The sequence below is a fragment of the Lycium barbarum genome, chromosome 1 (genome assembly GCF_019175385.1).
Source record: "Lycium barbarum isolate Lr01 chromosome 1, ASM1917538v2, whole genome shotgun sequence".
In the NCBI taxonomy this organism is placed as follows: Eukaryota; Viridiplantae; Streptophyta; class Magnoliopsida; order Solanales; family Solanaceae; genus Lycium; species Lycium barbarum.
Genome location: NC_083337.1, coordinates 29,582,028 through 29,654,116, shown reverse-complemented (window position 1 = coordinate 29,654,116; position 72,089 = coordinate 29,582,028). Strand labels below are relative to the sequence as shown.

Below are 72,089 nucleotides of genomic sequence, written 5' to 3'. Positions count from 1 at the left end.
TTTTGTCCCACCTTTCCTCCGAAATACCTATTTTACGCTTCCAATATTTTGGCAACTTTAAAAAATAATTATTTATGTTTTACTATAATTATTAGCTTTTATTAATACCGGCATTTCACCGTTACTACTACCATTATTATTATTATTATTACTATTATTATTATTAGGATTATTATTATTATCATTATTATTATTATTATTATTATTATTATTATTATTATTATTATTTGTTATTATTATTAATACCAATATTATCATAATTTGCGTTTCAGCATTTTTACCAACTTATGCATACGCATCGCATTTATTTCGCACAATTAAATAGTAATGTTTATTTGTTTTCAAAATATTATTGCACGGCTATTACAACGTCATATAATTTTATTACCTGAGCACTAATAATTACATATTTTATATTTTAGCACACTTAGTATATAATTAATTAAAATGGGTCTATTATTTGAAATTAGAAACCCAAATTGGTTCTTTCATCAGCCAAATTATTAGTCCAAATACAAGCCCAATTCACCCCAAATATTTTCGGATTAACCCAAAACAATTTTCATAGCCCATATTTTGAACGACCCAGCCCACTACCCAAACCTACCCGACCCGACCCGACCGGCCCAACTCCCTTTCCAACAAAAGAACCGCTAGGGTTCTTCACTTCTCACCTCAACCGCATCTGTCTTCTCTTTCCCTTCCTCTCTCCTCCTTCGTCTCTCTCTCTCCCGCTCCTCTTCCCCCCACTTCCCTCTATCCCCCGCTCCTTTCTCTCTCCCACGTTCATTCTGCCTCTTCTCTCTCCCACGCACGCCTCTGTCTCTTCTCCTCCCCCTGTTCCCCACGCCGCTGCCGCTCCCACTTCCCTTTGTCCCCGCTCCTCTCAAAAGCAAACCCTAGATATCCCCTATAAATAATCGTTTCCCAATCATTTGAGGGGGGCTTTTTTTGGAGTCACGAAATTCCCCAAGAATAAAAGTTTGAGCCACCTTGAATTTCTTAAAAGATTTAGTTTTTAGTAGTCAAGAATACCCAAATCAATTTTTTTTGTTTTCATTCGCCTTGTTGCTGCTGCAAATCTGAGCATCGCAAGCGCGGATTTGGCAGTGTTCGAGTGTAGATCAAAGATTCGCACCCACTTCGCTGCACCCGAAGAAGGTAATCTCTTTCCCTTTTAATTTCTATAGCTTTTGCATTGTTTAAGTGTTAATTATATATTCAGTTTGAGTAATCAGCATGTTTTAAATTTTAGCTAAATATGTGGTTCAATCGTATACTAGGTTGGCATTATGTGTTATAATTAGGATATTAGTCTCAAATTCTTATTGTATGACCTGAGCATGATTAGTGTATTGTCCATGGAAATATGTATGATTTATGGTCTATTCTACTTAAATTTCCTGAGTAGTTGTATGTTTGATTGATGCAACCATATTCAGCGTGTAAATGTTAGATGTGTAACCCTGTTTGGATCTTTACGTATTGAGTTTAGGAATGCATAAAAAATGTGTTTATCTCGACTTCTTTATGTGGTACTGTCAATCTAAGATTTTGTTTAGTGATCCAGCTTAAATTACAGAGTCAAGGTAGTCGAGTTTGTCGTTGAATGGGTGCTGTGGATCTCAGAGGTCTGTTATTTGAATCTATTACTGTTCGCAAAGTGCATGGATTGACTCTAGGATAGATACTTTATGCTTGCTAAATTGAAAGTTGCATCTTTTGAGGCTGAAAATGTTATGCGACTTGAGTAATTAAAGTAACCAAGGGCTTTGTATGCTCCTTTAAATGATCTTATTTTAAACCATGTGATCTGTGTTATCAATTTGTCGTCTGCTTTAGTATCTGTAATCTCAGAGCATCTTCTCAGTTTGGGTCATAAACCTTTGAGTTCAACCCTTGGCTATTTGAAATTTGTGTTGGCATTCTGCTGAAGCTTGTGATCAATAGTTGAAACTCTTTGTCGAGATCAGCTAGTGAATGTTTGAAGTTCTGTTATATGATTGTAATCCTCCATTTCCCCTTTTTCATTCTTTGCATTCTTTGGTTACCCTATGTTATTTTAGTTTGTTATCTTGTGATTAAAGTATGTTAGTCTAGTTAAGTTAATTTGGTTTGGATAGATGAGTCCTGTTTCTGTGTTAGACTGTTTTGTGTGGTTGAGTATGTTCATGTATAATAATTTAGTTTAATTTGTTTAAATATGTGAGTTGTGACCCTGCCTTGTTGGTAATCCAGCTTAAGTCTATGTTGAACGATTGCTGGTCCCTTATGTTACTATGACTATAGTGTAGAGTGAGTTACAAATGTGAGTTTGCAGTTGATGGGAGTTCCAAATGCTGTTAGATGTGTCCAAAATGTATGTCCTTGAATCATGACAATCCTTTTGCTAGTTCTGTAATTTCAATTGCATGTGACTTGTTTCCTATATGTTAGAATGGGGCTGGAAACATCTCTAAATGCTCTCTGAATCTTGCTTGATTTCTACTCCTTGTTGACAATGGTCTGATCTTGAATATGCATATAGTTGCGTCCTTCCATGTATGATCCTGTCTCCTTGCATTTTAGCTTGCCTGCTCATGCTTATTTGCCTATTTATACAATACTTCATCTGAAATAATTATTCACATGCATTCAGTCATTACATAGTACTTTACTAAGACCTCTGTGTGACTCTGTTTTGGGCTGTGCAGTATGTGCTATAAATCTTGCTAATTGGTCCAGATTTTTGGGTCTTAGAATGTAGATGGAGGTTTTTAGAGTTTGTTTTCTTCCGATTGCAAAACATGATATCTATGAACTTCATTGGATAATCTGAGGAACTTGCACATGTTGGGGGTCTTATTTTGGTTGAAATATGATCGAAATATACCATGCAACACTTACGTAAATCTGTCTGTTCTTTTATTGGAAAGTACCTTAAATCAATTGTGTGTAATGTACGTCTGTATCATTTGTTCACAAGGGGATTTCAAGGTCTGCTAATCTGCTCATTTGTATTCTGCCTATGTACTGCTTTCTGCCTATGTATTGCTTTCTGATTTGTCTCATTTTAGTGGTCAAGATGTCTAGATGTTCATGTTTTAATTTGGTTCTAGTTTCGAGCTAACAGAATCTGTCTGTTTATGTCCTGATTCCGTTCAGTTATTTTCAGTCTTTATTAGTATTTATGTGTTCAGGTGAGTTTATACAATGATGAATAGGTAAATTAATAATGATATATGATGTGTTAAATGATAGAACTAGATGTTTCGTAAGTTTACATGCCTGTTTTGCTGAGATGCAAACTGTGTATACTAAAGGTATACCAAATATACCAGGTGCGTACAGAGCTCTGTATGCCCGTGGTATATATGAATTGTGTATCCAGCGTATATACGGTATATCTTTCGATTATAATCACAATGCTCCTACCCTTGTCTAGTTTAGTCATATCATGTCGTGCTTATTCTCCTGTTATTAATTTAGTTTGTCCTATAATTTTGATATTGGATTTTATGTTCCTCTGCTTGATTGGTTTGTCCTATTTCAGTGGAAAATATGTTGTTTACTACTTCTGTTCTGTGGCAGCAGGCCTAATTGTTAGCCATGCCTGGGATTCCGATATTGACCTTCTATACATCCTTATGAATGTATATACATAAGATATACCAAAATATATACAGTATATATACAATCTATTGATTTGTTTTTTGAGTTATATTTTACATGTTTTAACCTCATCCGCTGATTATATACTAATCCTTCTCCTTTCATTTTATGCATGACCATCGCATACGAGTCCGAGGGACTCGTTCTTCTCCTGCATTCGTTGTTGGGCTAAAAGCCCAACGAAATCCTCTCGAGTCATTCCCCATCAGTACATCCGCAACAGCATATAAAAAATTATTATTGGGCCAAAGCCCATACAGCAGCAGCAGGCCGCGCCCCCTACAATGAAAATTACTGGGCCGAAGCCCAATAGCATGAATAGTCCGCAGCAGTTGGGCCTGAAAAATGGGCCAGATCCATTTAATTTTCTTCCCCCTCTACCTTATTTTATTGTTGTGTATTTTAGATTTTCTTTGCATGACAAACCTTATCTTATATTATTTTCTTAACTTAGATGAATCCTAATGAATTAGTAGGTTTAATTTTAGTAATGGATAGTTAGTTTAAGGAAGACTAAAATTAATTCCAGAAGATGACGCTTGCAACAATTGATTTGCAAAATAGCATAACTATATATTTTAAGTAAAGGGAATCATATTTTATTCTTACTATCATAGACATTTCTAAAGCGTCACTAATACGCAAATATAAACTCAAGCATATTTTATAAACATTGTTTTCAAGATTCATCCAATTATACATATTTTTAGCCGAGCATAGTTAAATAAAGTTAAAAAGAGAAAGAAAATCCATCATCTTTTGCATTCTATTTATAAAATAAGTCTATGTTTTTTCTACACCACTATACCCATATGATGTAATTTTATTCTAAGTTTAAATTGGCTAGGTCTTCTCTTAAAAGCTTGCAAGTCTCATTTTTAAAATAGCGTTTTTTTATTTAAAGCCTTAGCATATTTTTTAAATCTTATTTTAAACAACGTTATCATATTTTTTCTTTAAAACCTTAGTAACATTATAAGTCATTTTCTTAAAATTTAAGCATCTTATTTAACCTTAATTAATTAACCTAAGTTTGGCCGGATAACCGTAGTTAACGGATTTTAAAGGATGCCTAACCCCTTCCCTTTAGGATAATATAGAACCCTTACCTGGAATCACACTGATTAAGCAGACTATTAACGGAGGTTTAGGTAGCTTTACCTTAGTTAATAATTAGGTGCCCTAATTCACCTTAAAAACAATTAGGTGGCGACTCCTAAAAATAAAACAAATAGGAATCACCAATATGTTGTACTCTAATTTAGCCTGGTTAAAATGGGGTATAACAGCTTGGCGACTCCGCTGGGGACTTAGGTTCTTAACCATAACAACTTAGGTTAATAATTAATTAATCGGATGTTTTGGGTATTCTGCCTTTATTTTTGCTTGGTTGTTTTCTTATGTGCTTTTAAATGGATGCTTTATTATGACAAGTTTTCTATGTTACAGCTTTCCTTAAACTGGCATTCCGTTCATATTTCCTCCATTTTTGGAAAACTCACACTATCACACGTACACGCGAGGTGTGTTTTGCGCACACGCAAATTTCTTCGTAGAATCCAAATTTTAGGAGAGTTAGCGTATGCGCGGGGTGTCCAAATAACGGTGACCGCATAGCCTTCTCACTCGAGTAGTCCGCTCGGGAACCTTGCGTCTAGTAAGCCAAATCTTAGAAAACCTTAAGATAGAGTTTTGCCACCAATTTTATTAAGTCATGCATGCATAAGCCTTAGGTGGGTCGGTCCTTGGTATCGACTCCACAATTAGGAAACCTACCAAATTGTTGACAGGTTTCATAACCCAACGACCATAAGCATATTATGTGTAACGTGATAGATGGATCCAAGCCTAATCATGACACTTCGAGTTTGGGGAAAATCTTTATTTTTCTTCTTTTTTGTAGGATGGATTTCATCCCGCAGATTCCTAAAATTAAGATGGTCAGCGGCGTCCCGAGCAAGTTGAGGGTATGGTGGGAAGATTTAGACTTGGGTAGTAGATTGGCGGTCACAAATTGGTATTTTTTATAAGAGGACGAAACCGTTCATATCTCCGGTTGGCACTCGCGATTGGTATGAGTTCTTGGCATCCAGAACTGGCGATCAAATCCAATGGAAGTATCCTTTGTTACCCCGCACCACGGCTTACATTAGAGGAAGGAAACTTTATTACATTGAGCTTATTATGCTGAAAGGCCTCCAGCCATATGCCCCGGTACGCGTGCTTCGGCAGTTTGGTATAGATCAAGTAATCCCTCTCCAAGCTGACATGAGCGGTTCTGAAATACTTTTTGGGCCGGATTTCAGTGTTCCTAGAGCTGGCCTAATTCTGAATGAATGGGTTAACATTGACCCAATAAGCATTAGGGTTGGACCGGCGAGAGGTATTCCAGAATATCACGCATGGCTGCAAGAAGATTATGGTAACATAGAATTTAGCCCAGCAGGCGAATCATGTTTCGAAGACAAACTGAAGACAATTCGGATAAGACATGCTCGCTTGGGGGCCATGGTTGTCACTCCCGAGATGTGGGATCAAATGACGAACATCTTGCAATATTTCGGAAGTACGGGAGCACGGCCTAGCAATGATGGAGCATCATCTTCATCTCAGCCGCCAGCATGATTAAATTTAGGCCAAGTTTAGGATTGCCTCTGTATTATGCTATCTTTGATGTATTCTGGTTTATTTGATGTACTTGCTTTTATTTTATTCAATAGAATTTGGCCTCTTTATTCCCAAACTCAAATGTTACAATTAAATGGCTTGGATCACTCTATCATAATCCCGAATATTTGGCGTTAGGCTTACCTCCGGCACAAGAGAGGTCCCGTGCATAATAGGTCACGCTATGTTTCTCTTTTTACTATGTGATTTGTTTGCTATGCAATATGTGTTTCTTTCAACGTTGTTTGCTCAATGTTCACATTATTTTAATCAGCCATCATTCGCACTATACTAACGCAGTTTTCTTCATCTTTGAAAGGGTTTTCTTTTTATTTTGATTATTTCCCCAACGGTTGGTTCGTTTTGACTGCGAACTGGTAGACCACCCGTACTTTACAAGATCAAAAGCACGAGCATCCAGCGATATGAATGATTCAGGGGCATCCGAACAGACTGGCTTGGGACTGGTCACCGGTCCAAGAGACGAACCTGAGGCTTCAGGAGGAAGAAATGACGAACTCATCGCACAACTGGTGCAGCTAATAGCCAATATGCAGAGTGAAATTGAGCGACTGCGAAATCTTGCCAACCTCTTCATTACCCTCAACACGCCTCACCATGAACAAAGAACAAGCGCGACAATCCCACCATCTTTTTTGTTTGTCGATTCACCCGCCCCTCTGCCTTTTTTCTCAAACTTTCCACTTCACACAGTCAATCCATGCACCATGAATTCACCCCCCGTCCCACAACTAACTAACATACAAAAAACCACCCCGCAACAAAAAGACCTGCAACAAGCCAACCCCCAGCAAATTAACTTCCAACAAACCAGTCCTCCATCTTTCACCACTCCCTATATCCCTCAGCCCGTAGCTACCCAAGCTATCCCACTTACCCAAAACTACCAAGCAACTCAGCAAATACCGATGGAATACACCGCTAACCATAATACGCAGTATGCGCCACCAATATATGTTGCGGAATCTCAACCTTTCACTACCCAGTTGCAGGCTATACAGCATCCAGAAGTTGACCCTTATGGGGAAATTGAAAGGGAAGCCAGAGCAAGAGCGGACGAGAATATAGCAAAAAATCTTCGCAGTCTGAGAGAAGCAGTTAGAAATATCCAAACCAACAAAGGGTGCGAAGGATTGGAGTACGAGGATCTATGTATTCACCCTGACATCGAGTTGCCTGCGGGACATAAAGTACCAAAATTTGATATGTTTGACGGAAAGGGAAATCCTCAGGCTCACTTGAGGTCATACTGCGATAAGCTTGTCGGAGTGGGAAGAGATCATGCCATTCGGATGAAACTATTTATAAGGAGCCTGATAGGAGAGGCACTCGATTGGTATACATGCCAAGACCCGCAGAAATGGCATAGTTGGGGGAAGATGGCCCAAGAATTCATAGACTGATTTAGGTATAACTCTGAGACTTTCCCAGATAGATTTTACTTGATGAAGCTGGAAAGGATATCGACAGAAACTTTCCGAGAGTACGCCATGCGCTGGAGAGCAGAGGCCACAAAAGTCCAGCCCCCAATGGCAGAGAATGAGATGACGACACTTTTTGCACAGTCTTTAAAAGATGCCACATACTATGAAAGACTGTTAAGTGTCATCGGACAAAAGTTCTCTGAAGTCATCAAAATGGGAGATTTCATAGAGGAAGGTATCAGAACAGGGAGAGTCGCAAATCCGGCAGCCTTGCAAGCAACAAATAAAGCAATTCAATCTGATTCAGCTAAGAGGAAGATGGACGGAGCATCAGTGGTCAAGACCGTCCAGGAACAAAGACCGAATCAAATATTAACCTACCAATACCCTTCATCCCAGCCTTCATACCACAGCCAAGCCCCTCAGCCTTATTACCAACCTCCACCCACTCCTCATCCTGTTTACCATACCCAATCATCATATCACTCACCTCGAGCACCGGCCCATCAAAGCCCATCACAATACCAGCCCACCTACTCACCTCAACCCCAGCACCAATCACCAAACCGTCCATAAATTCACCCAGACGTCGCCCGAACTTCGAAAGAAAGCCAACTAAAACCTACACGCCATTAGCCGAACCTTAGCCCAACTGTACGAAAGATTAAAAACCGCAGGGATACTCCATCCAATTTAGGGAAGAGTTCCCAATCCCCTTCCTGGATGGTATGACGGGACTAAACGCTGCGCGTATCATTCAGGAATTACTGGACATGATACAGAAAATTTTCGTACTCTCAAGGACAAAATCGAAGCATTGATCAAGGAAAGGGTCATCCAGCTCAAAGGAGCTCCCCCAAATATAAACAACAACCCGCTGCCCAATCATGGTGATGCCATTTGTGAACATGATTACCCTTGATGGAGACTACAATCTGGGAGGAAGTTGAATGCAACGTGGTTTCGAATGAACGCTTTGAAACCCCGATTATCTGGGATGCTGAGCCTGGAGATATTTTGAACAATTGGATTTGTACCCTGCCCCCGGTTCTCTGGGAGTCTTGGTAGATAATTTGCATTAAGTAATCAATGAAACAACACGATTCAAAACTGAGGCCTGAGTCGTGTTTATGCTTTTGCTGTTTTGCCTTCAAACTTTTGAAAGCTCAAATGCCGAATTGAAGTTACATTTATTACTCCTTCTTTACTTTTAGTTTTCAGCAATCGAATTAATAAACCTATACATTTTCCTTCAGCCGCCAACCTTCATATTTTGCCCCTCTTCATCTCAACTTAGTCGTCTCGTTTGCTATGATCCGGCGTATCTCTCCTTGGTTCGCCCTTGTTACTTATCCTGTATTATGGCACAACCTCGAAAACATTCTATATCATCAGATATTGCAAATGACACGCATCAAAAGTGGCTGAGCACCGCTCTTTGGATGTTTCTGCAAAAGGCTGAGCACCGCCTTTTATATATCGCATGGGCTGAGCACCGCCCTTCTGATTTTTCTGCATAAGGCTGAGCACCGCCTTCTATCTGTTGCATGGGCTGAGCACCGCCCTTCTGATGTTTCTGCATAAGGCTGAGCACCGTCTTCTATATGTTGCATGGGCTGAGCACCGCCCTCTGGATGTTGCATGGGCTGAGCACCGCCCTCTGGATGTTTCTGCATAAGGCTGAGCACCGCCTTCTATCTGTTGCATGGGTTGAGCACCGCCCTCTTGATGTTTCTGCATAAGGCTGAGAACCCCCTTCTATCTGTTGCATGGGCTGAGCACCACCCTCTTGGTGTTGCTGCATAAGGCTGAGCACTGCCTTCTATCTGTTGAATGGGCTGAGCACCGCCCTCGTGATGTTTCTGCATAAGGCTGAGCACCGCCTTCTATCTGTTGCAGGGGCTGAGCACCGCCCTCTTGATGTTTCTGCATAAGGCTGAGCACTGTCTTCTATCTGTTGCATAGGCTGACCACCGCCCTCTTGATGTTGCTGCATAAGGCTGAGCACCGCCTTCAACTATATTTTGCACGGAGTGAGCACCGTCCTCTCGATGTATCATCATCCAAAGGCGTCATTGTCTAAGGGCATCATCTTCATGGCCTAAAGACACCATTTCATGGCCTAGGGATCTTATTTCTTGTATCATGACCTTAAGACATCATAGCTAAAGACATCATCTTCATTGTCTGAAGGCATCTTCTCATTGTCTAAAGGGAGTTTGCATTATGTTTAACTATTCATCGTGCTTTATATTTGAACTACGCTTGACCTGATTCCCTTAGTGGGATACGTAGTCAGCCTATGTCAGGCTCGGTCTCGTCGTTCGCAAAAGCTCAACATCCTCCTATACCAGAAACTGGGAAAAATTTTAAGGGCATCACCACAAAAGCTCAATATCCTCCTATACCAGAAACCGGGACAGTTTTAAGGGGCATAATCGCAAAACGACACCCTCTTATGCCAGTAACTGGGACAATTTTTAAGGGCATTATCGCAAGCGACATCGAGAAACATGAAAGAGTATATGGCCAACAGAGTCATCAGGCAAAAGGAAGACTTTGGAGAAAGGACGCTCGCTTTGTTTCACAGTGTGTCACAGTCCCAGTTAGCCAAGACTTAGAAATGGGCGGAGTTTACAAGTCCGGGCGGAGGTTACAAGTCCAGACAAAGTTGGAAGCATGAAGCGCCAAGAGCCAGATAAGTCAACGTGAATCAACCTTCCCCCCAAAACTTACAAATTTCCTTTGGATGCAGGTTTCCGAGTTGCGGAAGCCAAAATATATATTGTTCGCAGCCTTGCAAGGATTGCACGTCGAACAGTTTGAGTTTTCTTATAACAATTATGCCTCTGGGGTACCAATAATTTTCGAGATTTGCAACAAATTAATGCTGGAGTCTTACAAACGGTTATTGCTTTCAAATGCTTTGCATAAGTGCTCTCAAACGCACTGCATATGCACTATTGCTTTAAATACTCCGCATTGCATATGCACTATTGCTTTGAATACCCCGCACTGCATATGCACTATTGCTTTAAATACCCCGCACTGCATATGCACTATTGCTTTAAATACCCCGCACTGCATATGCACTATTGCTTTAAATGCCCCGCACTGCATATGCACTACTGCTTTCAAATGTCCCGCACTGCAAAAGCAACCGCACCTGCATTACATTATTACTTTCAAATGCCCTGCAAAGGCACAACATCATTGTTCGCAAAAGCACCGCATTTAGGCTCGTCCGCCTTTAATAGGACATTTTAGGCTTGTTCGCCTTTAATTGAACATTTTAGGCTTGTTCGCCTTTAATTGAACATCTTTAGGTTTGTTCGCCTTTAATTGAACATATTAGGCTTTTCCGTCTTTCGTCATTCATTTAGGTTTGTCCACCTTACAATAGGACTTCATTATTCATTTAGGTTCGTCCACCTTACAATAGGACTTCATCATTCATTTAGGTTTGTCCACCTTATAATAGGACTTCATTATTTATTTAGGTTTGTCCACCTTATAATAGGACTTCATTATTTATTTGGATTTGCCCCCCCCCCCCTTAAATGGGACGCGATGTTATCAGGTTTGTCCGCCTTATAATAGGACTTGATTAATTTATTTGAGACATGTCCGCCTTAAAATAGGACATATTAAGTTTTACAAAAACGCACTGATGTTGCACTTGCATTTGCACTACTTTTACCTTAAATAACTTTCGTACTAATCACACACCGTCAAATATTTTGTACCGATCTCGCACTTGTACAACTTTTATCTCAGATGTTTTGCACTAATCTCGCATCTGCACAACTTTTATCTCAAATATTTTGCACGAATCTCGCACATGCACTATTGCTTTCAAATGCCCCGCATCACACATGCATTGCATTATTATTTACAAATGTCTTGCGAATGCTCGCAAACACACTGCACATGCACTGCAATATTGCTTTCAAATACCCTGCAAATGCATTATGCCGGCCTAGAAAACCTCATTTTATCATAAATCATTCGGCTTAAATAGCCTATCAGGTTTAAGGCCTCATTAATCATCGCCGAAAGGCATCATTCGCATGAATCATCGGCCTAGAACCTCATTTGTATTAGCCTCCGCGAAGTTTATCATTTATTTAAATCATCGTAGCTTTTTACGGACTTATTTTACATCGCTTTACTTTCAATATTTACTTTTCACTGACTATTTTATCTAGTTTAAGTTTCGCAGGAGCATTAACGCAACGTGGAACTATTTCTTCGGCAGCGAACTGGGGCAATGCGTTGGGAAGGATAAGCACACTTTCCGACAAGGGTCAAAGATCTACCTTGAACACTCGCCTCCAACTCCAAATACTCTGCTTGCATTTCAGCACACTCAATTTTCCGAACTCTCAAGTTCTATCATAATACCCAATGTCTTCATAATTCGACACTGGGACAATATTTTGCAAAGATCCGCGTCAATCGGCATTCGCTATTCCTAGGAGTCGTAGTCATCCCAGAACTACACACGACCTGATTCTCATGCAGCCCGAGATATGTAGGCAACTCGGAGACCGGAGTTTGACCGTAATCCTCTCAAATTTTTCTTTACCCTTAGTCCTCCAAAATCCTTTAGCCGGGACAAAATAGGCTACTAAGTCAACGTCTTTGCCCGAAAATTCTTTCATCATTACCGGTCAAAGAGGGACAAGTTGTTGACACCCAATTTTGTCCCACCTTTCCTCCGAAATACCTATTTTACGCTTCCAATATTTTGGCAACTTTAAAAAATAATTATTTATGTTTTACTATAATTATTAGCTTTTATTAATACCAACATTTCACCGTTACTACTACCATTATTATTATTATTACTGTTATTATTATCAATATTATTATTATTATTATTATTATTATTATTTGTTATTATTATTAATACCAGTATTATCATAATTTGCGTTTCAGCATTTTTACTACCTTACGCATACGCATAGCATTTATTTCGCACAATTAAATGGTAGCGTTTATTTGTTTTCAAAATATTATTGCACGGCTATTACAACGTCATATAATTTTATTACCTGAGCACTGATAATTACATATTTTATATTTTAGCACACTTAGTATATAATTAATTAAAATGGGTCTATTATTTTAAATTAGAAACCCAAATTGGTTCTTTCATTAGCCAAATTATTAGTCCAAATACAAGCCCAATTCACCCCCAATATTTTCGGATTAACCCAAAACAATTTTCATAGCCCACATTTTGAACGACCCAGCCCACTACCCAAACCTACCCGACCCGACCCGACCGGCCCAACTCCCTTTCCAACAAAAGAACCGCTAGGGTTCTTCACTTCTCACCTCAGCCGCATCTGTCTTCTCTTTCCCTTCCTCTCTCCTCCTTCGTCTCTCTCTCTCCCGCTCCTCTTCCCCCCACTTCCCTCTATCCCCCGCTCTTTTCTCTCTCCCACGTTCGTTCTGCCTCTTCTCTCTCCCACACACGCCTCTGTCTCTTCTCCTCCCCCTGTTCCCCACGCCGCTGCCGCTCCCACTTCCCTTTGTCCCCGCTCCTCTCAAAAGCAAACCCTAGATAGCCCCTATAAATAATCGTTTCCCAATCATTTGAGGGGGGCTTTTTTTGGAGTCACGAAATTCCCCAAGAATAAAAGTTTGAGCCGCCTTGAATTTCTTAAAAGATTTAGTTTTTAGTAGTCAAGAATACCCAAATCAATTTTTTTTGTTTTCATTCGCCTTGTTGCTGCTGCGAATCTGAGCATCGCAAGCTCGGATTTGGCAGTGTTCGAGTGTAGATCGAAGATTCGCACCCACTTCGCTACACCCGAAGAAGTTAATCTCTTTCCCTTTTAATTTCTGTAGCTTTTGCATTGTTTAAGTGTTAATTATATATTCAGTTTGAGTAATCAGCATGTTTTAAATTTCAGCTAAATATGTGGTTCAATCGTATACTAGGTTGGCATTATGTGTTATAATTAGGATATTACTCTCAAATTCTTGTTGTATGACCTGAGCATGATTAGTGTATTGTCCATGGAAATATGTATGATTTATGGTCTATTCTACTTAAATTTCCTGAGTAGTTGTATGTTTGATTGATGCAACCATATTCAGCGTGTAAATGTTAGATGTGTAACCCTGTTTGGATCTTTACGTATTGAGTTTAGGAATGCATAAAAAATGTGTTTATCTTGACTTCTTTATGTGGTACTGTCAATCTAAGATTTTGTTTAGTGATCCTGCTTAAATGACAGAGTCTAGGTAGTCGAGTTTGTCGTTGAATGGGTGCTGTGGTTCTCAGAGGTCTGTTATTTGAATCTATTACTGTTCGCAAAGTGCATGGATTGACTCTAGGATAGATACTTTATGCTTGCTAAATTGAAAGTTGCATCTTTTGAGGCTGAAAATGTTATGCGACTTGAGTAATTAAAGTAACCAAGGGCTTTGTATGCTCCTTTAAATGATCTTATTTTAAACCATGTGATCTGTGTTATCAATTTGTCGTCTGCTTTAGTATCTGTAATCTCAGAGCATCGTCTCTGTTTGGGTCATAAACCTTTGAGTTCAACCCTTGGCTATTTCAAATTTGTGTTGGCATTCTGCTGAAGCTTGTGATCAATAGTTGAAACTCTTTGTCGAGATCAGCTAGTGAATGTTTGAAGTTCTGTTATATGATTGTAATCCTCCATTTCCCCTTTTTCATTCTTTGCATTCTTTGGTTACCCTATGTTATTTTAGTTTGTTATCTTGTGATTAAAGTATGTTAGTCTAGTTAAGTTAATTTGGTTTGGATAGATGAGTCCTGTTTCTGTGTTAGACTGTTTTGTGTGGTTGAGTATGTTCATGTATAATAATTTAGTTTAATTTGTTTAAATATGTGAGTTGTGACCCTGCCTTGTTGGTAATCCAGCTTAAGTCTATGTTGAACGATTGCTGGTCCCTTATGTTACTATGACTATAGTGTAGAGTGAGTTACAAATGTGAGTTTGCAGTTGATGGGAGTTCCAAATGCTGTTAGATGTGTCCAAAATGTATGTCCTTGAATCATGACAATCCTTTTGCTAGTTCTGTAATTTCAATTGCATGTGACTTGTTTCCTATATGTTAGAATGGGGCTGGAAACATCTCTAAATGCTCTCTGAATCTTGCTTGATTTCTACTCCTTGTTGACAATGGTCTGATCTTGAATATGCATATAGTTGCGTCCTTCCATGTATGATTCTGTCTCCTTGCATTTTAGCTTGCCTGCTCATGCTTATTTGCCTATTTATACAATACTTCATCTGAAATAATTATTCACATGCATTCAGTCATTACATAGTACTTTACCAAGACCTCTGTGTGACTCTGTTTTGGGCTGTGCAGTATGTGCTATAAATCTTGCTAATTGGTCCAGATTTTTGGGTCTTAGAATGTAGATGGAGGTTTTTAGAGTTTGTTTTCTTCCGATTGCAAAACATGATATCTATGAACTTCATTGGATAATCTGAGGAACTTGCACATGTTGGGGGTCTTATTTTGGTTGAAATATGATCGAAATATACCATGCAACACTTACGTAAATCTGTCTGTTCTTTTATTGGAAAGTACCTTAAATCAATTGTGTGTAATGTACGTCTGTATCATTTGTTCACAAGGGGATTTCAAGGTCTGCTAATCTGCTCATTTGTATTCTGCCTATGTACTGCTTTCTGCCTATGTATTGCTTTCTGATTTGTCTCATTTTAGTGGTCAAGATGTCTAGATGTTCATGTTTTAATTTGGTTCTAGTTTCCAGCTAACATAATCTGTCTGTTTATGTCCTGATTCCGTTCAGTTATTTTCAGTCTTTATTAGTATTTACGTGTTCAGGTGAGTTTATACAATGATGAATAGGTAAATTAATAATGATATATGATGTGTTAAATGATAGAACTAGATGCTTCGTAAGTTTACATGCCTGTTTTGCTGAGATGCAAACTGCGTATACTAAAGGTATACCAAATATACCAGGTGCGTACAGAGCTCTGTATGCCCGTGGTATATATGAATTGTATATCCAGCGAATATACGGTATATCTTTCGATTATAATCACAATCCTCCTACCCTTGTCTAGTTTAGTCATATCATGTCGTGCTTATTCTCCTGTTATTAATTTAGTTTGTCCTATAATTTTGATATTGGATTTTATGTTCCTCTGCTTGATTGGTTTGTCCTATTTCAGTGGAAAATATGTTTTTTACTACTTCTGTTCTGTGGCAGCAGGCCTAATTGTTAGTCATGCCTGGGATTCCGATATTGACCTTCTATACATCCTTATGAATGTATATACATAAGATATACCAAAATATATACAGTATATATACAATCTATTGATTTGTTTTTTGAGTTATATTTTACATGTTTTAACCTCATCCGCTGATTATATACTAATCCTTCTCCTTTCATTTTATGCATGACCATCGCATACGAGTCCGAGGGACTCGTTCTTCTCCTGCATTCGCTGTTGGGCTAAAAGCCCAACGAAATCCTCTCAAGTCATTCCCCATCAGTACATCCGCAACAGCATATAAAAAATTATTATTGGGCCAAAGCCCATACAGCAGCAGCAGGCTGCGCCCCCTACAATGAAAATTACTGGGCCGAAGCCCAATAGCATGAATAGTCCGCAGCAGTTGGGCCTGAAAAATGGGCCAGATCCATTTAATTTTCTTCCCCCTCTACCTTATTTTATTGTTGTGTATTTTAGATTTGCTTTGCATGACAAACCTTATCTTATTTTATTTTCTTAACTTAGATGAATCCTAATGAATTAGTAGGTTTAATTTTAGTAATGGATAGTTAGTTTAAGGAAGACTAAAATTAATTCCAAAAGATGACGCTTGGAACAATTGATTTGCAAAATAGCATGACTATATATTTTAAGTAAAGGGAATCATATTTTATTCTTACTATCATAGACATTTCTAAAGCGTCACTAATACGCAAATATAAACTCAAGCATATTTTATAAACATTGTTTTCAAGATTCATCCAATTATACATATTTTTAGCCGAGCATAGTTAAATAAAGTTAAAAATAGAAAGAAAATCCATCATCTTTTGCATTCTATTTATAAAATAAGTATATTTTTTTTTCTACACCACTATACCCATATGATGTAATTTTATTCTAAGTTTAAATTGGCTAGGTCTTCTCTTAAAAGCTTGCAAGTCTCATTTTTAAAATAGCGTTTTTTTATTTAAAGCCTTAGCATATTTTTTAAATCTTATTTTAAACAGCGTTATCATATTTTTTCTTTAAAACCTTAGTAACATTATAAGTCATTTTCTTAAAATTTATGCATCTTATTTAACCTTAATTAATTAACCTAAGTTTGACTGGATAACCGTAGTTAACGGATTTTAAAGGATGCCTAACCCCTTCTCTTTAGGATAATATAGAACCCTTACCTGGAATCACACTGATTAAGCAGACTATTAATGGAGGTTTAGTTAGCTTTACCTTAGTTAATAATTAGGTGCCCTAATTCACCTTAAAATCAATTAGGTGGCGACTCCTAAAAATAAAACAAATAGGAATCACCAATATGTTGTTCTCTAATTTAGCCCGGTTAAAATGGGTATAACACCGCCTCAGTTCCAGTCCATTGTTGAGGAAGTGGAGGAACACTGCTCGGACTCTGACCCTCAAAGCTCGCTGCATCTGGAGAACTATGGAGGTCCGAAAGTTCAACGCCTTCAATTCTCAGAGGCTGCGACTTTAAACCAACCAACACCAACGGAGAAGAAAGACTTTCATGAAAATAGTGTAACTCAAAAGGGTAGTGCCTCTCCTATGTTCCTTCGACTACTAAGAATGGGAAAGTTTATGTAAATATGGTTGAGGAAGATCTAAAATAACAGGAGAGCTACTGGAAATCTGCTTTTATTAGGTATGTAATTAGGGATACACCATACATAAAATCGATGAAAAGCTATGTCTCTGATGCCTGGAATTTTCTTGTAAAATCCCAGATCCTCATGCAAGACTCTGGTATTTCATTTTTGTATTCGCCTAACTAGGGGATTGTGATAAGGTTTTGCAGGGTGGTCCTTATGTGTTCCACAACAAACCCTTTGTTTTCCAAAATTGGGTAATTGATTTTGATTTCAATCAGGATTGCTTGACCACGAATCCTTTCTGTTCCTGGTATACCGGCGGGGTATTGGCACTGTGAAGCACTAAGAAAAGTTGCAAGTGCTATTGGTCGACCAATGTACATTAACTAATTCAGTGCCAATATGGAAAGAATCTCTTATGCTTGCATTCTAGTGGAAACTGATGTCTCCCGACACCTACTCGACTTGATTGAGATTATTACCCCCTCTGGAAGACTTCACCAACCTGTAGACTATGATTGGAGTCTAGACGGTTGGAAAGTATTCAGTAATTAAAGATACCAGATATAACAAAATTTCTAGGTCAAATAGATATGTTATTTTTTAGTATCATCTACTCAAATTAGATTTGAATGAGGTGTGGGACAAGACATGAGTGCATTTGTTTACTTATAGATACCCTATATTGGTACCAACTATATGAGATTTGGGCAAGTTATGAATGCTTGTTTGATTAGTGGTGAGGAGGAGGTGAAGGAAAATGAGTTATGATAGGATCCTAGAAGAAGGAGAAGGAAGTAGTTTAAACAGGACTAAGTGGCCAAAGATGCTACAGAACAGGAAGACCCTACTATGAATGTTACAGATGCCCCATATGCTTCACTGTCTAGACTCCAAAATGCACTTGAGACTGGACATGAGTTGTCCAAACCTCAAAGACTATTTCTCAAGAGGTAGGCTTTCCTGATTATTAGTGTACTACTTCTCAGATACATATTGGGCAAACTCTGCCAATTACACCTGTCAAAATTGCAAACAAAGTTGTTGGCCTTGTGGATAAATACATCTATGTTGGAACTGGCCAACCAAGAGACCTTGGGATTGCCCATAATCCCCCATGATTATTGCCACCTGGAATATTAGGGGGGCTACACCAGCCCTTGAAGTAGAAAGGGTTGAGACTCTTTTTGCGGAAGTACAAAGTTGATGTTTTTGGTTGTCTTGAAAGAAGAGTGAAGGAACATTTGTCTCAAGGGATTTTGAGAAACGTAGTACAATATTGGAACACTTGCTGCAATTACCCTTTGGCTCAAAATCGATGAACTGCAGATTCTCTTGATCAAGCGGAAGTTTATTCACTGCAAAATGGAGAACATTGCAAATTATTTCTTTGGCTTTTTCACAGCATGTATGCTAAAAATAAGGCCCAACAAAAGATAGTTTATGGGGTGATATCATCTATCTTGAGAGCACTGTTCAGGGGGCTTGGCTCATCTGTGGGGATTTCAATACAATCCTCTCTTTAGATGATAGAATTGTCTCTCCTGTGACACTAGTTGAAACACAAGACTTTAGATACTGTATTGATTCCCTGCAACTTACCCCACTGAGATCAAGGGGGTGGTGTTTTACATTATCTAATAAGCAACGGTATACTTCAAAACTTACTGGGCTTTTGGTAACTTTCAGTAGATTCAACCTTATGGGCATGTGGAAGCTGATCTCCTCAACCCAGGGGTCTCAGCCCATTCTCCGGTTTTCATGAAATATGGGCCTTAGGTGAATTTCCAGCCTAAACCTTTCAAACTTTTTAAAATTGTCATGAATCACCCTGAGTTCACTAGAATATTAAACTCTATGTGGTCTAAAGGCTATAGTGGCACTAGAATGTTTCAACTCTGGAAGAAGCTCATAACCCTGAAGGAAAGTTTAAAGAGCTTAAATTCTTACATGGGCTCCTATGCCCGGAAGCTTTAGCATGCTAGACAGAAGCCAGAGGTTTGTTCAAGCGCACATCTCTAGTCAACCAACCAGACACTTATAGAATAAGAAAATCAGTTATTGATTAAAATCAAAAAATGAAGCAATGTGGAGGAATAGGCCCTTAGACAAAAATTCTAGAGCCTGTCAGATTTCTTATGCGGATGCCAATACGAAGTGCTTCCATGGCCAATGAAAGATAAGGGCCAACAGAAACAATATTACCTCTATTTATGATAATTATGAAAATAAAATCACTGACCCCTTGCAGGTTGGAACTGAGTTTATCTCCTTTTTCACAAACCTTTTGGGATATGCTAATATGGAGATGCCTTGCCCAAACTCTGTTGTGATCAGGAGAGGCCCTTTTCTTTTTTATCAACTGAAGTGCTCTCTTAATCAAGTTGTTACTGCTTAGAAAATTCATGCTGCTATAAACGATATGCCACATGAGAAGGCTCCAGGGTTGATAGCTACCCCATAAAGTTCTTCACACAGTACTGTACTGAGAAATTGTTAAAGATAGTGTCATCATGACTGTTAAGGAATTCTTCTATTCTGATAAACTCCTCAAAACTTTTGATTGTACTGCTCTAACTTTGGTACCTAAAACTACTGCTCCAACACTAGTTAAAGATTATAGATCCATTTCTTGCTACACCACTGTGTATAAGATCATCACCAAGTTCTTAACAGATAGAATAAAGGGTCTAATTACCACTATTATCAGTCCTTCCCAATCTACATCTACTGAAGGTAGAAGTGGCATTGATAATATTCTGTTCTGCCATGAGTTATTCAATATTCTTCTGGGAAAGTTCTTTTTTCAAGGTTCTCTATAGAATCGTGCTTCTTGAGGAGCATGTTGACTGAATTGGTCTTCTTTTACAAGTTTATACAACGGATAATGGGTGTATCACAACTGTGACATACTCGTTAGTTATAAATGGGGGCCTGACAAAACATTTCCAAGGAGAAAGGGGATTAGGCAGGGTGAACCTGTGTCACCCTACTTCTTTGTAATTGTTTTGGAGTACTTGCAATGGGAGTTGAATATCCTAGCCACCAATCAACAATTTAAATTCCATCCTAGCTGCAAGAGACAGGGTGTGATGCACATCTGTTTTGCTAATGACCTTGATTTTTATGCAAAGCTGATATTCCTTCTATAAAGCTACTACAAGAGGCTTTTCTTAAATTCTCAACTGCTTTGGGGTTTCAATCAAATAATGACAAAAGTTCAATTTATATGGCTGGTGTCAAACTAATCTAAAGCAGGACATTCTCCGTAACTTGGGCCTCTGTGAAGGGTCTCTCCCTTCCAAATACTTGGGAGTATCCTTCTCCCCGAAAAAACTTTTTGTTGGTCAATGTCTGCCCTTAGTAGAAAGCATAACTGAGAGGATAAGATGTTTGTCTGCAAAAATTTTATTCTATGTTGGTAGAATTTAGTTAATAAAGTTTGGGATCTTTGGCATCCAAATTTACGGGGCACAGGTCTTTACAAAGTGGTTAATGAAACTGATTGATAGATTGTGCTTATTGACTGGTGCAGCTTGATATGAATCGATTTGGAGATGAAGCCAAATCAACTCAAAATGCGAAAATTAACGATAGAAAGAAAGGGGATGAGAATTAGAGGATAGATACTTGACCCGAATGGGGGAATCCTATAGACAAATCTAGGTATATGAAACCTAAACCCTTCTAATTTGAATTCAATAACCCAAAAGAACCAAAGCAATATGAATTCAAGGCAAGATATTCGGATGAAATCCACAAACGAACAATCTTCATGAAATCATTGGAAATAAATGGTTCAAAGACCAACAATGGAATCCACCATTAAATCTACTAAACTAAGCTAAACCCTAGCTAAACAAACTATGATAATCCTATCATCACTCAAATATTCATCATCCAAAATCTATGTAATCTCCTTAATGAAATGAAAGACAAGCTATATATACAAGCTAAGTAAAGAAGACTAATAGGCAATTACAATGCTACCCTTAATGAAGTAAGGGCCTTGTTTGGCTAGTCTTCTTAGTGTAGTCTTCAATTCAAGAATTGACCCTCAATGGCCAAACACGCCCTTCCTAGCATAGATGGCCCTCTAACCAACCTTGCATGCATGGCCTTCTTGCAAGCATAGCCTTCTTCGCACAAATAGTCAACTCCCGACCTTGTCCAAGTTTGCACATGTAGCCAATTTGCATAAATGTCCCTATTTGCACGTTTGGCCACTTTGCGCATTTGGTCCCCTTTTTAGTAGCTTATTCTTCAAGCCTCTCCCAAGCCACCTCCCACACATCATAGGCCTCATTGTGGGGCTTGTATGGGCCTCCAAAGGCCTTCAAAGCTATCCTTATCATCCATGCCGCTTGTAGAGCTTGAAGTTTCATATCTTGGCCTTGGATGTAAGTCTTGAAATGAGGTGTGCCAAGTAGGATCATATCATCCTCCCCTTCTTCAAAAGGATTCATCCTCGAATCCGAACCTAGCAAAACCCAAGGGAAGACATACGAAAACATACTCCTCAAGGATTGATGGTTAGCACACAAAGTAATAACCACGCATATATGCCAAGGATGGACAAATTTGTGATACAACCATACATCAATAGCAATCATGACTAACAAGTGAATACATGAGGTATCAAGAAGTTGATTCCTCCGAGATTCATGACATGAGGATAGAGTAATAAAACCAATGGATGCAAAATACGAAGCATGTAATACTACATTGGTTCTATTTGACAAGAAGCACCATGGGAACACATTTTCCAAATAAGGTGTTCCTAAATCTAACAAGGTAACACCCGGGTCAAATGGGAAGTATAGCCACCTATTAGGGTCAATAAAACAACCAACTACCCCACAAGTACCTTCCTCGGCATAAGATGCACCCCCAACACAAATAAGAGCGTCATCATATGCAAAGAAGTAATAAAGAAAGGTATCACTTAAGATAACTTCCTCATCCATGTCATTCTCCAATGTAGCTTCACAATTAGATCCGAGAATAAGATGATTCAATAGGCTCTTATGAAGTTGAACATGAACGGAAGAATTTGCAATTTCTAGACAAGAATCACCTTCCTTTGTAACACTTTCCTTCCCCACAAATGGATCACAATCCTTCAAAGAAGGATCTCCATCATGGGAAAGAGTGTCATCCCTCCATAGTGGGTTACATATCACATTATAGCCTCCAAAAGAAACCAAATGCTCAACATTACCAAACATCCCACTAGGTTCATCATTCCCAATAGTCATGTCAATATCAAATAACGCATTATCTATAAAGAGAGAAGGATCTCTTAACATTGAAATATCAAAGCATGCAATTCCACTCTCATAAAGACAACGGTAACTTTCCACAATACTTTCATGCACACGACTAGGTAAATGATCAATTGTACCAATATCATCACTAAATTGAGGGTCATTAAGCACATCACAAGGTTCCTCAAATAGTGGATTTTCATAGCAAACAAATTGATCAACACAAGCAACCACACTACAAGTTGGACGCAAATTGATCTTGTTAGAAGAATCAATTCGGTCATCGCTAGGATCAACTAGTGGGTGTCCTAACATCTCACATGACGATGTACTAACATGCAAACCAAGAGGATCAACACTAGGTGGACACAACTTGAACTCAAGAGAAGAGTCAAGATAGTCATCAATAGGATCAACTAGTGTTAGACCATCCATTTCAACTACATTGTCAATTGTCATTATAGCACTAGGCACATCACAAGGCAAAGATTCATTAAGCTCATTTAGGGAAAAGCTATCATTTGTACTCACTTCAACAATATGTTCATTCACATCATTTAGAGAGTTAAGATTAGCTATTGTACCTTGAAGTTCGCATTCATCTCCTTTGCCTCAGGTTTCATCTTTGGAGAGTATTTCTTTAGAAGGGTTGGGAAAACTCTCCACCTCATCCTCTTCCTCTTCACAAGGGTTGGGTTTATCTCCATGACATTGTTTGAGTAAGCGTCCCAACATTACGCGGTGCATTTCTTCTAATTTCTCCTTGCGCCTTAGTGAAGGGTTGGATCCTTCACCTAGAGCAAGTACGGTTGGGAAGAGAGGCATTCCATCATTGTCCACTACAAACTCATGCCACCTTCGCCCAAACGAAACCCTATGCTTTTGGAACCAAGGATTACCCAAACATATGTTACAATCATCTAGTGGGAGTATATCACACCAAACCTCTTCTTCTTGGTAGTCGCCACGGGTAAAGAACACCTTCGCGCTCCTATCAACCAAGAATCCTCGTGAATCATAGTAAGGGTCTTGTTTCATCATACACTCTATACCCAATTGTGCAACTGCTTGAGGTGCAAGGTAGTTTCCATAGCTCCAATTATCCAACACAAGAACATACCCCGCACTACCAAGTAAAGTGATTTTTGTCTCAAGTATTCGGCTCTCCGGGTCATTTCTAACTTGAGAGCTTGCATTCCCTCTACTTCCTTCACCTATCAACATTCCCCTCCTAGCATCCACACCATAACTATGAGAACATGGTACATTCGTTCTAGGATAAGAAGCATGGTTCATTGTATTTCTTGAAGTAGGAAATGTATACTCTCTTCTCCTCCTCGGACTACTCCTACTTGGACCAATCCACATACTTATACCATTTTGCTTTGAATAGGAAGCTTTACAAGGCGATGTATGTGAATATCTATTAGAAGACCGCTCATAAGAATTATATGCAATCCCATTATCTTGACAAGCATACTCACCATGAAGTGCATAGCCAATAGGCTCATTTTCACCACATTCTTCCCATTCTTGCAAGTTCCCACCAATTGGTTCATATCGAAAGTGTGAGGAAGGAGCATACCTCAATTCACCCCCATGTCCATGGCATGTAGAATGAGACTCTTCATGCTCGTATCCACCATAGGACCCTTCTTCATACTCATCTACTCCTTCTTCTTCATAAGCCTCATAAGGTGTTACCTCACAATTGCCCTCGGAGTAGTATTCTTCACCCTCGTACGAGTTATGATCATATCGACCACGTTCCTTATACGACTCATGAGCACCATCACCATCATATTCATTGTAAGAACAGTGATGCTCATATCCCATGTCGTCTCCCTCATAGCCTCCGTCAACCTCATAGTCATACCCTCCATTGCTAGAGGTATAACTCTCAAAATCGTCTCCACAAGACTCGGAAGCTATGGATGACATCCTTATCTCTCCTTCTCCTTATGTCTCCTGTTCGTGTACCTACAAAACGAGCAAACAATATTAGTAGCAAAGGTTCCTCACGTCACTCGTATTTGCACTCAAGCTTACCTCTCAACCTAAAGTTTCTTCCAAAGTTGGTCCAGAACCCTTTTAATCCAAATCAATTCACAAGATTGCTAACCTTTGTGGAGGAATAGATTCTTGTTAATCGAAAGACGGACAACTCGATAAAGCAAAAGAACTTGAGCCAAGAAGATTCAACGATGTTCAAACGAGAAAAACTTGAAAGAATTGGCACGAAAGAATTAAGGACTCAAGAACTAGTTAACAACTAATAAGATCGATTACTAGTTGTTAATTAGTTATAAGAATCAAAGAAAGGAAGTTAAGAATGAATCAAACCGTTTTTGAACACTTAGAACAACCTTTTGATGGTTGTGTGATGGTTGTGCGTCGCGCAACCAGCGCACAAAACACCCCACTCTGAATCTAACACTTAGAAAATTTTTGAAATTTTTAGAGTCATGCGATGGGCATGCGTCGCACAAGGATCGCACAAAATACCCCTCTCTGAATCTGTGCAACACTGCTCTGCAGAAAAAATCAAAAATTTTAGAAAATGTTTGGCCACGTGCGATGGCTGTGCGTCGCACGTGCAGCGCACGACCGTGCTGTGCTTTGGTCGTGCGACGCGTGGTCAAGACGCGCACTTCTGAGCTTCGTTTTCTCGAACTTTGTGCCGAATTTCTTAGATCTGGTGACGTATTGGGCCCCCACACAACCTAGGATTTTTCCTTTTTGGGGTGGAAAAACAACTTTTGACAACTTTGGGAAAATATTTTGGATCAAACTCCCTTTTGGTCTTCTTCTTCACTATGAAGATATGAAGATGCTCAAGAACATGAAGAACATCCAAAATCCAATCCACCTCCAAATCAACTTATTTTTCCACCAATTTTCAGATCTAGATTCCCCTTCACCTAAAGAACAAAGCCTAATAAGAATTAACCTTCAATTTAGCCTCAATCACCCAAACCCATTTGGAGTTTTTCAAAAAGCTTGAAGGTCTTCAATGGTGATTTTTCAAAACACCTCCAAACACTCCCAAATTTGAGATCTAGATGGATTTGACCATAAGGAACTTGATTCTAACTTCAAATCCACCAAACAACAACAACTTTTCTCATTTTTTTTTTTTGATTTTCGAATTTCTACCTTTTTTTTTTGTTTCAACCAAGGATTGAAGAATTGATGGAACAACTCCTCAACCTTGCTTTGATACCAAATGATACGAATCGATTTGGATATGAAGCCAAATCAACTCAAAATGCGGAAATTAACGATAGAAAGAAAGGGGATGAGAATTAGAGGATAGATACTTGACCCGAATGGGGGAATCCTATAGACAAATCTAGGTATATGAAACCTAAACCCTTCTAATTTGAATTCAACAACCCAAAAGAACCAAAGCAATATGAATTCAAGGCAAGATATTTGGTTGAAATCCACAAACGAAGCTATATATACAAGCTAAGTAAAGAAGACTCATAGGCAATTACAATGCTACCCTTAATGAAGTTAGGGTCTTGTTTGGCTAGTCTTCTTAGTGTAGTCTTCAATTCAAGAATTATCCTTCAATGGCCAAACATGCCCTTCCTTGCATAGATGACCCTCTAACCAACCTTGCATGCATGGCCTTCTTGCAAGCATAACCTTCTTCGCACAAATAGCCAACTCCCGACCTTGTCCAAGTTTGCACATGTAGCCAATTTGCAGAAATGTCCCTATTTGCACGTTTGGCCACTTTGCGCATTTGGTTCCCTTTTTAGTAGCTTATTCTTCAAGCCTCTCCCAAGCCACCTCCCACACATCATAGGCCTCATTGTGGGGCTTGTATGGGCCTCCGAAGGCCTTCAACACTATCCTTATCATCCATGCCGCTTGTAGAGCTTGAAGTTTCATATCATGGCCTTGGATGTAAGTCTTGAAATGAGGTGTGCCAAGTAGGATCATATCACAGCTACTGTCTCCAAAAGAGCAGAGTTTTTTGGGAAAAAATGTCTTCCAAAGACAATTGGTGGCATGAATGTCATAAGTGTGTACTCTTGGAATAGAGCTACAGTATTGGAGTAGCTATGAGTAATTTTTTATAAGAAATATTGTTTGTGGATCAGGTGGATCCACACCAATTATATGAAGCACTGCTCAGTGGAAACTTGCAACATGCGGAATGTTACCCGGATTGTGAGGAATATGTTTTAGGCTCGGAAGTATATACTGCAAGCACCGGCTCTACAGGGTGACTTACAGTCCAGATTTGCTACTGTGACGGGGAACAAAAACTTATCCATTAAGAAGATGTATGTTTTCTTACTACCATAACATCCAAAGGTGCCCTGAAAATAATCACTTTGCAATAACTTTCATCCAAGATACAAGTTCATACTATGGTTGACAATGATGAGAAGGCTTGCTACAGTTGATAGACTAAAAAAATTTAGTATCCAGGTCCCTCCTTCCTGTGTGTTTTGTGATGCATCAGTTGAAACTTTGGACCATCTTTTCTTTGACTGGTCTATAACAAGAGTCTTGTGGCAGAACTACTCATTTGGCTGGGCTTCCAAAGAACTATTGGCGGTTGGCAAGAGAAGAGGTTCAACGGGTCAATAACTTGGCAAAAAGGAATATCCGAAAGGGGAGCAATCATTAGTTGTGTTTTTGCTATGGTTATTGCTACTATTTGGAGAGAAAGGATTATTTTCATGTTTAAAAGGGGCATCTATCAAGCCGACAAGCAGGGGCGGAGCTATAGTTATATAGGGGGGTTCGGCCGAACCCCCCAGCTTTTTCGTAGACCCTGTATTTGTATTAGAAAAATTAGTAAATATAGATAATATTTACTTGCGAACCCCCATATATAAGCAAGCAAACGGTTCAGTGGCTGGGTAGTGCCTAGCGAAGTACTATCCCACTCGTGATGCAGGTTCGAATCCCGCTAGCACCCATTGCTTTCTATTTTGTTTTCTTTGATATAAAGCACTGCTTTCTTTTTTTCCCTTTTTTTTTTTTTTTTAAATAAGGCCCCAAAAGGGGCTAATTTTATTAATACTAAAACAAAGGGTCCACAAGACAAAAAAACAAAACATAAAGCAAAAAAACAAAAGGGAAAGTGCAGTTCAACGAACCACAAAAAAATGGAAATCTAAATCTATAGAAATTCTCCCATCTAAGCTCAGCTATTTGAGTTTCTTTCTTCAAGCTACTCCAGATCGGTACCCATTTAGCTCGAATGTTGCAGCTAAAGAACCCATTTTGCGTTTGTGTCATCCAGATTGTGCAAATATCCAGTACGGTATCCACTGTTATCTTCAATTTCCTCTTGTTTCTCTTTGAAATTGTTGTCTTATCCAGCAATTGTTGTTCCCTTGTTGTTTGTTGTAGCTCCGAATTCCTGAATTTGACATGTATCAGTATGATATTTATCTACATGTATGATATTTATCTGCATATAAATTGTACCAACATAGAGTGCAATATGTTTCTCTTTAAATATGAGACCAAGCTTAAGATATTTTTTTGCAAAATAAATTACTTTAAGATTGTGAACTATGATTAATTAAAGAAGTGCAAAAGCTGTTTTTAGATGAGTCTACACTAAGATTATTTTATTGTTAAATGTTAATAGCCTTTAAAAGCTATGGTGAACTACAGCAGATTTATATTTCTTTTGTATGCTCTCCAAAATTTGAAGTGTAATTTGTGTTTTCTTGACTTTTAGGATCTTTAAGCAAAAGTCAAGATGATCACGAATTTCTTCAAGCCTCAAGCTCCTTCAAATACTATTCCTAGCTCTCCTTTGCCAAGTTCTTCATCGCCTGTCAATCTTTTCAATGCATCGGATAATGACAAAGTGTTGGCTGATTTGGATCTTAAATCAGATCCTGCTGAAAGAAAACAAATGTCGAAATTTTCTCCTAATATACGTGACCGAGTGAGGAGATATTACATACTAAAGAAACCTTGCCAACCTGAAGAATTTGAATATCCAAGTAGAGATATTGGAGGAGAATTGCGTCGTTTTAATCCCTATTGGTTTGACGATCCATATTTTCAATGGTTAGAATATAGTGTTAAAAAAGATGCAGCATTTTGCTTATGTTGTTACTTGTTTAAAAATGAGCTTGGAGGATATGGAAGAAAAGTAAGTGATGCTTTCAAAACGAAAGGTTTTCGAAATTGGAATAAAGGTATAGAAAGGCTTAAAAAGCATGTGGGAGAAGTGAATAGTGCTCATACTCGATGTTTCATGATGATGCTAGATTTGATGAATCAAGAACAATCTATTCTAACTTCATTTGACAAGCCTTTTGAGAAATTTAAAGGTGATTATCGGGTTCGCTTGAATGCTTAGGTTGATGTGATAAGGTATCTTTTAAAAGAAGGAATGCCTTTCCGGGGTCACAATGAGTGTGTAACTTCTACAAGAAGGGGTCATTTTCTAGATCTCTTAAAGTGGTATGCCGATAAGAAGGAAGATGTGAAAAATGTGGTACTAGAAAAAGCTCCAAAAAATAACACCACGACTTCTCCCGATATCCAAAAAGACATTGTGAATTCTTGTGCAAAAGAAACAGTGAATGCAATTATTGAAGACTTGAACGGAGATTACTTTGGGATATTGGTTGATGAGTCTAAGGATGTTTCTCATAAGGAACAAATGGCTCTTGTCTTGAGATATGTAAACAAGGAGGGTAAAGTTATTGAGCGTTTTCTTGGTCTTGTTCATGTGAAAGATACATCTGCAAAGTCATTGAAAGAAGCGATCTATTCTTTGCTTTTAGACCATTCTTTGAGTCGATCTCAAATACGGGGACAAGGTTATGATGGAGCTAGTAACATGCAAGGATAAATTAATGGTCTTAAAACTCTGATTCTGAAAGATAATTCTTCGGCATATTGCGTACATTGCTTTGCTCATCAATTGCAATTGACTCTTGTAGCCGTTGCAAAAAAACATCATGATGTGAATAATTTTTTGACATTCTTGCCAATGTTTTAAATATCGTTGGAGGTTCTTTTAAGCGTAGGGAGATGCTTCGAGATAATCAAGCTGAAAAATTAGAGGAATTACTAGTGCTCGGTGAAGTTCATACGGGAAGTGGATTAAATCAAGAACTTGGACTTCAAAGGCCTGGTGATACCCGTTGGGGATCTCATTTTAAGACGGTACGTAACTTCATTTCCTTATTCTCATCAATTGTGCATGTACTTGGAGTTCTTGCAAATGAGGGTGCAAATTATCATGAGAAAGCAATGGCAAAAGGTCTAGTGGAAGACATTAGATCTTATGAGTTTATCTACATGTTGCATTTGATGTTGAAAATTTTGGCGATTACATATGATTTGAATATGGCTTTGCAACGAAAAGATCAAGATATTGTTAGTGCTATGAAGCTTGTTGATTTCACAAAAAGAAAATTGCAATCAATGAGGGAATCTGAATGGAATTCTTTGGTAGAAGACGTCTCCTTATTTTGTGAAAAGAATGGTATTATGATCCCTGAAATGAATGAGAAGTATGGTCTTGGAAAGTCGAAGCGTAAAAGCTCAAGTGTTATATATTCTCATCATTTGCGTGTGGAAGTTTTTTATGCTGTTATTGATTTGCAACTTTCAGAGCTTAACAATCATTTTAGTGAAGTGAATACTGATCTACTTCTTGGCATGGCTAGTTTGAGTCTCGAGAATTCTTTTGCAAATTATGATAAAAACAGGATCATGAAGCTTGCTACTTATTATCCAAATGAGTTCGGTGCTTCCAAGCTTGATGATCTTAGTTTTGATCTTGACAATTATATTTACTATGTGAGAGAAGTGGACAAAGCTTTTTCAAATTTGAAAGGACTTGGAGATCTTTCGATGGCATTGGTTAAATCAAATATGCACAAGACATGGGGACTTGTTTATTTGCTTGTGAAGTTAAGCTTGATATTACCTGTGGCTACTGCAACAGTGGAAAGAGCTTTTTCCTCAATGAAGTTTATTAAAAATGACTTGCGAAGTAGAATTAGTGATGGCTTTTTGAATGATTGTTTAGTTTGTTATATAGAGGATGAAGTATTTGAAAGTGTACCTAATGATGCGATCATTGATCGTTTTCAAAAGATGACAACTCGTCGAGTGCAATTGTAATGATAATGCTTATATTTATGTAGTGTATAAGTAGTTTGTCGCCTTTTTGAATATATTAAATACCGATACTTGTTCGTTAGTTTAACGGTTGTTATACATTAGCTTGAGGTCGTTGTCCTATCTTATGATTCAAACCCCCAGACTTGAAATCCTGGCTCCGCCTCTGCTGACAAGATATGCAGAGAAATTGCAACTCACATTCACATCTGTGACAGAGATCTGCCTCGGCCAACTCCATGCCTTGACCTCAAGATGCAGTTCTGTCTACTTGGTTATATCATTGTTTGGCAGATGCTCACTGACTGCTTTTGGTGGAGCATTGGTGCTTTTTTTTTTTTTTTTTTTGAGTTGTTTTCTTTACAATTTTCAATTGCTTGTAATAGTTTCTGATGTCATTAGGCTCATTCTCTGTAACTATTGAGTCTGTTTTCATTTTTAAGAAACAGGTGGTCTGCCCTATTTGGTTTTTACAACTATCACTTTTGGTACTAATACAATCCTATACAACAACATACCCAGTATAATCTATATTTGGTACTAATACAATCCTATATTTACCAAAAAAAGAATTGAGCGGCTCAAAAATATAATTATTACTAAATTTTTCGAATGTTTTGTTGGGGGTGGGGGGAAGTGTTGGTTATGAAAATTATGCTGCGTAGAAAGTGATAACTGTTTGTCCCAAAAGGAGATGGTAATTTATAGCGCAATTGCTATGAATGATTACGTTAGTCAAACACAAAATATTGACGAGGGCCACATGATATAAAGCCACGGTTCTAAGCTAAGTACCAAGTCGTCTTGTAATTATCATTTTGAGTTTTCAATTTGTCAACACTCGGTTGCTAAATTGAACGTATGAAACAAGTAACAACGGGAAACAAACTTAGTTGAGCAGTCAATTTATGCATTCTTGCATACATGTAAAAGGACTTTTTTTTCCATTTGTACTTCTTTCTAGAAGAAACAAAAGCTAATTACCATAACTATTTTGTCCATATTCCAACTTAAAAAAAGTTTTCCCTAGTGTCCTTTTTATTTGGCCATGTTGATTTGGTACTTCGCTTAAGAAAAATATTATTCGGGGTTTATTTATTAAATTAACTTTATTAATTATATTTTTAAAATTTAAAAATGACTACTACTCCCTCTGTTTCTTTTTTTACTTGGTCAATGTTGACTTGACACTTCTCTTAAGAAAGTATTTATTAGGTATCTATTTTAATAAATTAATCTTATTCATTAAGCTTTGAAAAGCTACGTTTGACTACTAGTACTTTATGTAGTTACTTAATGAAAACGATAATTTGAAAGAAAATAAGAAATCTCTCTTGATTTACTAAAATAGACAAGTAAAAAGTAAAATCTATATTTAGTATAAGGGTCAAGTAAAAAAGAATGGAGAGAATAGTATTTGATATAGTTACTTAATGATAAGGGTGATTGAAGGAAAATAATAAATGTATCTTGATTTGTTAAAATGTACGAATAAAAAAGAAATGTCTTTTTAGTATAAAAGACAAGTAAAAAAGGAACAGAGAGAGTATATTTGAGTCAATTGATTTTATAGTCTTTATAAATTTATATTTAGTTTTTATATCTTTTCTTAAGAAATTTTTATTCACATATAAGAGATCTTTGCAAAATTATTTTTTTCTATTTAAATTGTAAAATGACTCAAGTGACACATTTCTACGCCTTATTAAAGTTGGGATAACATTATGAAGTCTTTTAAGCAAATGACCCTTTTATTGTCAATGATAATTAATGATCTAAATTAAAGAGGAATGCCAGTATCGCAACGAACGGTAATAGATGTGGATAGTGAGCAAATTGTTCAACTCCTTGCAGCTTTAATTGTCATTAGACAAGTTTACTTGTGACTTTATATAGTATTAGATGTATTTATGTATTTTCCACGAAATGCTACTCTACGTATATAGGTTTCTTATCTTCCTTCAAGAAGAAAAAATCAAATCTACTACACTGATTTTGGCCACAATAGTCCAAATGGGAGTAGGACAGTAAATTCAAACGGGTATCTAGGTCATTTATGTGAAGTCAATGACATTTCTACCCTTCTCTCCAAAGTTCATTTTAATTCTAGGTCATTTATGTGAAGTCAATGAAATTCCTACCCTTCTCTCCCAAAGTTCATTTTAATTCACAATTTGTATGAAATCTCTCTCATCAATTCAATTTTAGATTTTTTTTTCTAAATACATGAATTTAAGCATATAATAAGTGAAACTTCGCTTGAACGACGAAGGGTAATTTAGGGGATCCGTTTTTAGTCAAATCTATTGTTCCCATCCATTTTAAATGCTCTGTCTGATTATTTAACTGTATAATACTCTCTCTATCTCAATTTATGTGACACTTTTCGCTTTTTGAGAGTCAATTTGATTAAACTTTGAAGTTAAATTGGATTAGATTAACCTTAGACTTTAAGTTAAAATTTATATATTTGAAAATTACATAATAAGTACTATAATTCACAACTTTTCTGATATCAATTTGATGAAAAAATACATCTTGATATGTTGGTCAAAGTTTATGCAGTTTGAATCTCGGGAAAACGAAAAGTGACTGAGGGAGTAAGTGATTATGGTCATTCTTTTGGTTCATCTCTGCCAAAAGGGAACAACTTCCCATATTTTCAGTTCTCAGTCTAATTTCTGGGTTGGTACCAAACAATTGGAGGGTCCGGAACCAAAATGCCAAAAAAAAAAAAAAAAACATTTTGAATCAAAATACTTCAACAAAAAAAAAAGTTACCAAAATATCCATAGCGCAGTAAAATATTGCGCTATAGCACTAACGGAGACGGAGCCGTTAAGTGCGATAGCGCAGTATTTTACTGCGTTATAGAAAAAAAAAAAATTTTTTTGGTACTTCTATAACGCAGTAAAATACTGCGTTATAGAAGTACCAAATTTTTTTTTCTTTCTATAACGCAGTAAAGTACCATTTTTTTTTTTGTATAACGCAGTAAAATACTGCGTTATATAAACAGTACCAAAAAAAAAATTGGCCAACTTTATTTTTTGCAACACTTAGTGTTATTTTCCATACTTTGACCAATAACTAGTCGTGTATCAAGACTCCGAAACGTCAATATTTTATATAGAACCTGATATTTTTTTCTGCGTACAATAATGTAGGCCCAATACATCAAGGATACGTAGACGTTCGGATCGTCATTTTAGGGGTTGAAAAGGTGCCCGAAGTAAGTTTTGTTTGATAAAACTTAGTGTTTGACTGTAAGGTTAGTTTAGTCAACTTTATGTGTCGAGAAAATTAGTCAGCTTTATTTTCAAAAATTGAAACCGTAGAAGTGAAATTAACATTCACAGCTACATTACCTCAAGATTTTTACGTTGAAATTTATTGTGTATCACCATCTTATTAGTAAATAAAACTGAAAATTTCATGCTAATTTGGGGGGAAATCGAAATTGAATGGGATAAAAGGCGTTTTTTTAAAAATCGGCTCGGCCTTGCCCGCATAGATCTCGAAAAAATATGCAAGTTCAAAAAAAAAAAACGCGTAAAACGGACGTCCGAGCGCAAAGTTATGACCATCTAAAGTTTGACGACTTTACAACTAGTTTTTATCCCTATATTTTTTAGAATTATATTTATATTCAAAATAAAGTTATGTCTTGATTAAAAAATAACACGCTTAAATCAAAATCTTAAAAAATAAAACACCCTAAAGTTTCCAAACAAAACTTACTTCGGGTACCTTTTCAACCCCTAAAATGACGATCCGAACGTCTACGTATCCTTGATGTATTGAGCGTACATTATTGTACGCAGAAAAACATATCAGGTTCTATATAAAATATTGACGTTTCGGAGTCTTGACACACGACTAATCATTGGTTAAAGTATGGAAAAAACACTAAGTTTTTTCAAACAAAACTTACTTCGGGCACCTTTTCAACCCCTAAAATGACGATCCGAACGTCTACGTATCCTTGATGTATTGGACCTACATTATTGTACGCAGAAAAAAAATATCAGGTTCTATATAAAATATTGACGTTTCGGAGTCTTGACACACGACTAATCATTGGTCAAAGTATGGAAAAACACTAAGTTTTTTCAAACAAAACTTACTTCGGACACCTTTTCAACCCCTAAAATGACGATCCGAACGTCTACGTATCCTTGATGTATTAGACCTACATTATTGTACGCAGAAAAAATATCAGGTTCTATATAAAATATTGACGTTTCGGAGTCTTGACACACGACTAATCATTGGTCAAAGTATGGAAAAACACTAAGTTTTTTCAAACAAAACTTACTTCGGGCACCTTTTCAACCCCTAAAATGACGATCCGAACGTCTACGTATCCTTGATGTATTGGGCCTACATTATTGTACGCAGAAAAAAAATATCAGGTTCTATATAAAATATTGACGTTTCGGAGTCTTGACACACGACTAATCATTGGTCAAAGTATGGAACTTACTTCGGGCACCTTTTCAACCCCTAAAATGACGATCCAAACGTCTACGTATCCTTGATGTGTTGGGACTACATTATTGTACGCAGAAAAAAATATCAGGTTCTATATAAAATATTGACGTTTCTGAATCTTGACACACGACTAATTATTGGTCAAAGTATGAAAAATAACACTAAGTGTTGCAAAAAATAAAGTTGACCAATTTTTTTTTTGTACTGTTTATATAACGCAGTATTTTACTGCGTTATACAAAATAAAAAAAAAATTGGTACTTCTATAACGCAGTATTTTACTGCGTTATAGAAAGAATTTTTTTTTTGGTACTTCTATAACGCAGTAAAATACTGCGCTATAGCATTTAACGGCTCCGTCTCCGTTAGTGCTATAGCGCAGTATTTTACTGCGCTATGGGTACTTCTGTAACTTTTTTTTTTGTTGGAGTATTTTGGTTCAAAATGTTTTTTTGGGGGGCATTTTGGTTCCGGACTCACAATTGGATGTACTGGCGGAGGCAAGATTGCTAACGGGTTCAAAAAATCAAAGAAATTATTGTCAGCGAGCTTCAAACCTGGGTGCTCTTAGAGCATTTGAACCCCATTACCATTGAGCTAAACTTTCGGGGCATGTAAAGAGAATTCAACATTTAATATATATACACATAAAATAAAAATTTAATCTTATATACTCAATGTAATTTTCCGACGAAGGGGTCGGATGAACCTCTGGCTCCATGTACATTTGCCCCCGATTGGAAGGTTCCAAACACAAGGGGTATACCCGAAGAGAACTGACTTGCTTGATATTAATCCGTGGGCGATTGAGTTCCTCTTGGATTCGTAAGAACTTTTTTTTTTTTTTGTATTTATCTACCCCATTTCAAACATGCATATTCCTATTTGTTACAGACCTAATATTCCTCAGATAAACGTATCAGAAATGCTGCCCTGACTGCGTAAGTCCAAGTTATATATTGTTTTTGTTGATATTATGTTTCTGGACATTCTTTGAAAAAGCTTTTTTTTTTTTTTAGATTGTGGGTTAATTGTCAGTTTTGATTTTCTAAACTTTTATATCTGATCAATTTCTTATATAAGACAAACATGGTAAAAGATCCCTACAGAATAAAAAGGTACTATACTTAATTTTGGTTGCACTGTTATGCTTTTTGAATAGAATTTATATCTGATTGATTAGAGGAAGGAAAAAAGGATTAAAGGGGTAAATGTAATACCGTGAAGAGTGCAAATATTCACTATCACCTCCTCCACCATCTATTATATTCTTAAGCAGATCAAACATTTTTTTGAAACTAATATTAGAAAAAGTTATATGGTGTTTGCATCACCCGTCTGTTCAAATATCTTTAAATCGTAGCTGGTTGCAAGGATTACTCTGTCTAATTTTAACAAGAACACCAAAAATTTATCCATAAGGACCTGTACACAGAGAGAGATCAGGATTGAACTATCTAGTGCATATGGGAGGTAAATGTGAACTGAATGCCCCAACAACATATCCAGTGTAATCCCACAAGTGTGTTCTGGTGAGGTTAGAGTGTACGCAGACCTTACCCTTACCTTGGAAGGTAGAGATGTTGTTTCCGATAGATCCTCGGCTCAAGGAAAAGCATATCAAAACAACTCGAATAAAGAAATAACGACAATGAACTGAATCTAATCAGAAATTTAAATTAGTACCGTATGTTGAAGTTTAGAAAAAGGAACATGTAGACGATACCGAGACATGCATTAAATCTTCGCCAGGCTTCTTCCTTTTCTTGAACTGGTGTCCTTCTACTTTCATTTGATGAAGAAAACACCTTCCACTATATCAACAATGACATCATTTCTTCTTTAGATATTTCTTTTAATTGCAGTTACTTCACTTTCTTGGACTTTCCATTACAGGTGTTTTCTATTTTTTTTTCTCATTTGTCCTTTACTTCACAATGACTCTCACTTTAATTGCGACTATGGTTTAATCCCCAACAGACACTTTCAGTGTTTCTGGGTTTTTTCGCCTTTGACAACACTTATCAGCCTGTCACAAGTCGCTTTTCCCTTACTCTTATGCTGAATTCGTGTTTATTCTAGGAGCATCTAATGAGCATGCCATTTATTTATTTTATTTGATATAGATCATTTATTTGATATGATCATTAATGAAAGTTTTGATATGAGAACCATCAATCTCTTTGATTTGAAAAATTGCAATGTTTGTTGCTTAAATCAATTACTTAAAGCTGGATTTTTTGCTTTGCTTTTTTTCCCTTCTTTGTAATGAATTATTATGGTCCCGTTCTAATAGCTCTAAATAAATTATATATGTGCATTAAGATACGAAGGCTTCTGATTCCATAACGACGAAAGCACTTTTTCACTCTTTCATATACTAGGGGATTTCACTTGAAAGCTATGGTAATCCAAATTCTTGGCTTTTCTCAAAATGGGATTAGTACAGAAGGATATTAGAATAAGTGACTCTTCTCATTTGTTAATATGTTCCAGACGGCTTGTCTAAATTGGTTGTTGCTTTGATCTTTTGTTACTCTTTTGCATGTTCAAAATAGAATTTAACATGATAGATGTAACTCAGACCACTTTATCTCATTAATGATTAAGTTATGCACCTTGGTGTTTGATAAAATGCAGGACTGAATGACATTTTATTTACCTATTTGAAGCAAAGCACAACCCTTATAATGTGATGTATAGCAGGTACTGATTCAGCCCTGTTACTTGTGATGCTTGGAATCCGCGACTTAAGTAGCACAAAAAATAAAAAGTTGAACCAAACTAGTATAAAAAAAAAAAAAAACATAAGTAGTATTCACGCACGAAATTCGTGCGTGAAAGGACCAAACTGCAAAAATGCAGCTTGACCCTTTCACGCACAAAATTCATGCGTTAAAGGACCAACTTGCAATAATACCATATACTCCTTTCACGCATGAAATGTAATAGGATATACTCCTTTCACGCACTAATTTCATGCGTGAAACCATTTTGCCTTTCACGCATGAATTTAGTCCGTGAATGGAGCATTATTTGACCGTTTTAAAGGATCAACTTGCAATAATACCATATACTCCTTTCACGCACTAATTTCATGCGTGAAGCAGCACAGTTTTTGTTTTTGGTCTTACCTTTCAAATCACATTTTTTTCCATACTTTGGGCAAAGATTAGTCATGTTTCAAAATCCCAAAATATCAATATTTTATATAAAACTTAATATCTTTTTTTGCGTACAATAATGTCGGCTCATTACATCAAGTCCACCTAAACGTTTGGATAACCGTTTTAGGGGTTCTAAGGTGCCCCGAAGTAAGTTTTGAAACTTGTCTATTTATAGGGTTTTGATTTAAGTGTTTTATTATATTTGAATGTTCAAATATAAATATTTGATTTAATAATAATTCATCCAATACGAGAGGTTTATACTAATTTAAAAATAATTCATTTTATCTAATTACAATACTAATTCAAAGTAATACAATAATAAATTACAATAATAATACAATTTTCAAGTTCTAGAGACTCTATTACTTCGAGAGGTGCTTGTACTACCACGACCTTGTTGCCCACAGGAACGCTTGTCATGGCCATATTGCTTACAGGTAGAGCACTTGCGAGAATAAGTTCTTTCACTAACATCCATTTGATTGGGTCTACGACTTCGTGAGTTAATGCCCAATTTCCTGATGTAATCCTTGTTAGCAACCATCGAAAACGGCTCGTTTGGCCAATAAGCTTCATTACCAAGTGGGTGGAATTGACCGGAATATGCTCTAAGGTAACTGTGGACCTTGTATTCCCCCGCCACATAACTTGTTACCGTTTTTCTCATTCTCTCGAAGCACTTGACAGCATGAGAACACGGCATGTGATACGTTTGCCACTTACCACAAGTGCACGTTCTTGTTGCCTCATAAACGTTATGCACGTTGCCACCCTTACCGTTGTGATAACCCGTCCTAACTTCGTAGATATGTCGAATTGGGTCATACTCGGTCATTTGGTGGTGCTCACATTTTTTTCTATAATGCTCCATAATTTTGAAGGGCTTTGGCATCCATGTCCCGCCGTCGGCTAATATCGCTCTAGCTTGTCTTGTCCTAACAACAAATCGCTCCACAACCTGCTTGAAAGTCATTCTCACTATTGCGGTGACAGGTAGTCCTCGAGCTGATTTCAGCAAGCCATTGAAAGATTCTGAGCTGTTTGTTGTGAGCATGCCCCATCTTTTGCCTCCATCAGCATGAAGCGTCTATTTTTCAACTTCGAGCTTTATCAACCAAATATATGCGGGTTCACTCACTGCCCTGATCAGATCCATTTTTGCAGCCCATTTTCGTTGTTGATGCTCCATCGCAGCCCCCCACATCAATTTGTTTAGAGTGCCATTGTGAAACGTTGATTGCAAATTTGCCTTCAAGTGTCTTAAACAATAGCGATGGTAAACAAAGGGAGGCGGCCACCCTGGTAAATTAGCCATATTGTTCAATTTGCCTTTATGACGATCAGACAACACGCATATGCCGGTACGATCCTTAATAACATGAGTTTTCAAATGGGTCAAAAAGATCCCTCATGTGTCGTTGCTCTCGTTAGCGGCAATTGCGAAAGCAAGAGGAAATATTGACCCATTGGCATCCATTCCTATTGCAATTAGGAGCTTGATGTCGTAGGCACCAGATACATGCGTACCATCTATGGATATCACTGGTCGGCAGTGAGCAAAACCATCAATGCATGGTTTGAATGTCCAAAATACGAAGTTGAAGATTTTACCCTCTATAAGCCGCCACTCTACAACAGTACTATTATTAAAATGTTGTAGAGCTGCCATATACCTTGGCAGCGATTGAAAAGAAGTATGCCAATTTCCAAAGACCATCTCAAAAGCGCGTCTACACCCGAGAAATCCCTTTCTGTTGCTTATAGTTTTTCTATATATGGTTTGAACGTTTCGAATACAATCTTTGATGGGGATCCTGCACAAGTTTAAACAAACAACATTTAGTAATTGATCTTTTAATCGATATAAGACATATGATGTACTAGGTAGGATAAGTTACCTTGGCGTTTCGGCAATGTCCTTAAGTAATACTTGAGCAATCATGTTTGTATCTAAATTATAATGATCTGCTCGATTTTCTTCCATATCACAAGTGTGTCTTTCGAGGAATTTTGTGATAGCCCACATACCATCAGGCTTAACAATTCCCCGAAGCAACCACTCACAGCCTTGATACCGTCGTTTACAAACTAGTCTCCATATCTTTGAGGTTGAAAGATCAACCTTAAACTCCCTCATGTCCTTAAAACAATAAATTTTGACAGCCCGTTGCAGCGCTTTTTTGGATGCGAACAACATTCCCTTTGCAAGGTAGCATCGATCTTTGTTGAGATCCTTTGGTTCAATCCAGGTTTTTTGCCGACTATCATCATCTTCTCTTGTGAAGACAAATGCATCATCACGACCCTGCAGGCTGTCAAGATAAAGGATATTGTTAGAATGCCACTGAATTGGGCTTTCAGAAGTTGGGTTTTCAGCCATCGGTGGTGGTACGTGGTGGTGCATTGGTTCTTGTTGGTTTTGGCTTTGAGGAATATTGTTGGTCATACCAACTTGAACATCATCATCATCATCTTCATCATCGGTTACCTCTGCATTATTAGCTAGTTCATCGTCATCACTTGATGATGACTCATAATAATTAGGAAAATCTTCATTATCAAGTGCATTCATCCTCCTACACGAAAAGTAACATATTTTAAATACCAACTTCATACATATATATAGATAAATTAATATCAAGGTAATGAACTTACTGTCGTTCATAAGCACTGTCATGGTGTGGAGAATGATCAACTCCACCGAACTGAGAGGATTGACCAACATCCATATTTGGTACCACTGGTGAGTTTTGAGAATAGTTCCTATAAAGATTTGAAAAACTGGTTATGTCATTTCACGCACAGATTTTAGGCATTGGGCATAACGTCATTTCACGCACAGATTTTAGGGTTTATGTGGTAGTTGCTGCACTTTCAATTTACGATATGAAACAATAATAAAGACTAAATATGCAAAAAAAAAAATATGTTATTTACGATAAATTTTACAACACTAATGTATATACACTATCGAGGATGGGTCCCACATGTAGTATGCCGGAGACTATCCCTATCCCTAGGCCTAAGGCTCATACCATCTCCATAGATGCCTGGTGAGAGGGCTCCTGAGCGACCGCTGGAGCAGGAGATGCAGATGGTGCCACATCAAACACGAAGTCCTCGAACATGGAGTCGTCGAACTGCAAATGTAGGCCACCTTGTAGATCACGAACATGCCGCTCACCCTGTGGATCACGAACTGGTGGATCTGAAAGTGAAGGCCAGGGCACATAACCTGAAAAAAGGTCCGGCGTATACAGAGTTGTCTGTGAAGTCGACGGCCGGGAATGAGAAGTCGATGGGATATCTGTCGACGGAGCGTCATCACCTCTGCCAGCCCTAGCACCTCTGCGACGGCCACCAGCTCCTCGGCGACCACGGCTACCTGCTGCCCCAGGTGGGGCACGGGGAACACGCTCATGGAGACGCTCAAAGTCATGTGCCTGTCTCATACCAGTCTCGGCAAGCTCAATCATCCGTGCTGCGTACTCCGCCGTCTCGGGGGACTCCGTACGGGCAGTGCTCTCATAGTGCATCGTCTGAACGGTCCGTACCTGCATATGTTTGTCAATATTAACAATTGAATAAATTTGTAAAGTAGTACATAAGACGATGGTTTAAGTTTAAGACTAATAAAACTTACCAGCGCCTCGTACGCTCCTGCGAGAGCTACATATCCCAGGCCATCTGGACGACGCCTAGAGGGGTTGCCAATAATGATGCGAGTGATCCGCATGTACCACTCCATGTACACATGGATGGGAGTGTCATGTCCCACCACCGCTAGGCTCGCCATCCTCACATCCCAAGTCTGGACCTGCTGCTGCATATGGAGTCGCCATGTATCATCGACGCCCGCACGCTCGTCCCTCGCATAGTGGTCATGCTCTCAAACCGTAGCCACGGGTATATTCTGTACATACCCAAACTGCCGTAACACGCGGTCGGGCGCGTGATACTCAACGATATCCATATGTATCAATGGACACCGCGACATCCACATGTGCTGACCAGCCCTACAAAACGCCGGCAGCTCATCCAAAATATGATCATACGGCGTCCATATAAAAGCCTGTAAAAGGAATTGAACTAGTTAACAACAAAAGACTAAAATAGTAGTTATGTGGTCTAGCGTGTGAATCCAAAATATGAACATACCGTCTGCGCCGTCATGCGGTCTAGCTGATCCCTAAACGGGAGAAGGCTGTTGTTATGACCCGTGTTTTCACACGTTTGGAAAGACTTGAATTATATTGGATTCTTGAGATATAAGATCAATTTGATATTTTGTTGAACATAAGAGTTATGCATGAAAGAATAGAGTCATGAAAGTGTGGGACAAGGCTAAGGGTAATTTTGGAAATTAGTTTCGGGAATTACAAAATTGCGATCCACAAGTTATTGGGCTTGTAAAATAAGAAGCAAATTGAGGCCCAAAAGATTAGGGGTGGCCGGCCATGATGGCCTTGGCCCAAGCCCAAAAATTTGTATTAAATTTCCATGTGAATCAATTAACTTAAGGCCATGATCCAAGCCCATTACTTGGTCATGTGCTTGGTCATGTGACCAAGTCTTTAAATGATAGACATTAGAAGACTTAAGGCATTAAGAGACTTAGAAAAAAATCAAGAACAAGAGCAAAAGAGATAGAGGGTTTCGGGTGGAGCATGGAAAAATAGCCATCAAAAATATTGTTCCAAAAATTTATTTCTTGTTGTTTTCCTACTAAGTCAAGGTTCCTTTGTAACTTGGTATAGTTGGTTTGGAGTGGGGAGCATCCAATTCACCAAAGTGATCATATATCCAAGTGAAGAAAACTTGAAGAAAAGGTAAGAATTTCTACCTTTTATTTGTGTTATGAAGTTTTGATTGTGTTGTAGTTTATGGAAATGTGTTGATTGTATGAAGAAATGGAAGTTTGCAAAGTGGGTATGTAGTATATATGTATGGCCGTGTATATACATGTTGTATAGCCAAGAATGTATAGAATTCATGTTGTATTCTAGTTGTGAATGTGATGGAATTTATGTTGAGAATGAAAGTGGAATAAATTTGTTTGAATGGAGAAAAATAGCATATGGCCGTGTGGTATATTTGACTTGGGAATGAAATGGATTAAGTTTGTTTAGAGTATTGGAGTGTTGTTGTAATGCTTGATATGTAAATGAAGTTAGAATGATATAAGTTTGTATTGAATTGGAATGTAGAAACTTATGTCGTTTTAGTATGATTTTTCCGACATTAAGGAAATGAAGTTGTTTGGTTGTTAGTTGTGATGACCATTGATGAATTTGGAAGTTGGAAACTTGTTATGAAGTTGTATGCCAAAGATTTGATGTTTTGCATAAGTTATGATTTTGGCGGAAGATTGTATATCATGTATATCGAGTGTATATCTTAAGGAAAACGATATGAAATGTTTCTAGAACTATATGGTGATGATCATGATGGTTGTTGAATATGAAATTATTGATCTTAGTTGAAAGTTGGTTGAATTGAAGATTATGTCAACTTGTGAGAAAAATAACTAGTTGAAGGATATTTGTGTTTTTAATGTTCATTGTTGATATTGTTGTTGTCGTTTGGGTTGTTGTTGATGATTTATAGCCGAGTTGAATTCTCGGGGTGTCATATGTATAGGGGAAGTGCTGCCGAAATTTCGGTAGCCAAATATGCTTAAAGTTGAAATAATGGCATTAATAATTCACAATTGGTAAACTTGACCAATTGCAGTTTTTCGACGAAACGGGAAGTGAGTTTGGAAAGGCTTAAGGAGCGCGAAAGGTATGTAAAGCAAACCCAATTCTTCCCTTGGCATGCCCTTAGTGTATTAGGGTTGGATCCGGGCCTCGAAGGACCTCTTGGCCCTCGGAATCCGCAAGACAAAATTTCAGTTTTTCCTTCAGTAGAATTGAACCATTTTGATACGCTTTTTCTGAAATTATGCAATTGTGCTCTAAATTACTCAGAAAGTCATAGGATGTCTGTATAACCTTCGTAGATGATATTATATGTTTAGAGGGCACGATTTGAGCCCGCCGCCTTATTTGTTCTGAGGCGGGCCCACTATTTACGTTTTTGCCCCTAATGTGTTAAAGCTTCATTTTTAAGCGATTTTTGAAAGAAATGTTTTAATTACCCTACTAATCGCTTAACGAATATTATTTTAAATATTCTGTTAAATATTATAAATTATTTTGACACTCGGAATGACTTCGGGAAAGTTATACTTCTGTAATTTATTATGATATCCGAAATACATTTATTATGATTCCGTCCGACCCCATTGGATTTGTTTGTCTTTGATACGCTTCATCGAGTCTTTGAAAACATTTATTATATTTTTAAATTGCATTAGTCTCTCACTACTCCATTCGTGGATGTCCCAATGTTTCCCACACTGAGCCCGGGCCAGGATATGTTGTCAAGCGTAATTCTCTGCATTGTTCGCCGCGCCCCGATGTGAGGGGGCAGGTATACGCGTACATGGGTCTGTGGAGTATGATGTGCCATGTCCGCCTATTCTGATCTGATCTGCTATGGCCATTCTGATATGACATTTTATGATACGGGGCCACGCCCCCTTTTCTGATTCCTCTGTATTGTGGCACCAGTGTCGGGAGGGTGACCACGTTCTGTCTGCCGAGTCCCGTGGCAGGGATCGGATATGATATGACATATGTTTCTGTACACATTCTGTCTGATTTGGAAATATGCATTTGACACTCTGGATTTTGTACCCATTTTCTGTAATCATTATGATTTGACTTCTGTGATTCCGCTTTACATATTCAGTACATATTTCGTACTGACCCCCTTTCTTCGGAGGCTGCGTTTTCATGCCGCGCAGGTACGGACGACAGGTTTGCTGATCCGCACGTTTAGGATCCCATTTCTGCTATTTTGGGGCGCTCTCTTCTACAGAGCCCATCTTTTGGTACAGTCTGTCACTGCTATCTGGATATGTACTTTGTTCAGGGTATGACGGGGCCCTGTGCCGTCTTATGATTATGATATGTTCTGTAGAGGTCTGTGGATACATCTGTGTGGGTTCTGTACATATGTTTGGGATGTTTTGGTTTTATGACAGCCTTTTCGGCTTCTGTGTGCCAAGTCTGCTTTTCTGCTAAATTCTGTAGCATCCACTAATGTTGCTATTATATTACATTATTTTGATAATATGCTAAATTGGGTATCGGGTACGTATAGGTGCCCAGCTAGGGCACTGGTCGCGGCCCACGGAGTTGGGTCGTGACAGCTGTGGTGCGTCTCCACACATCGGCGTACGCCTCGCGACCATCTCCGCGCGTATGGCATCGGGATAGTAAGATAGTCAGCGGGAGGGTCAGCTGGTATGGGCTGAAAAGGTCTCAACCTAGTCCACACCCATATCTAATATAGTCAATTAAAAAAAAAATTATCAGTCGTCGTTTGAAATAAATATATTTTGTGTATAATTACACACACTTAAATATATTACCTGAAGAAGCGAGCAAAATGCAGGGACCTCTACCCTCGTGCCCATAGAACATCGGCATAATCCTCGATACATGTAGCCTAGCACAGCAGCGCCCGAACTATAACATCCTATCTCGGCGAGATCGTCGATATACCGAAGATACCTCAAGCTCATATGCGAACCCGAAGTGTTCGGGAATAGGATGGCCCCGAATATGATGAGTAGGTATAGACGCGCACGTCGATCAACATCAGCCTGAGGCGTGTCCTCTCCAATCGGATGCTGCATGTCTGTGAGGCGCAAGTGAGCGTAAAGGGCCGACAACAAAAGCCGACTCTGGCCGGAAATATGACCATCCATAGCCGCGAAACCGGTGAGCCTAATCAACTCACCCCGGTAAGGCGGCAGCACAGAAGGCTCCTCAATATACAATGGGCGTCCATCAACCTGTATCCCATAAATGACCTCCACATCCTGAAGGGTAATGGTAGCCTTACCGGTGCGGAGATGAAATGTGTGTGTCTCCGGTCGCCACCTCTCAATCAATGTCGTCACTAGCGACCTATCGTGTTGTACCCGACCAACTTCGACACACCGGTAGATACCGCCCCGACATAGTCTATCCAGGACACGAGGATCTGGTGGGCGAGCAGCTAAGATCTCCCATGCTGAGTCCCCTAACCGGGTACGGACCTGAGACTCAGGCTGCAGGTCGGATGTCCATATATGTTGCGACCTATGCTCGGGCTGAAGATACAGTAACTCTCGGTCGAAGGGCCCCGGATCAAGAGGATGGTGATCCATCTATTTTACGCATTTTAAATAAATCATTAACAAGTAGTATTAGTATTAGTTATGTAATCTTTTATCGAATATTTTATTAAAGATTGTGGTGACCCATCTGTTTTACGTATTTTAAATAAATCATTAACAAGTAATATTAGTTATGTAATCTTTTATAGAAAATTATATTAAGGATTTTCAATCCTAAGCTACGGGTTAAGAATCCTAAACTAACGGTTTTCATTCCTAAAATATAAAGATAAGTCAAATAATTAACAATTAGTTAGCATACAATTAGTATAAATAATTAATAAATAAAGAAATAACTAACTAATCAAATAATTAACAAGTTATTATCACATATTTAATAAATAAACAATTAAGTAACTAATCAAAAAATTAATAAATTATTATCGTATATTTAACAAATAAACAATTAATTAACTAATGAAACAATTAAGAAATTATTAACAAATAAACAATTGGCTTAACAAAAACAAAATAAATAATTAGCCAGTCTAACAATTAATAAATACTTAAGTCGCTAATCCAACAATTAACAAATACTTAAGTCGCTAATCCAACAATTAACAAATACTAAATAAACAAGCAATAAATAATTAACTAATTAACAATAGATAAACAAATAAAAAAAATGAAAAAATGGCCAGTCCCAACAGTGCACGGACTGCCCAAAAACGCAAAAAAAAAAAAAAAAAAAAAAAAAAAAAGGGTAATGCACCACAGTTATACAATGATCATGCTTAGGATAATAATATATTTAACAATGTAATAGAAAATTCATAGTGAAATACCTAGATTGAAGCTTTTTTTGAGTTTTTGAAATATTTTATACGCCGCTCTATTCCGAAATCCAACCTTAGAAACTTGTTCCTACACTTCAATATACCAAGAATATTGAGTTTTGGATTGAAAAATAACACGAAATTATCGTTTTAAGGGGGGTGGGACCACTGGAACGGGGTTTAATGGGGGTGGGGAAGGGAGCAGTCGCTGGTGGGGAAGATGGGGTCAATATATGTTGACCCATTCACGCACGAATTTCGTGCGTGAAAGGCCTCATCTGCAATTTTGCAGTTTGGTCCTTTCACGCACGAATTTCGTGCGTGAATACTACTTATGTTCTTTTTTTTTTTTGTACTAGTTTGGGTCAACTTTTTATTTTTTGTGCTACTTAAGTCGCGGATTCGTGATGCTTGTATACTCATGTCTTTCTAATTCTTTTAATTGCAGAATCAACACAATGCTAAGGTTGAAAAGTCAATAAGCAACTGAAAGAAAAAGGATAATTATTAGGTACGTTTTGCATTACAACTATATTATATTTCACGAGAATTCAAAGTGGTACTTATTTTACTTAGAGCCTGTTTGGATGGGCTTATTTTAAGCAGTCAGCCAGCTTATAAGCTGCTTTAGATAAGCTAAGTCAAATGGGCTCAATTATTTTTTTGAGCTTATTTTAAGCACAAAATGACTTTAAGCTGGCCAGCCAAACACTCAAAAAAGCTGAAAACAGCTTATAAGCAACTTATAAGCCAATCCAAACAGGCTCTTAGTCTATCATGTTTCTATACTTTTGTCTTGTTTGATTCACATATTTTGTCTTGGCAGCTGAGCTAACACCAAATACCTTTGAAACTAGCAAATGCAGTTCAAAGAAATATTATTGCCCTCTTTTTATATGGTGTAACGTTTTCTGAACAAGATGAATCTTGGCTTAATAAACAAGTTATCGTTTGGCCATTGTTCCCATCCACTTAAGATGGGAGCAATTCATATCAGTTCACTGAATGACATGCCGAACTTCAGTGAACCCTTGGATGTCTTCAATTGAGGGGTTCTTTTCTCGACATGTGGTGTCATTTTTATAATTGACTGAACCATGGTTGATGTGGTAAAGAAAGCTATCTATGATCTAATCGAACTCGGGAGAGATGGGATCATTCAAGCGTTAGAATGACGTGTTAACTAGGAGGCACAGATTAGCCATTAGGAGTAGATGCTATTTGTGATATAGTTCAGCTAAGATGCTGTTACACCTCGAAAATTTTTCGCATCGTTTGTGTCGTAAGCAAACTAATGTAAGCTCGGAGAGGTCATGGAACCCTTATAAGGTTAAGGAATACTTTTAACAAGTGCTAAACAAGTGTCTAAAGGTTTCAGCATCAAGCGAATCGAAGAAATTAAGTTTGTAAAATTTTTGGAAAACTTGACAGAATTTTGGACGAGAAATTCTGGTCCAACTTGAGGGAGGTGTATCTCCTATAATATGAGGAGTTATGGAATGTATAACCTATGTAAATTGAAGTTCATTTAGTCTAGTTTCTAATTCAACAAACCGTTTGTCGATACGACATCGGAGTAGAAAGTTATGAGCATTTCAAGACAGGCTGCCAGATGGCTTCTCCGCGGGCCCAGTTGGAAAGTGGATCGACTTTCAAAGGGTATAAATACACCATTATCCCTCTTTTATCATCACTTACACTTCTGTGGAGCTCTAGAAACATCCATATACGTCTCCTAAACACTTATAGCCCCTTAGATCAAGAATTCAACAAGATTACATTAAACTAGTTCATGAAAAGTGATTGTTCTTGCTTCTACTTGATGTTGTGGTGAGTTTAGTCTTGAATAAAATTGGTGTGACTAAATTTCTTCAAGTATAAGGTATGTTCTTCAACTTTACTTTGATATTGAGTCGTTTTTAGAGGATTTTACTGGTTTAACATGAAGGAAAACATAGTACAAAGGTCGTAGTTTGATATGTTGATGGTCTTGGCTTATGGGCTGATTTTCGAAGGAAGTCTTGGACGGATTTATATAAGTTTCTCATGTAGTACCTTGATTATGTTATTGTTGATATTGTTATTGATGTTTGGGAGCTGTTTTGGAATTGGTTCGGAGTAGATAATATAGGGGAAATGTTGTCCGAATTTCGTTAACTTATTAACTAACTAAGTTTGAGTGTGTAAGTGTTCCTATGGCCTGATTATTGTATGAATCATCTTGGATGTAGATTTGCAGGCTCGGAAGGTTGACTTTGAGTGGCTAAGTAAGCAGCAAGGTATGTTAAGGTTGTCCCTTTCTTTCTTAAGGCATGATCCTATTGTTACGAACTTTCACAAATGATGTCCATAATGATTCCTCTGATACAAATGCTAGAAGCTTACATTCTTGATTACTATATTATTGATGTTGGTCTCACCTTATGATTATTGTTCCTTCAAGGTGAGATATGCCAATGATGTTAGCTCCATAATGGAAATTGGAGGTATAACGACCTTAGGTCACTCCGATGAATTTAGAAATGTGTTCTCAAGGATTGTTTTGTAAGACATGAATAATATGTTAGTTATGAGATCCCTAACAAGGTATTTAATGCTAGAAGAGAGGCTTATGATGTATCTCAGGATTTGGTTAAGGTTTAGTTAATCGCGAAGAAGTCTTAATGGCCTAGAAATGTTCTTATAAGTCTTATGTAATCATGTAGGCGTCAACGGATAAGTAATTATCATGAGAAGAGCATATAAGCTAATAGATAAAGAATGAACACTAGAAGTATATAAAGGGTACCTATAGGAGATATTTGGATCGGGCTGCACGTTCCGCAGTTCATGCATTCATAATTGGATTTGGCTGCACGTTCCACTGCACATGCATTCATAATTGGATCGGGCTGCACGTTCCGCAACACATGCATTTATATTTACCACTGGTCTGGCCAGTTGGGCAGTTATGTATTTACCATCATGCTACGGCTAGTTGGGCAGTTATACCACTATGCGACGGCTGGTTGGGCAGTTATTACCACCGAGCTACGGCCGGTTGAGTAGTTACCACCGATCAGTCAGGCAGTTGCGCTCTACCATCGGGTGATAATCGGATGGGCAATTACCACTGATCAGTTGGGCAGATAGTACCAGGATGATAAGTGGGTCAGAGCTACAATATTATACACAGATATAGTTGAGCATATGAGAGTATAGAGAGGCATGCATTATACATGGATTGGGTTGCACGCCGTAACATATGTTCGGATAACGTTCTGGTAATAAGCTAACCAGGGCCATGGTAGGGTATATAGACATAGTGGAGATTGCAAGAATATGAAGAGGTATATATATGTATGCTAGATTTACATCGGTAGCTCAGAAGTGCCAGGTTGATTCTTATCCTTCTTTTTTACAGTATATGTTTGTTATGTTATATTTCCGCGTTACATACTCGGTATATTATGCGTACTGACGTCCCTTTGCTGGGGGCACTGCGTTTCATGCCCGTAGGTCTTGAGATACAGGTTGACGGATCTCTCAGTAGGATATCAGCTCAGCAGGTAGTGTCGTGGCACTCCACTTGCTTCGGAGTTGCTCCGTGAGTCAGCATGGTTGCATATGCATTTGCATGGGTATGGCGGGGCCCTATCCCGGCCACATTATGTCATGTACTCCAGTAAAGGCTCGTAGACAGATATGCACAGTTAGATGTCCTATGATCACCTCGATCTATATTCTATTATATCATTACTATAGATAGCCTTGCTGGCATGTGTACTTGGGATTAGCTTGATCACGTATGTATATTATCTTTTGGGCTTGTGTCCCATACAGTTTATGATATTTATGAGTTAGCATGATGGCCCACTCAGGTATGATTATGTGATGTATGTATGTTTTGTGGTGCTCGGTAGGTTAGCTCCGGGTGCCCGTCGTCGTTCTCTGGTTGGGTCGTGACAGAAGTGGTATGAGAGCAGTTCGTCCTAGGGTTTGTCTACGAGCCGTGTCCAGTAGAGTCTTGTTTATGGGTGTGAAGAACGCTACACTTATAAACAGGATCCCATAAACAGGAGGCTGCAGGGCATTTAGGATGGTTACCCTTCTTTGTATCCTCGATCGTGTTATAGTGCTGACTCATAGGGTGTGAATTTTCAACCTTGACCTCTGTTGTTTTATAGTTTGATGACGACTTCTTCAGAAAGGACTACGGGTGATTCGAGGATTGCAATGATGACAAGGGAAAAGAAAAGGAGTAATATTAAAGAGGAATCTAGAATGGAATATGTGGTTAGACAATCAGTTAAAATTATGAATATGTTGATAGTACGGTGGAAAAAGATATATTGTAGTAATAAGGCAAAAGTATGATTAATCAGGAAGGGCATGTGTGGGGAACATAGTTCGATGAAGAGACTATATCTACAGAATTACAAATGATGGGTATTTAGATATGAATGACTTGTAAGTAAAGGAAGATAGTACAGTACAAGGGGATAAGCAATGACGTCAGGAACAATTATTGCGGTAATATTGTTTGTACACCCTTGAGGGTGGTATCTATATATTATATAAAATTTTGTTAAGATAACTTTTGAACTATTCTGATGAGACTTAAAAAGAAGAGAAGTATGATGGGATTTTCAGTTGGGTAATAGCGAAGGACTGTAGTTATACTGTGAGTGGTTATCAACCTTAGAAGTGTTTTATTAATGAGATGAGACATCGATATGATTAGATGGGAGCTGTATTTTCCCCTCGAGGTAAGACGTGGAAAGGATACATATGTGTTTAAATATGATCCTTGAGTGTAAATATGCATTGAGTGTAAATATGCCAATGATTTACGAGCAGAAAGAGGTGAAATAGGAATTCTAGAAACGAAAAAGAGTATCAGTTATGAGGATGTAGATGTTTAATGTCTAAAGGGGATAAGATACGGAATAAAAGATTCGCCAAGGATAGTTATTATTTGAATGTTTAAAAAGGGATATGATTGGTTAGAAAATGTAAAAGAGCAATGTATGTCATTCAATGAGCTAGATATTGACGAGGGCCTCCTTATGGTATAGAGTATATTGGCAAGGGTGTTATACAGAGATATGGGATTCATATATCCGCATTTGTTTCCATTACTAAAGGAGATCCAGACTGAGACATCATAGCCTTCAGGTATGTATATGTTGCTAATTACTGTCATTAGTCGTGTGGGGCCATTGTTATTACTAATTGTTGTAGCCCTGTGTGGCATTGTGCTGTTGGTTTACTGCATGACAGGTTGGTAGAACTACAGTTACAGATAAAGCTCTGCCGAAATTTTCATAAGATCTCTGAGAGTTTAACATTAGGACGAATGTTTTGGGGGGGGGGGCGGGAAGTTACACCTCAGTTTTTTTTTTTGCGTCCTTTGCTTAGTAAGCAAACTAATGTAAGCGCAGAGAGGTCATGAAACCCTTATAAGGTTAAGGAATACTTTTAACAAGTGCTAAGCAAGTGTCTAAAGGTTTGGGATCAAGTGAATCGAAGAAATTAAGTTTGTAGAAATTTTGGAAAACTTTGCAGGATTTTGGATAGGAAATTCTGGTCCAACTTGAGGGAAGTGTATCTCCTATAATATGAAAAGTTATAGAATGCATAACCTATGTAAATTGAAGTTCATTTAGTCTAGTGTCCAATGCAATAAATCGTTCATCGATACGACATCGGTGTAGAAAGTTATGGGCGTATACATACCATATTATCCCCCTTTTATCATCATTTATACTTCTTTGGAGCTCTAGAAACATACATATACTTTTCCTAAACACTTATACCCCTTTAGATCAAGAATGCAACAAGATTACACTAAACTAGTTCATGAAAAGTAATTGTTCTTGGTTCGACTTGATGTTGCAGTGATTTTGGTCTTGAAGAAAGTTGGTGTAACTAAATTTCTTCAATTATAAGGTATGTTCTTCATCTTGACTTTGATATTGAGTTGTTTTTTGGAGGATTATAATGGTTTAAAGTGTAGGAAAACATAGTATAAAGGTCGTAGTTTGATATGTTGATGTTGTTAGCTTATGGGCTGATTTTCGAAGGAAGTCTTGGACGGATTTGTATATGTTTTTCATGTAGTATCTTGATTATGTTATTGTTGATGTTGTTATTGATGTTTGGGAGCTGTTTTGGAATTGGTTCAAAGAAGATAATATAGGGGAAATGTTGTCCGTGTATAAGTGTTCCTATGGCCTGATTGTTGTATGAATCATCTTGGATGTAGATTTCCAAGCTCGAAAGGTAGACTTTGAGTGGCTAAGTAAGCAGCAAGGTATGTTAAGGCTGTCCCTTTCTTTCTTAAGGCATGATCCTATTGTTGTGAACTTTCACAAATGATGTCCATAATGATTCCTCTCATACAAATGCTAGAAGCTTACATTCTTGATTACTATATTATTGATGTTGGTCTCACCTTATGATTATTGTTCCTTCAAGGTGAGATATCCAATAATGTTAGCTCCATAATGGAAATCGGAGGTATAACGACCTTAAGTCACTCCTATTAATTTAGAAATGTTTTCTCAAAGAATATTTTATAAGACATGAATAGTATGCTAGTTATGAGATCTCTAACGAGGTATTTAATGCTATAAGAGAGACTTATGATGTACCTCAGGATTTGGTTAAGGTTTTGTTAATCGGGAAGAAGTCCTAATTGCCTAGCAATGTACTTATAAGTCTTATGTAATCACGTAGGTGTCAACGAATAGGCAATGATCATGAGAAGAGCATAAAAGCTAATAGATAAAGACTGAACACTAGAAGTATATAAAGGGTACCTATAGGGGATATTTGGATCGGTTGCACGTTCCGCAGCACATGCATTCATAATTGGATCGGGTTGCACGTTCAGCAGGACATGTATTCATAATTAGATCGGGTTGCACGTTCCGCAACACATGCATTTATATTTACCACTGGTCTATGACCAGTTGGGCAGTTATGTATTTACCACCATGCTATGGCTGGTTGGGCAGTTATACTACCGAGTTACGGCCGGTCGGGAAGATATGTATTTACCACCATGCTACGGCTGGTTGGGCAGTGATTACCACCGAGCAACGGTCGGTTGGGCTGTTACCACTGATCAGTTGGGCAGTTGCGCTCTATCATCGGGCAATAATCGGATGGGCAGTTACCACTGATCAGTTGGGCAGATAGTACCAGGATGATAAGTAGGTCAGAGCCACAGTATTGTACATAGATGTAGTTGAGCATATGAGAGTATAGAGAGACATGCATTATACATGGATCGGGTTGCATGCCGTAATATATGTTCGGATAACGTTCTGATAATAAGCTAACCAAGGCCATGGTAGGGTATATAGACATAGTGGAGATTTCAGGAATATGAAGAGGTATATATATGTATGCTAGATTTACATCGGTAGCTCAGAAGTGCCAGGTTGATACTTATCCTTCTTCTTTACAGTATATGTTTATTATGTTATATTTCCGCCTTACATACTCGGTACATTATTCGCACTGACGTCCCTGTGCTGGGAGCGCTGCGTTTCATGCCCGCAGGTCTTGAGATATAGGTTAACAGATCTCTCAGTAGGATATTAGCTCAGCAGGCAGTGTCGTGGCACTCCAATTGCTTCGAAGTTGCTCTGTGAGTCAGCATGGTTGCATATGCATTTGCATGGGTATGGCGGGGCCCTCTCTCGGCCACATTATGTCATGTACTCCAGTAGAGACTCGTAGACAGATATGCACAGTTAGATGTCCTATGGTCACCTCGGTCTATATTCTGTTGTATCATTACTATGGATAGCCTTGCCGGCATATGTACTTGTGATTAGCTTGATGACATATGTATATTATCTTTTGGGCTTGTGTCCCATACAGTTTATGATATTTATGAGTTAGCATGATGGTCCACTAAGGTATGATTATGTGATGTATGTATGTTTTGTGGTGCTCAGTAGGTTAGTTCCAGGTGCCCGTCACGGCCCTCCGATTGGGTCGTGACAGATGCATCTTTTTGTTCAATTTTAATGCACAATATGAATTTTTGGAGAGTTTATGAGTTGTCTTTGACATCGAAAACTTATTATTGCAGAATGATCCTCGAACATTGGTTTGAGTTGCTACATTTAACTGATCAACTATCTCAAGCGTGCATTGCAGCAGGTATAACACATTCAAATGTGTTTGACTCACCTAAATTAAGATTTGAACTCTGAAATTAATGTTGAACCTTAAATCAGTTATCTACTTATCTTAACCTTTTTTCTCGTTGTTGCACAAATGATGAATTGACAATTACCTTTAAGGGAACATGCAGAACTACTAATATGATTCTTGTCGGATTTCGAAAATGTGTTGCCTTAGATGATTAACTAAATGCAATACTTTAAGAATTTTGATAAGTGAAAATTTAAAAAATGAAATCTTAACCAAGACATATCTGAGGATGGGGAGTTAGGAGTACTTCCTAAAACAAAGTAAAATTGTTGTTTCCTTTTAAGCTCCGTCCGAAAATATTTCAGAATCGTGGCAAGTTTCTTCGACTTTCTCCGTTTAAAACATGCAAATGAGATGGCCATCAAACCATTGTGATTAGGACATTCCCTCTAACTTCGTATACTTGGTCCTTTATTTTTCTGAGGAAGTACCCAGAAGGAACACACGCTGCCAACTATAGCAAATAGAATCTGGATTTTATCCACTTGAAGAGTCACTTCTTTTATTAGTTGGACCACCAACATAAACAATTTGAAAGTCGGATCTCTTTTGCACAATAATATTGCGAAAATGCTGATGCTAAGCAGGGGCCCGGACCATCTAGTTTCTTAATATTAACCTTTTTTTTTTTCACACTCATGAAATACCTTGGATGCTAATTAAAAAGTACTGTATGTTTTTCTTTTACCAGATGTCGCGAGAAATAGAATTAGAATGTCCAAATAATTGAGGAAAAATAAACATTCATTATTCATCATATGTATGTATATGTGAGATACAAGTTATTATTCTCACATGGAAATAGGGATCAGTATTGGGTTTGGATCCTTATTTGTAAGTTTAATTTGTGTGGTAATTTTTTTCAGAGAGTGAGGATCAAAAAGTGTGAGGGTGTAGTCTCCAAGAAAACCAACATATTTATAAAGTCCTTTGGGATCTGTTTTTCCATTTTGGTCACGAGTTCTCCATTCTGACATGAGCTTGTCTACAACGTCGCCTACTTGAGTGTTTTTGAAATTTTCATCGAACAAGCACAAGCCAGTGCAATTCATTCCTGGCCTCCATGGTGCCCACACTATCATTCCTTCCACTCCTGGATGTGAAAATGCCTCTCTCATGATTTCTTCCAAGTAAAGTGCCTGTTAATAAATTAATTAATTGATTGATTGGTTGTACAGAAGATGCCAGGGACAAATAATCGATACATACCTGATTTGGATTGTTCTGAACATCCATTTCAGTTAGCCAAATGGGCATTTGGGTTTGACTAATAAAATCAAATACAGCTCGCATGTAAGGCATCAATGGTTTTCCCGATCCAAAATGAGCTTGTAGTCCAAATCCTACTGTCAAGTTCTCGTTGCCTGGATAAGATCTGATCTCTTTCCACTTATTTATATACTTGTGTGGACCTGCATATACATCTCCTGGAATTTCAAGGCTATTAAACTCATTCAGATATAACGTTGCATTAGGATCTATGACATGTGCTATATGATAAAACATGCCAGAAGCCTGTGGTCCAATCTTTTCTTCAAAAAAATTGAAGTGCAAGTTCTCGTTCACAACGTCCCACTCGAAAATATCATTTGAGTATCGTGCCATGACAGATGCCAGACGCCTCACTTCTGTAGCCAAAAGCTCTTTGGGTGTCATATCGTGTAGCCAATTCTGATTCATTTTTGGTTTGTCCCACAGAACAGTGTGCCCTCGTATTGCTATCCCATTGTTCTTGAAGAATTGGAACATGCCATCTGGTATTGTGTAGTTTTCTATGCCTCGCCGACTTTCTGTCCAGTACCACTTCATTTGATTAGTGAAGACAGTTGCAGTAAAACCCTTTTTAAGAAACCATTCTTGGTATTTCTTGATCTGCAGGATGGCCTCCGTAACACCACAGCCAATATGGAAATATGGTTTAGTAAACTTGATGTTTACTTTCACTCCCCGGATTGGTTTTCCTAATTTGTCCGTTATTTGTAGCACAATTTTCCTTTTTCTTACCTGAAAAATCATGTTAGTAGCAATCCAAAATTGAGAGTTAATTGCACATTTTTCTTATATGTGGTTCAAACAAAAAGTAGTTCATAAGTAGCCAATGGTAGTAATTAAGAATGTAATGGACGTGTATATAGCTTACCTGTGTTATGGCTCTATTTTGGTGTTCAAGCCATTCGGTTTTGTTGAACTCCTTCAAGGAAACGTTATCCACCCAAAAATCAACCGTCTGATTGTGACACTGGGCAATAATAACAAAAAATATTAGTAGCTAGAGATGTCAACGAGGTGAAATATTCATTATAATCACAAATTGGTTTATATAGTAATACAGAAATTGCCATAACAAGTATGTGGTGTATAAGTTTTCTGTTGAGGTGGGATCAAAAGTAACCTACTTTTGTAATTATCTGTTAGTAATATATTTGGGGACAAGGTTAATGCTCCTTACATTAAAGAGACCGTCTTATAAAGGTTACAAATCCATTCATTTTCTATATAGAAACTTATGTTTAAGTCACGTGATAGTAAAAAAATTTCTTACTCTCAATGTCTAAAACTTAAAAGACTCCAAAAAGAAAAAGTGAAATTAACGCCACGCCAGCAAATGGATACAATACTATTTTTAAAGACAAATTAATGAAAATGAAATACTACTTAAAAGAAGTAGATGTAATTAAGGGCTTACTACAAAATACAGTTCAGTTTGAAGAGGAGATTCTGGTTGGAAGCCTCCTTTAAGCATGGTCCAACAACCAGGTTTGACATTTCCAGAGGCAATAACCCTCCTTGTGTTTTCTTTAGTTATTATTGCAGCAGATACCGTTGTCTCACTTCCTTCACTAACTCGTACCCAAGCTTTGGAAAGAAAAAAAAAGAAGATGATTTCACAATAACCAACCAATCTATATGCAAATTGTACAAATTGTATAGAGTGTGAACTAAATACCTGAAAATGTATAATAATACCCTTGCTCCATGAAAATTTGCTGGGAGAAAGTTTCATTATACTGGCTCCTATTATAGGCCACCAAGAAGTTGTTTTTCGAGAAAGACCGTCTTACTTCAATTCTGGCATCTCCCATAGCTTTCCATCCTTGCAAGCTTAGGTCAAATTTTGGGTTTATCAACTTTCCTCCTTTATATTGAACACGTTGAGGTTCAACCAAGCACTGATCATGAAAAGAAGTTACACCGTTAGTGTATATATATTACACCAAAAACTAACATGACCAGATTTTGTTACAAAAATAAAGCAAGTATAAGTTGTTACCTCAATACTAGCATTGTAATTATAAGCCGCTCCAGCTTCAACTCCAAGTCCTAAAGGAAATAGAAATAATATGTAAGAAACACAACTTTATCACTAACAAACTGTTGGATATTATTATGAAGGTTGAAAGGGGGGACATAGAATGGAAATCTGTAAACTTTTGGGTGTCCATTATTAATTCACTTTACCTAATCCTAAAATGGTTAAAAGGAAAACAAAGACAAACCTGGAAGAAGTAGGAGGCAACATAGAATTACTCCATATGCACAAGAAACTGTCATATAAAAAAAATCCTGAAAAATAAGTGGAATTAACAATCAACGAAAGAAGAAATGAAAAAGAAAGATCAAGAAGAATTGCACAATTTATGTAGGAAGAAGAATATAATGCATTGGAATATAATTACCATCATTGTTATCTCAACTGAGAGGAATTATCTTTTTTTTTTTTTTTTTTGTCAAAAGGCTACCAAGATTGTGATCCAGCCAAGATTTGTTGCGGCGAACATAAAAGCCAAGTCATAAGTTTAATTCACCAACAAGTTAAATAACTCCCAGGAGCCAAGTAGTAACGTTATATTTGGCAAACACAAAGTAAAAAGAGTAATTAAGTTCTAATTAATTCATCCCAACAAATTAATTGCATACGTTAATTTTGTTAATTAACTTCTACGTATTTAACCATCTCATATTTTTTTTTTCTAATATGGTGGTAAAGTCATAATGCCACATAAATCGTTATCACAAGGCATAGAGGGGGAGTTCATCTACACCATAAATTGATTCATCTTTTGCAGCATAAAAAAGATATATACCGTAGAATCGTAACTATAAATACAAGTCTAACTGAAATGTATCTATTTGTTGTTTTATAGTCTTATTGATGCATCGTTTTTTTTTTGGTCGGACAAACCGTATATATTAATCACATCAGCAAAGTCATTACATCAACAGAAACAACTGTTAGGATTGGAAAAGTCTTCTATTCATAACCGGAACTGAATTACAATAGGAGGAGCAACTCTCACACTCAACTATTACAAAAAAAACCAATCTTAAACTGAATACATATATCTCACTCAAGTGTTTTGCTTACTGTTTTTCTCTCTTGCTCTTGGTGATACACTATAACTGAGCTTAACACCTGTATTTACAGTGTTGGATGTGGACTGACTAGTCAAAGGCAATTATGTAGTTTGACTGGTCAATGGTAATGATGTGGTCAAGTGTAATGATGGGGTCAAATGTGATGATGGAATCAAATATGATGATGGAGAATGGACCCTACAAATCTCCCACTCCAGTCTCCGTCGAATATTATTCAATCCAACTATGTCAGAACACAACTTGTGTTTCTCGCATGGCACCACATTTGTTAGCATGTCTGCAGGATTGTCATTTGTGTTGATCTTGGAGAGCTTCAGTTCATGTTGCTCGACTGCTTCTCTGAGCCAGTGATATCGAACGTCAATATGTTTTGTGCGTGAGTGGTACATCGAGTTTTTGCTGAGATCCATAGCGCTTTGACTATCACAATGAACTGTGTATTCTTCTTGTCGGAAACCCAGTTCTTGAAGGAAACGTTTCGGCCACATAAGCTCTTTCCCAGCTTCAACTGCGACAATGTATTCGGCTTCTGTGGTCGATAGTGCTACACACTTCTGTAACTTGGATTGCCATGACACAACTCCCCCTACAAATGTGAATATATAACTCGAAGTTGATTTCCTGCTATCATAATCTCCTGCCATGTCAGCATCAGTGTAACCTTCCAAAATCGGCTTAGCTCCCCCATAGCACACACATAGTCTGGATGTACCCTTCAGGTACCGTAGTATCCACTTGACAGCTTCTCAATGTTTTCTTCCTGGATTTGATAATTATCTGCTCACAACACCGATAGCATGAGCAATGTATGGCCTTGTGCACACCATTGCATACATCAAACTTCCAACTGCTGAAGAGTAGGGCACTGCTTTCATCTTCTTCTTTTCTTCTTCGGAAGAAGGACAACTTTCCTTGCTCAACTTGAAGTGATTTTCTAGTGGAGTACCAACAGGCTTGGTATTTTTCATGTTGAACCTTTTGATCACGCGTTCAACGTATTCCTCTTGTGACAAGAACAACTTCTTTGCCTTTCGATCACGAACGATTTTCATGCCCAAGATATGTTGTGCAGGGCCTAAGTCTTTCATATCAAAGAACTTAGACAAATCTTTATTCAAGTTGTTGATCATAGTTGCATCCTGGCCTACTATCAGCATATCATCCACATAGAGCAGAAGGATGATAAATTTTCCATCGGGGAACTTCTTCAAGTACACACAATGATCTGCAGTTGTTCTTTTGTATTGATGTTTCAGCATGAATGAGTCGAACTTTTTGTACCATTGCCTTGGGGCTTGTTTGAGACCGTAGAGACTCTTCCTTAACTTGCAAACGAGATGCTCTTTCTTTGGGATTCGGAAACCATCGGGCTGCTCCATGTATATTTCTTCCTCCAAATCACCATGCAGAAAAGCTGTTTTCACATCCATCTGCTCAAGTTCAAGATCCATACTTGCCACCAATCCGAGAACCACTCGGATAGACACCATCTTGACAACCGGCAAAAAAATCTCATCAAAGTCGATTCCTTCCTTCTGTTGGAAACCTTTGACTATGAGCCTCGCCTTGTACTTCACGATATTTCCGCTAGCATCTTTCTTGAGCTTGAAAACCCATTTGTTCTTCAAGGCTTTCTTTCCCGGAGGAAGTTTCACCAACTCATATGTTTGATTCTTCTGTAAAGAATTCATTTCTTCCTCCATGGCCTGTCACCAATTGGATTTTTCACGATGAGATTGAGCTTCTTGAAAGCTCTCTGGCTCCCCCTCGCTGGTAAGAAGGATCCATTCTGTTGGCAAGTATGACTTTTGAGGGATTAACCCTCGTGCAGAACGCCGAACTTGATTATTTTCAGCTGCGTCTTGGGGTGAAGGCTCCCCCTGCTCAAGAATTTCTTCGTTTTGATCATCATCAACATCTGTCGGATCAATGTTTTCTTGTTCATCATGGACATTATCATGAAGTTCCTCGTTGTTGAGAGGAATGTGTGGTGATTCAGGGACATCATCTGGAGCATGATAACTTCGTTGCTTGTTGACTGTTAGAGCATACTCATGAAACTGGTTTTCATGGAACACGACGTCTCTACTTCGAATCACTTTCTTCATTTCGGGATCCCACAGCCTGTATCCGAACTCTTGATCTCCATAGCCGATAAAGATACACGGAGTTGATTTGAGATCAAGCTTTTGCCTCAACTCCTTGGATACATGCACAAATGCCTTGCACCCGAACACTTTCAAGTGAGAATATGAAATATCTTTCCCAGACCATATCTTTTCTGGAACTTCAAAGTTCAATGGGACTGAAGGTGACCTGTTTATAAGATAACAAGCTGTCAGAACAGCTTCGCCCCAGAATGGCTTTGGCAGTTTAGCCATACTGAGCATTCATCGGACTTTCTTAACAATAGTGCGGTTCATTCTTTCAGCTACACCGTTATGTTGTGGTGTTCGTGGCACCGTCTTCTCATGTCTGATCCCATGTTCAGTACAATATGCCAAATACTCCCGGGAAGGGTACTCGCCTCCATTGTCGGATCGGAGGCATTTCAGCTTCTTTCCAATCTCCCTTTCTACCATAGCATGGAATGTCTTGAAATGATCGAATACTTGATCCTTCGATTTGAGACAATAAGCCCAAACCTTCCGTGATGTGTCGTCGATGAATGTCACGAAGTATTTGCTACCACCAAGAGATTCTTCTTCAATGGGTCCACACACATCAGAGTGGACAAGGCTCAGCAACTCGGAACGATTCTTTCTGGTGGAACTGAAAGAAACTCTATGTTGTTTCCTGAATAAACAGTGATCACAGGGATCCAAAGTTACGTCTTTATCTATTGAGATGTCTTCTTTCTTTGCAAGAGTCGTCAATCCCTTCAGACTCATGTGGCCCAATCGTCTATACCACAAGTTTGGCGATGTCTCTTCTTCAACTGCATTGAGACTCGTTCGATACAACTTTACATTGGTTTTGTAAAAAGTACTACAAATATGTCCTCTAGCAATAACCATAGAGCCTTTGGACAGCTTCCACGTACCATCCTTGAACAGATTTCCATACCCCTGTCGATCCAGAGCTACTCATGAGATCAGATTCAATCTCAGATCTAGAACATGACGAACCTCTTTCAACACAAGTGAGCTTCCATTGCTAGTTTTTACGTGCACATCACCAATGCCAATAATGCTCGAGAAACTGGTGTTGCCCATCTTCACAACGCCGTGGTCTCCAGATTTATAAGTACTGAACAAATCCCGGTGTGGAGTGGCATGGAATGATGCAGCAGTATCAATCACCCACTCAATATCATTGTGCCCACGTGTAGGCATGCTTCCTCTCCGCAAGTAACAAGTGCAATGTCTGGTGACACGGTGACCATGGTCTCACCATCTTCCTTGCTCGAACTCTGGTTAGTTTGAGGCTGCTCCCATTTAAGATTTCGACACTCCACCTTCTTGTGGCCATAGTTGCCACAATAGTTACAATTGCCCTCGAACCAAGTGTTGGTATCGATGGACTTTCCCCGCTCTCGTGATCTCCCTCGAACTTGAGATCTTCCTCTACTTTGACCTCGACCTCTACCTTTGCCTCGGCCTCTTCCTTTACCTCCGCTTCTACCTCCGTTGCGTCCACTATTTTCAAAAACAAAGGCATATGATTGATCTACCCCGGCTTCTTTTCTTCGCGATTCCTCGTTTATTAAGGCGTCCGTGACCATCTGCATGGTCACCTTACCATTGGGGGCGGAATTACTGAGAGTGACGACAAGAGTCTCCTAGCTATCAGGTAGAGAACTTAGGAGCAAGATTGCTTTCTCTTCATCTTTGAGAACCCATTCGGCTGCACTTAGCTGGTTCACGAGATCTTGGAACTGACTTGTGTGTTCTGTGACAGAGGTACCGCTACGTAGCTTGTGATTTACCAATCGCCTCATCAACAATGTGTTATTTTGAGCCGTTTTTGCTTGGTACATGCTCCCAAGCTTTTCCCAAAGTTTGTAAGCACTCGTTTCCTGCGCGACATGATGGAATACATTATGGTCAATCCACTGTCGAATTTGTGCGACCGTTTTCCTATTCATTCTTGCCCATTCTTCGTCTGTCTTCTTGTCGGGTTTGGCACCTTTATTTTCGAGCAGCTCGGCTAAATCCTTCAAATTTAACAAGTCCTCCATACGAGGTTTCCACATGTTATAATTTGAGGATGTTAGCGGAATCATGGTATCCGATGATGATTTATCCATGATAAAGTGCACCTAATCTGCTTGTACTAGACTGTAGAAGCAGAATCAGGCAAAACGGGACTCACGGTTGAATCTGGAATGGTCGAAAACCTAGGGAACTGATCTGACCAATCTAAAAACCGGACAAAAACAGAGTGAACCGGGCTGCACTAATTCAAACCGAACCGGGCCGGTTTAACCACTGGCTGGTTGAAAGAGTCAATAAAAGGATGATGTGGCAATTGGACTTTGACCAGATCTGGTTCTGGTCAAACGTGTTGGTCTGGACAAAACGGGTCGGGTCGGACGGGTTAATGGGTCGAATCGGGTTTCTCCGGTCGTCTTCTCCGGTGAGCTGGTGGCCGAAAGGTGGCGGAGCGGCGGCGGTGATGGTGGACAGAGAAACTTTGACTGGACTTTTGGAGGCCTTCCGGTGGTCGAAAAATTTCGAAAAATATATATTCAGAATCCTCGGAACGAGATCTTTCTAATGGTATACTCAGAACACAATTTTGGGACAAAAAATATTTTAACTGTAAATTTTACGAAACTTTAAAAGATTGGTCTGGAAGATTAACCAAGCTCTTGATACCACTTGTTAGGATTGGAAAAGTCTTCTATTCATAACCGGAATAGAATTACAATAGGAGGAGCAACTCTCACACTCAACTATTACAAAAAAAATAATCCTAAACTGAATACATATATCTCACTCAAGTGTTTGGCTTACTGTTTTTCTCTCTTGCTCTTGGTGATACACTACAACTAGCTTAACACCTCTATTTACAGTGTTGGATGTGGACTGACTAGTCAAAGGCAATAATGTAGTTTGACTGGTCAATGGTAATGATGTGGTCAAGTGTAATGATGGGGTCAAATGTGATGATGGAGTCAAATATGATGATGGAGAATGGACCCTACAACAACCAGAAAAATAAACCAATATGCTTAACGACCAACACTACAACTTATTCCTCGTATCCTTCACCTTATTCTACTTAGTATAGCCTCTATCCACCCTCTATCTTTACAATTCTTTTTCTTTTGTAAAATATCCTCTATTATACTTACTATCAGCCATCACTCTCTTCAAAACAGTCCTTGGATATGGCCCCATGTGGTTCCGTAGAGCATTATTTCTGGCCCTCCCAAATGTAGTATATGACAGCAGCTAATGTACTCCAGACAAATTTACCTTCCTTGTACCCTTCCTTGCCAGTCTCCTGCAACTCCATGCAGTTCCCACTTATGTATGTTTATTTGCAACCATTCTAGCACTTCCCTCAAGCAGCCCTGTGAATAGGCACATTGAAAGAACAAATGCTCTCTTGTTTCCGGACTGCTTCCACATAATAAGCATGTATCATCTTGGCACACCTCCATTTTTACTAGCCTGTCTCTAGTCAACAATCTATTATGCATAGTAATCCAGTAAACGAAACTATGTTTTTGGACATTAGCACTGCTCCATCCTTCCCTTCAGCTAGGCCATTGAGTCCCTGCTCCATATGTACCCCCCATGTACAGTATACTTACCTGTACCACTTTGCCATCCATTATTAACATACCATGTTGCAAACTTGTCCTTCAAACTACGCGCATATTGCCTTCCAGTACCAACAACTATCCACTGGTGCCTCATATTGCCTCCAATCAATCCCTTTTAAGTAAATATGATTCACCCATTTAATCCACAAATTGTCAGTTTTACAGGCTATGTTCCAAACAGATTTTGCTACTGCAGACTCATTCCAAATCAAGCAGTCTGTAACACCCAATCCACCTTCGTTTTTGGGTCTGCATATATACCAGGTCCAGGCAATTGGTGATGCCTTATTTGAGTGTTCATGACCACTCCAAATAAGGTTATGGTAGTCTTTTCATGGGTGTGGCCACATCTAGGAGAAATAGGTGTAGTCGTTTAGCAGCTCTCTAGTCCATAAATGTGAGCTCAATTATAAGTGAAATAGTCGGTTATTGGATCATGCATTTTATGTGCTTGGTTAATTTATAGCTTGTTTAAGCAAACTTCTCAGATGCTAAAAAGAACTTTTCCTTCAAAAGTACTTGTTTCTTGGGAAAATGAGTTGGCAGGACCATAAAAGTTATTTTATTAAAGATCAACACCCCTATTTCTTTTCTCCTTTTTTTGGCCCAATAAAATGCTAAACATGGGCTTAGAAAACATGTGGGGCCTCTTTGTATTATAAAAACTTATGGGTCTCTCTTTAAATTTTGTAAAACAACTTTTTTCTCTTTCTTCCTCATTCTTCTTCCCCCAAAATCATTTATTTATTCTCAAGTTCTCCGGCCCTTCATTATTTATTTGTGTAATCGGTGTGAGAGCTAGACTTAAAGTATATATACATTTTAGTTGTTGAAAAACATGAAGAAAGAGTTGAAAACCATTGACGACCATTATCAAACTTCGAAGCTCTAGTTCAAAAGTTTGGGTTATTGAAAACGAGCTCCATTTTGAGTGGATGATATCTCAAAAGAATCGAAATATTGAGGTTTGACGTGGTTTGGTTCGATTTACTGCTGCTCTCAAGGTTGAAGAAGATGATTGTTCAAAGTTTGGATTAACGAGCATTATTTCGAGTGGGTGATATCTTAGAAGAACTGGAACATCGAGGGGAGCTCATATTTAAAATTTAAAGCAATTGGATTTAGATTTGACATGATTTTGGATCAAATTACAACAGTTGTTTGTCCAAAAAAAGAAGATGACATGCTAGAAGTAATCTGTAATAATCTTATTCAGATATATAATAGATTTATGAGCATCATATACTTTATACTAAACCAATATATTGGCTATATCTATTATAATAACTTGGAAGATCTAGTTGCTATGGAATGTAGCAGTTATCAATGCCAACATTAGTACGCTAAGACAAATTGTGCGATAGCTTGAGGGTGACTTGTGGAATATCTGCCACATTGCTTTGATTGCAGGAAATGAGAACGAGCGTCAGCATAGGAGAATTAATAGAATTCTCGCTGCACTCCTCGCTGCTCAGAGAGAGACGCTCAAAGACTACAACCTCTCCCCTCCTTCCCCTTGGCTTCCCCTCCTCACAACCTCTGTAGTTTCAATTTTATTTCTTCTTCTTTTTGTCTAGGTTTTTATTAAAATGTTATGTACTTCACCCTTTTTCCATGTTAATATAGTTGCTTTGAACTGTCGTTACTCATTGGTTTCCTGTTTATTTCTTGTTACATTATCAGGGTCACATTGAGCCAATAGATCTCATGTATATTGATATATACACGGTGGTGAAAAGTGTAAAAGTATGCACTAAGAACTAAAGAGGGTCACACTTAGCAACTAGAACCAGAAGAAGGACACACCGAGCCATTAGACCTCAAGTATATATTATAATAGCTAATGATGAAAGTGTAAAACATATGCACTAAGAACTGAGGAGGGTCCGATTTAGCCACGAGGAGCTGAAGAGAGTCACACTGAGCCACTAGATTGTGTGTATATCGTAATAGACGGTGGTGAAAAGTGTAAATATTATACACTTACCCACCAGGAACTGAAGAAGGTCACACTGAGCCACTAGATCATGTGTTTATTATATTAGACAGTGGTGAAAAGTGTAAAAGTATGCACTAAGAACCGAAGAGGGTCACACTTAGCCACTAGATCGCATGTATAAATTCTGATAAACGACTGTGAAAAGTTTAAAAAGTATGCACTAAGAATTGAAGGTCACACTTAGCCACTAGACCGCGTGTAAATTTTAATAGACAACGGTGAAAAGTGATAAAAATATTCACTTAGAACTTAGGGTATTTCGTTGGGGATGACGGGTTCGCTGCCGCAGAATCGCTTCCGTTGACGCAAATCCGCCATAATGCTCTCGAGTGCGCTGGCGCGAACATAAGGGAAAGGGAATGCCTCGCGGGCGCGATGGCTGGCTCCTCATAGCGAGTGCGCTCCCGCAGGTTTGGCTTCGCTATAGCGGGCCCTATCCGCCCTGGCAGACATGTTCCCGGTAATACAGTCTCGCTAGGGCGGTGGCACTACCGCTGAAGCCAAGACTGCACAAAGTGGCTTACAACAGCAAGCTTGTAACGTCGCATACAGAGTTATTTTTGCTGGTTTTCTTAGTCTATAAAACATCTGATTATTAGATGGACTTGGTGCAATATCAAAACTAACATCGTCTCTTATTGTAGGTATGCAACTGTCGACATCATGGCCTAAGACGAAGGAGGTAACACATCCCCTAACCACAACGAAGGATCTCCAACCTAGAACTAATTTTCGACTCCACTAAGTCATCGGCGTTATTTGGAAAAAATGAGCAAGGTGTTACTCTTGGAACGGGCCTTCAATATGGACAAGGTGGAGCGACGCGCTCCAGAGTTCTACAATCGCTTGCAAGCTATCAAGTGGAATCGTCTTGGTGAGGACCCCAGCATATGTAATGAGACTTGGGTTAGGAAATTTTATGCCATGCTCAACATAGTGGATTGGTCTTGTCCTGACCCATATATCCTAATCCGAGGGGTGAAGGTGAAAATAGGGGCTGAGGTGATCATTGATATCTATGGTTTGGACAGCCACCCGGATGTTGAAATGGCTGAAAAGGACTACGAAGGTAATGGGGCTTGGTTGGTGGCAAAGTTAGTGGCGGAGGAAAAGAGGGGAGGAATTGATTGGGCCAATAATAAGATCAAAATTAAGAGCACTCACTTCACCACCGAGGCAAGGAGGTGGTTAAACCTCATTTCTCGACGGGTTCGCCCTTCGGGCAACACTACCAATGTTACTTACCCCCGGGCCCTCATAATCACTTGCATACTTGATGACGTTCCAGTGAACGTGGGTCGGCAGGTGATTTTGGAATGGAGGGATTTTCTGAGGAAGGCGGGGCCAAGCTTGATGTTTCCCTCTCTCATTACGTTCTTGTGCGAGAGAGCCAATGTTCCGAAGAGAGATAAAGATTCTTGGGTTAATTCAAACATCGATTTCAACCTGTTGAGGGTAAAGGGAATGGGTTTGGTGGGACAAAGTAAGAAGAGGAAGCTCAATGAGGATGTCGGGGGCAGTGTAGGCCAGATGGAGGGAGAGGACGAGGCTGGTGCTTCACAAACTCAGGGCCTCTTTGAGCGGTTGGAGTTCGGGATGGAGGTGATGAAGGACCTTTTGCTTGGGTTATCCCGACCTTCAATGGAGACCGGCTCGTCAAGTGCTACTACTGGTTGCTTCACCCCATACGAGGTGAGGGGGTACATGAAGACACAAACAGAGATAAAGACCTCGATGGACACTTTACAGAGCGTCTACACCACTATGGCTCAGGCCCATGGTAAGCTTCGGGCAGATTTCGACAAGGAGAAGAAGAACAAATATAGGGACAAGCTGTTGTCAAGATGTGGAAGGGCTTCAAGAGTTTGATCAAGCTGATGAACCCGAAGGCGAAGCTTCTGATAGTGGCCAAGGACGACTCCGAGCATTACTCCTTCTTGAGCAAGTCTAAGGGTGGTGTGGAGATGCTAGCAGTTCCGATGATGAGACCAATGAAGCAACGAGCAAGAAAAAGGCATAGGCGTCCTTCTTTTTTCTCATGGTTTTTCCCTTGTAGGGCTTTTTATCTTTGAACAAAGGTTTTTGGTTTTTGGTGATGATCCTTGCAAAATTTTCTTTTTCTATTTTCCATATTTTGTTTTGGTGGTTTTGAGAAGGGTGGATTTCGCCCTTGTCGGGCTTGGTATTTTATTTGAATGCTGTTTTGGAATGTTGTTTTCTTGAAATTGTTTGGACTTGGACAAGTTTTGGATAACAAGGCAGTGAGCTACTGGTTTTTGACACTGCTACCGCTGCAACGGACGCAAGTTCCGCTATAGCGGGCTCGCCATCGCGAACAATGTTGTGCGGTAGCTGACGTAAGACGATTTGATGTCGCGCTATAGCAGACAGATTTCAGCTATGGTGGTACCGCTGTCACGAAGGCAAATGCGCTATGGCATTAAGAAGAATTACCAGGAGTCCGCTGTAGCGGACACAAATTCGCTATGGCGAACTCGCTAAGGCGGACAGGCTTTCTCTAGCGCGACGTCCCAAGGACAGGTCACCATCGCTGCAGCGGTCCTTCCTTTGCCGGCATAGGACCGCTGGCGTGAACTGCAGCCTGCTGCGGTGAGAACTCAAACCAGTGGCATTTTCTGATGCCCACAAGTCTAGCACAACACTTGGAACTTGTCGAATCACCTTTCGAACATAAAAACAGACCACACAATCTTTACAACGACACTATCGTTAGATACCAATTGGAATACTAGTACCAATTTAGATTTATCAAGATACCAATTGGAATCACCTAGATACCAATTGGGTACATCTTGGAGGTTGTTACGGTTCACTTTTACGTGGGCGCATAAAAGCTACTAAGAGGTTGTTGCTGCTCTAATTGGATTTTAGTATTCTTAGAGTCGCCACCTAATTAATTGAGGAAAATTAGGAAAACCGGGTTAAAAGGGTTTATTCAAACCAAAGAAAAAAATCCTTTTGGACCAAAGTTCGAGGTAAGGGTTCTGGTGATCCCATAGGGAAGGTTTTAAGCACCCTAGTATTAAGGATCCGTAGAATACGATTGCACTACAAGCTTCAATGTGTGATTAATGTATTTATTTACTTAAGTGGCTAAATCTCCACTAAAACTTCATTCATCTTTTTATCATAGGACTCAAAATTTCGGCAAAAAGTCTCCTTAAGAAAAGGGGGTTTTGGGTTTTGAAAATCCGTATAAATGTTTAACTCACTTTATTCCCGGACTAAGACACACTCGAGATTTCTCCCAAGTAGAGTCGCTACTATTTAGTCTTAATAAAATGAGTTTAGTACTTATATATATATATATATATATATATATATATATATATATATATATATATATATATATATATATATAGAAAATATGGAGTATATCTCCTATTTTTGATAAGTATATATAGGAATTGGAAAAAATTTGTTAAGTCCATTTTTGTTTATTGAAGCTTAATAAGTCAACTTAATTAGCACCACAGCCATCTTATCTCAGAAATTTGTCCAACTATATCTCTTCTTGTCTTTATCCCTTTAACTTGGGCTTTTGGCCCCAAAATGTTTGAGATTCTTTTAAGTCCTTTTAGAAGAATTACAAGTCCCAAATCAGTTTGTAAAAAAAAGCTTCATTTAAACTTGTGAAAAATCTGAGTTTGTCTCAAGTTATCAGGCCAAATCCTTTTACACAGTTAAAATGTTTTTGAGTCCAAATTGTTCAAATCTTTTGGAAGGGGCAAATCCATTTTTTAACTTAAGTAGGCCTGTGGCCCAAACAATTTTGTTCCTTTTCCAGATTTCTTTTATCCAAAATGCATTTAAGCTTAACTAACCTCATTATCGACTCCAATTTTGCACTTTGAAGAGATTTATAATAAAACTAAGTTTACCAATTTCATGCCCATATTAAAAAATTAACCGAGTTTGAAAATCATTTTAGGCGACTTCCTAGCAACTATGCATGTTTCCTATCTTCTAAT

General features: G+C 38.4%; 1 protein-coding gene and 1 long non-coding RNA gene across 2 annotated transcripts; both read left to right on the top strand.

The window, feature by feature from the left end:
* The first annotated feature begins 29,921 nt into the window (after positions 1-29,921).
* Positions 29,922-31,022, top strand: LOC132610885 (uncharacterized). The gene has a single exon (XM_060325292.1). It carries the CDS (start codon positions 29,922-29,924, stop codon positions 31,020-31,022), a length of 1,101 nt encoding a protein of 366 aa, XP_060181275.1.
* Positions 31,023-36,075: 5,053 nt separating this feature from the next.
* On the top strand, positions 36,076-56,035 carry LOC132635401 (uncharacterized). The gene is made up of 4 exons (XR_009580510.1): positions 36,076-36,338; positions 38,154-38,219; positions 48,180-48,242; positions 55,821-56,035. It is a non-coding gene; the product is annotated as an uncharacterized LOC132635401 (long non-coding RNA).
* The last annotated feature ends 16,054 nt before the right edge of the window (positions 56,036-72,089 follow it).

Bases quoted from the DNA above. Each gene is read 5' to 3' on its own strand.
- LOC132610885 (XM_060325292.1), top strand. From the start codon at position 29,922: ATGCTTCGAGATAATCAAGCTGAAAAATTAGAGGAATTACTAGTGCTC.